This window comes from Felis catus, chromosome A2, assembly GCF_018350175.1.
Source record: "Felis catus isolate Fca126 chromosome A2, F.catus_Fca126_mat1.0, whole genome shotgun sequence".
In the NCBI taxonomy this organism is placed as follows: domain Eukaryota; kingdom Metazoa; phylum Chordata; class Mammalia; order Carnivora; family Felidae; genus Felis; species Felis catus.
Window position 1 is genome coordinate 60,987,313 of NC_058369.1, and position 72,089 is coordinate 61,059,401.

A 72,089-nucleotide genomic window follows, 5' to 3' on the forward strand; every position below is an offset into this window, starting at 1 on the left:
CAAATAAAAAGTCTGCAGATCTGGTGGAAGAGGACCTGGAAGAGGAAGAAGGGTCCTGGACATAGATGCCTGCCTCTCTGGAATATGCTCCTTTATTAGACTGGCATTACTGCCATCAATCTTCTAGAATAGGACTCCTTGGTTTTCTTCATTTGTAAACATGGGCAGTGACGTGTGGCGACAGTTTTTCCTTGTGCCATCTGGTACCTTCAGGCTGTAGGTGGGACCTCGTGGGAGGGTGGAGTTTTCTGGCACTGATGCTCTGTTCTACTAGAACCCATGAATGAACAAGGGGTCAGGTGCCAACACCTGCTTCATTGTGTTTCAGCTCCTGTGGGCATTCTGCTTCTGTCATACTAACATACCTGTCACTTCTGTTCTGTAGGTCCCTATGGATGCGAGAGGACCTCCTCTTTTACCAGGTCTAGGAATTTGTCCATTTTTCTCAGAGTGTCCAATTTGTTGCATATAGTTTTTCATATTATCTTCTAACTGTATTTTTGTGGTGTTGACTGTTATGTCTCCTTTCTTATTTGTGATTTTATTTACTTGAGTCCTTTCTTTCTTCTTTGTGAAAAGTCTGCCTAGGAGGTTTTCAAGTTGATTACTGTTTTCAAAGAACCAGCCCCTGGTTTCATTGATTTGATCTAGTGTCTTTTTGGGTTCTATATTCCTTATTTCTGCCTTAATCTCTATTATTTCCTTCCTTCTGCTGTTCTTCTTCTCATTCCTTTAGTTGTAAGTTAGGATTGTTTGAGGTTTTTCTTGCTCTTTATGGTAGGCTTGTACTGCTATATACTTCCATCATAGACTGCATTTGCTGCATTCCCAAGGTTTTTACCAGTGTATTTTCACTTTCATTTGCTTCAGTGTATTTTCTCATTGATTTCCTGTTTGACCCATTCATTTAGCAGCATGTTATTTAACCTCCCTTTTTTGTGGCCTTTCCCCCTTTGTGTGTGTGTGTGTGTGTGTGTGTGTGTGTGTGTGTGAGTGTGTGGTTAACATCAAGTTTCCTAGCTTTGTGGTCAGAAAAGATGCTTGGCCTGATCTCTGTCTTTGGGTACCTGTTGAGGCCTGCTTTGTGACCTAGAATGTGATCAATTCTGAAGAATGCCCCATGTGCACTTGAAAAGAATGTGTACTCTGCCATTTTAGTAGGGAGTGTTCCGAACATATCTGTTAAACCCATCTGGTCCAGTGTGTCATTCAAAGCCTTTGTTTCCTTATTGATTTTCTGTTTACAGGTTCTGTCCTTTGATGTGAGTGATGTGTTAAAGTCTTCTACTATCGTTATATTATTATAAATGAGTTCCTTTATGGTTGTTGTTAAATGTTTTATATACTTGGTTATCACATGTTGGGAGCATCAAAATTTACAATCACTGGATCTTCTTGTTTGGTTATCCCCTTTAGTATGAGATAGTGTCCGTCTTCATCTCTTGTTACAGCCTTATTTTTTTTTTTTTAATTTAAGTCTTAGTTGACATACAGTGCATTCTCGGATTCAGGAGTAGAATTCAGTGATTCATCTCTTACATACAACACCCAGTGTTCATCACAATAAGTGTTCTCCTTAATACTTGTCCACCATCTAGCCCAGTGCCAACCCATCTCCCTTCATCAACCTTCACTTTTTTTTCTCTATCATTAAGAGACTCATGTCGTTTGTTACCACTCTTCTCTTTTCCTGCCCGCTTCCCATGTTTTCATCTGTATTTTTTTCTTAAATTTCACATGAGTGAAATCATATATTTGTCTTTCTGATTGACATATTTCATTTAGCATAATACATTCTAGCTCCATCCACATAGTTGCAAATGGCAAGATTTCATTCTTCTTGAAGCTGAGTTATATTTCATTGTATATACATACGTATGTATATATGAACATACAGGGAACATACAGGGAAATTGGTCTGTAGTTTTTCTTTTTAGTGGGGTCTTTGTCCAGTTTGGACCCAGGGCCAAGCTGGCCTCTTAGAATGAGTTTGGAAGTGTTCCTTCCATTTCTCTGCCCATGACTTTATCTTGTTCTTTCATTTGGGATGCCTTCCTCTTGTCTTGGCATTTTGGCTGAGTATTTGCTTTCTCTGTGTTACCAAAGCTCATTATGTTACCTGCCTGTGAGTTGAATGGTTTTATGAAGAGGAGGTCATCCAATGTCCAGGGTCTGGCACATCAGGGAGTGTCTGTGGTGTGTGTTGCATGCACTGTTTTGTATTCTGGCTTCACTATCCTTCAGGCCAGTTGTATGGGCAATGTATGGTCCTTGGCCAGAATGTGGTGATACTTATCTAGGTCTGCTCCGATCTGCTTGTTAAATGAGACTTGAAACGACTGCCACTAGAAGTGAAGCCCTGCAGAACTGTCTGGTCAAGAGAGGTGGTGTGGTCATGGGCTTCCACTGGTCTTCTAGGGAGTGGGCCAGCTCCATTGAGACTGAGGCAAGCTTGAATAACCTAGAAGGCCAGTCTCACCAGAGCACAGGAAGGTGGGGTTGGTATAAGCAGCTTGGGCAGCCAGTGTGGGAATTGCCTTGTTTCCAGCAGATGACTCTGTGTTTATGCTGGGGGTGGGGGGGCGGGGGCCGCAGGGCAGATCAGAGAAATGGCACACGCAGCTCCTCTGTCCCAACTCTTTGTCCCCTCATTGTGAACACTGCTTCTCAGGGATGCTCTCCACGTTGAGTGTATAATCTCCCCTCTCTGTGCACCAGGCATTGTACAGATCACTCTTTCCATGCCATCTGCCTGCAAGTTGTTTGCTGCCTTCTCTTCAGGAGTAGGCCAGTGCCCTCGGGGCTGTATCCCAGCAAGACTGCTAACCTTTAAAACCTCACAATCTCGGGGTGTCTGGATGGCTTAAGTGTCTGACTCTTGATCCTGGCTCAGATCATGACCTCGTGGTTGTGGGATTCACTCTTTCCCTCTCATCCTGCCCCTCCCTTGAGTGTGCCCTCTTTCTCTTGCTCTCAAAATAAATAAACTTAAAAAAATTAGTGGCATGGAATACGCTATTTAGGCAAGACTCCTCTGAGGGGAATGTCAGGGATCTATCAGTTAAATTTCCAGCACTGGCTAGGAAATTCTTTGCTGCCTGGTTAAAGGATACTTTCCTGCAGGAATCAAATTAGGTTTAGTGACATGGAGCCTTAACATAAGTAACATTGGGCCTGTGATTTTTCTTAACATTCCAAACCCAAATTTTTACACATCCATTTTTTTATTAAAAATATACCCCTAAATAGTATTTTAGCCATCTACTGCCAGCCCAATGATCATATCCCGTGAAACTGTGGCCATTTCCTAATCAAAGATGAAGATCAACTCTGTGGCTCTAAGATCTTTGTGTCTCTAAGTTACATTGATCTATGTTACTAAGATCTTTGTGAGTCTAGGTTGCTGGCCTTTTGAAGTCTTTGACCCAGGGACCCCAGCGAGGTTGCTGAGCCATCACTTAGGTACAGAAGCACCTTTTCCAAGTCACCTCTTCCTAAAGTGTTGTCTTTCCCTCTTGTAATTCTGGGTCTAACCCTTTGGCAAGTCACATATCGTCATGCAAACATGTCAGAGTGGCCCAGAGAAAGCTGCTTGCCTGTGACTCCCCATTCATGGTCACATCTCTTCCTTCTGAAACCCCTTGAACTCCCTATCATTCTTCCAGTCTTTGAATATCTCTTTTTTTTTTTGAAATATCTGATTCTCTTGTATTCCTGCTAAAAATATGCGTGAAAATATTAAAGCAAGGATTCTTTACAATAAGTGAGCCAGTCACAATGATTCATCTGGCCGTGTGTATATTTTTATTTTTGACAATGTTCAGGCATGATGTGAAGTACATCCTGTAAAATCTGAGTATCATTCATTATCTAGGATAACCACCTTTATGGAAAGCCATTCATTGACATGCTTGTTCAAGATCAGAAAAACATTTAATTTACATACCACATAATACAGTGGTATATACACGTTATTATCTTAAAATATATAAAGTAGATATTTCTATGAATTGCATATCATGCATTCAGTTTTCTGTACCATGAATGCTATTATTTAAATTAAACAATAGTAAGAACAACAAGAATAGGTAAATGGCCATCACTAGTAACTAATACTAGAAATAGCCGTATAATATTATGTTTTGAAAACATAAAACCGTGATTACTAATAATCTTTTCATTCGTGATGGGTTTCTAGTTACCAGAAAAATTGGGAAGGTATTCTTGAGTCTCCACATACATCAGACTGTTTTCTGACTATTGATGTCCTATAAGTTGGTACATAATAACAATCAATATCCCAAAGAGATATGGTAGTATGAAGTAAAATTTATATTTGTATTCAGATTGCTTCGGTTTTAACCTCTTCTATCCCAGACTCATCCCAGCTGGCACATTACAGTCATCCTGTCTCCTTAGGCTCCACTTGGCCATGACGATTTTTAGATTTTTTCCATATTTTTCATAATCTGCGAAGTTTTGAGGGTATGTTTGTAGAATGTATTTTGTAGAATGATCCTTGGTTGGGATATGTCTAACGTTTGTTCAAATGCTTAGGCCAGAGTTACTGTGTTTTGGAGCAGAAGATCCAGAGGCATAATGCCATCCATAATTTTCACTTCACATAAAGGTTGTTTACTCTGAAGATTGGGGTCTTTTTTGGTTCCATACAAATTTTAGGACTGTTCTCATTCTGTGAAAACTGCTGTTGGTATTTTGATGGAATTTGCATTAATTGTGTCAGTTGCTTTGGAAACTATAGACATTTTCACTATATTTGTACTTCTGATCCATAAGTATGGAATGTCCTTCCATTTCTTTGTGTCATCTTGAATTTCTTTCATCACTGTTTTATACTTTTCAGAGTATAGGTCGCTCACCACTTTGGTTAGATTTATTCATAGATACCTTATTATTTGGTGTACAACTGTAAATGGGACTGTTTTCTTAATTTCTTTTTCTACTGCTTCAGTATTGTCTACAAATGCAACAGATTTCTGTACAATGATTTTGTTTCCTGTGACATTGCTGAATTCATTTATCAGTTCTAGCAGTTATTGGGTGGACTCTTTAGGGTTTTCTATAGTGTCATGTAATCTGCAAAGTGTAAAAGTTTCACTTCTTCCATATTTGGATTTGTTTGTATTTTATTTTATTTTATTTTATTTTATTTTATTTTATTTTACTTTATTTTATTTCGTTTCATTTCATTTTGTTTCGTTTCATTTGTCTGCTGGCTGTGGCTAGGATTTCCAGTAATTTGTTAATTAAAAGTGGTAAGAGTAATCACCCTTGTCTTCTTCCTGACCTTACAGGAAAAGTTCTCAGATTTTCCCCATTAAGGTTGATTATAACTTCAGGGTTTTCATAGATAACATTTACTACGTTGATGTATGTTCCCTGTACTTTAGGGGGTTACAATCATGAATAGATGTTATACTTTGTCAAATTCTCCTTTCTGCATGTATTGAAATGACCGTATGGTTCTTTTCTTTTAACGTTTATTAATTTTGAGAGAGGCAGAGCATGAGCAGGGGAGGGGCAGAGAGCGAGGGAGACACAGAATTCGAAGGAAGCTCTTGGCTCTGAGCTTTCAACATAGAGTCTGACGCGGGACTTGAACTCACGAATCATGAAGTCATGACCTGAGCTGATGTCAGACTGTTAAAGGATTGAGCCACCCAGATGCCCGGATCATATGGTTCTCATCCTTTCTCCTGTTGATATATTGTATCACATTGATTGATTTGCGAATATTGAACCACCTTTGTAGCTTGGGAATAAATCCCACTTAATTATGGGATATATTTACAGTTGTTATATCTTCCTTTTGGGTTGTACCATTTACTGTTATATAGTGCCCTCCTTTGTCTCGTTATGTACTTTTTTTTTAAGTGTATTTTTTCTGATACAAGTATTGCTACTCCAGCTTTCTTTTGACATTCATTTGTGTAATGTTTCTCTATCCTATCACTATCATTCCTGAGGTGTAAAGTGGGTCACTTGTAGGCATCTAAATCTGTTTTGTTTTTTCATCCATTCTTACACCCTACATCTCTAGATTGGAGCATTCACTCCATTTACCTTCAAAGTAATGATTGATATGTATGTACGTATTGCCATTTTATTGCCTGTTCTGTTGTGGTTTCTAATGATTTTCTCTGATCATTTCTTGCTTTTCTTTCATGTTTTTCTTACTTTCTTTAGTGATATATTTTGATATCTTTATCTCTATTCTTAGCATATTTATGACTGGTTTTTAGTATATAGTTACTGTTAGGTGTTTATATAACCTCTTCTGCATTTAGCAGTTTGTATTAAGTTGATGGTCATTTACCTTTGCACCCATTATTTTCTCCTCCTTAGGAATTTGGTAGAAGTTATTATATTTCAAATCCATTTCTCTGAATTCCTTAACTGATTTTTTCCAGAAATATTCATTTTTTACTTGATGTGTCTTCTACCTCTATACCGTCACTGTCGGTCTCTCCTTTCCACTCAAAGATTCCCTTGTAATATTTCTTGCAGCACTGGTTTAGTGGTGCAAACTCCTTTAGTTTTTGTTTGGGAAAGTCTGTGTCTCCTTCATCCTGAATGATAGCCTTGCTGGATAGAGTATTCTTGGCTGCTGATTTTATCATTCAGCACTTTGAATATGTGATGTCACTCTCTTCTGGCTTGCCAAGTTTCTACTCAGAAATCTGTAGCTAGCCTTATGGGTCTTCCCTTCTATGTTAAGGTCTCTTTTGTCTTGCTGCTTTTCAGAGTTTTTCTTTATTGTCACTACAATTTGCAAGTTTTCTTACAATATGTTTGTGTGTTGGCCTGATTTTGTTGATTTTGATGGGAATTCTGTGGTCCTCCGGATGTGGATGTTTGTTTCCCTCCCCCAGTTAGGGACGTTTTCAGCTATTATTTCCTCAAATAAATTTTCCGCCCCACTTTCTCTTCCTTCTGGGACTCCTACAATATGACTACTATTATCTTTCCTGTATTCACTGAGTTCCCTTAGTCTCATCTCACGTTGCAGAATTCTGTTCTCTCTTTGGTTCAGCGTGATTAATTTCCATCACTCAGTCTTCGAGGTCACTAGTGTGTTCCACTGCTTCTTCCATCCCTCTCTTCATTCCAGCAAGCGTGTTTCTCCTTCATTGTGTCCTCAGTGTCTACTGTATTATATCATATCTCTATGTCAGGGGTCGCACTCTTCTACACATTTCACAACTCCAATGAGTCGCCTTATGATCATTGCTTTAAATTCTATATCAGGTATGTTACTTATATCTCTTTGGCTTACATTTCTGGCTGTGGCTTTGACTAAGTCTTTCATTGTGGATAAACATCTCTGTGTCCCCATTTTGTCTGTCTCTCTGGCTCTATTTCTCTGTATTAAGAAAGTCAGCTGTGCCTTCTGCTCTTGAAATTAATGATGTTATGAAGAAGAGGTCCTGGGGTTCTCAGCAGTGCACGTCTCCATTTATAGGACCTGGACCTTCAGGAGGATATCGTATGGGTATTGCTCACTCCATGCTGTTGTGTCTGGGTTACTTTTCCTTTCAGTGCAGGTGTCTGCACTGATTGCGTGCCTGTTGTGGGCTGTGCTTGCTCTCAGTGGTGTCAGTGGGACCCAGGCAGGCCAGCTGTTGGGTGGTATGCCCACTGGGTAACTTGGGAGCAGGGTAGGAGTGTTAGCAAAATTGCACAAGGCTACTAGTCCTATGCTAGAGTTCCTGATGTCCTTTGGTGGCTGGGGGCTGTGGACCAGCGGTGGAAGCTAGGGGCTTGAGGATATGCACAGATTGTGTTGGTGCCTGGGGACATGTGGCTGGGTGAGACAGATGAGGGTGCCTGGATGTGCACAGCTGGGTGAGGTACAGATGTGCACAGCGTACTGTGGCAGCTATGCATGCAGCTTGTTAGACAGGGTGTTCTTGTGGTTTTAAGAATGTTTGCTCTGAGACCAGCTGGCTTGGTGTGGTGAGTCCCCCAGTGAACCCTTGGGACTGGCACACTGCTAACAGGTTAGGTAGCAAGTGTCTGTGCAGCCTCACACTCTGGTGGGTGATTCTATGCTTATTCTGGGAGGCTGGGGGAGAAGAATGGTGCCTGTGAGCTCCCTCATTGTTGGAGAAGTCCTCCAACACCCTCAACAAACAGCATGAATACATCTGTCTCCTGTTGCCTCAGCATTGTATAAAATGCCATGTTTACGTTGCCTCTCTACACAGGCAGGGACCTGGCTATCACTCATCCTCCTGGATCACCCAGTGCTGGGTCAGCTGACCTCCAAACCTCCAGGATCTAAACTCAAGAGAATTCAGCCCCTCTGGGTTTTAATGCCCAATGTTATGGAGATTAGTCTTCCCTGTGTGAGCTCCCTGGTGTGAGGGCTCACTTTTTCTGCCTCCTCTGCAGGTAGCCAGCCTCCACCTTTCTGACCTTCCTAACCTTTCTGATGCAGCTTCTGTCTATTTAGGTGTGGAGTTTTTCTTCCAGTCTTTGGATCATTCTCTGGTTCATGGACTTGGAGGTGGAAGTTATGTAGTTGAAAACATGGGACAGGGTGAGTTCAGGGCCCACTTACTCTGCTATTATTAATTTTTTAAATGTCTTATTATTTTGGATTTTTGAGACATGGGCAGACAGACTCATATCACCCATGCACTTCAGGATTAGAAAGGAAATTTCCCACATTTGCTTCTAGTATTTTGTGTTTTGAAATTCTCTTTAATGAGGTATAATTTACATATAACAAATAGCCTCAAGTTAAAGGGTATAATTTGATGAGACTTGATCTATGGGTACAGCACCATGAAGTCATATGGTTTCTCTCTAAACCTTAAATCATGATCCCTTTGTGTCTAGCGCTAATGTTGCTTTTGAAGTAAGGACTACATTTTTTTTTTACCTTTTCAGATATTGCCCAGGTATCTGAATGCCTGCACTGGGGTACCTACCTCCTTTTCTAATAGACTGTATTCCGGTAGTATTGCAGTCGATCTACCTTTGGACGTTATCCTGTGTTGTATCTTTCAGTATGTTCACTTAATTTTGTTGCAATACTTTAATGCTGAGGAATTCATAATTGGATTGATTTTCACTAAATGTTATGAGCTGCAGTTCCAATCATGAGAGAAAGCGCGTCCTTCTTGTGTTAGGTACTCAAGAGCAAGGCAGATATCCTGGGTACTTGAGCTGAGAATGTCACTCTGTCTTTTTGCCAGCCCTCTTCCCTTCCCTGGGAGACAAGGGTCTCCTTTTGGTCACACAGAAATGTGGGTGAAGTCAGTAGAAAACATTCCCTTCTCTCCTCTTCCCTTTATCTCTCAAACTCCCTGTCACTATCCCTTTATCTCTCAAACTCCCTGTCACTATCCCTTTATCTCTCAAACTCCCTGTCACTACCTTCTGCCTGTCTCTTTCCTAGACTCAATCCCCTAGGCCCACTGCTCCACTCCAGCCATGATAGGGTGTCCTCCAGCTGCCGGCCTTTTCTCTGGCCATCGCTCAGTGAGGAAAGTGCAGGAGGATTATGTAGTTCATGGGTCTGTTCAAGAAATCTCTGCTCCTCAGAGTCCTCCTACACGTGGTGCTGTCTGTGGAGACCTGGCATCCTGGGCGTGGGTCTGACCCTCACTCCTCTCCACAGTCACTGCTGGTCCCTCATCCTTCTCCACCATTAGAACTCAGCCATTTCCTAAGGACAGATACCTGTCTATCTGACCCCAAGGCACCATGGAGTCAGGGAATATTTCCAAAATAAATGAGCATAAGCACCCCATCAATCTAGATATAGGAAGTTCCCATCATCCCAGAAAACTCCCTCGGCCTCCCCTGCACAAAGGGTGATCTTGCTTCTATCCTCCATCACCACCATTTCTGTCTGTTTGTTTACCTGTGTGTACAGGAACCCCACTGTGTGCACTCGATGGGGAGTGAGAGTAGATGGTCCTAGAAGCCGACGCTGACACACAGACAAAACAATGAAAGGTGGATTAGGGGACAGTAGGAAGGACAAAGTGGAGAGGACAGGATGGGCAGGGAAATATTTCAGGTAAATCTGACACCTTCTTAAAATGTATATATAATCACCATTGTCTGTCATCGTGCACAGTCCTCTTCAATTTTCAAAAGAGTTGCCCTATAAGGCAAAGAGATTTTGGTTTATTTCCCTCTGATCTTATGTTTTCCTATGTGCATTCTGTCTTCTGTAGTTGATCTGTGGCTGTGGCCTCAGATGAACACTTTAGTGTGTGGCTGCATCTGTGAGATTATGTATAATAGAAAATGATTGTCTTCAGATCTGGGTCTCTGAATGTACACATTCTCATAATTATCTTTTCTTTCATTGTGTGGCAGGGCCCGAATTTTACTAGAAAAATGAGGGACATTGTCTTATTTTTTAAAACAGTGATTCCCCCTCCCTGGGCTGAGTTGTTAACAGTCTTAGTTTAATGAACTCCCATGACCATCTGTTTTGGAGGATCATTATGTGGAGATATCTTCATTGAAACTGTGAGAAGCATGAGGGGACAGTTCCCAGAGATTTTTCAGATGCTTTATGTATTGAATGTCTTCTTTTTCTCTTGTTCTTAGAAACAAATATTACCCCTTTTTTCACAGATAACACAGCTGAGGCTCTGTGTAGGTCCCACTGAGAACTGGTATTAGGGCTGAGACAGCAGGAACACAGGCAAAGCCTCAGGATATTGTGAGAGAAGTTTGAGGAGATGCAAAGCTGTAGTCAGGGTGATGTCAGGGGTCTAGCAGGGGTGGCATCTGGGCAGCCCTAAATTGTAGGTTGACCCAGGCTGAAGGCCAATTCAGGCACTCAGCTGATCTAGATCCTGTCTCCACTTTTAGTCTCACTGAGGGATATGAACTTGGGCATAGAGCATTTTCATAAGACCAAGTTAAATTCCCAATATCTCCAAGGCTTTTTCCCCCCACAAATATCCAGAACCTTCAGGAAAATCCAGGGAGACAATAATATTTTTTAGATCATTACCTGCGTGCACTTTGGCAACACACGAACACTGCATTGTGCACTGAGAGAGATCCCACATAGCAGCTCCGTATGGACCTGACACTCCCTGCTCAGGCTGTGGCCAGGAATGACCTCCAACTGCATCTCACTGACCCCAACACCCTCCCCTCTGCACCTCCTCAAACTTTGCTTACTGTGCTCAACTTCCCTTCTATTCCTGTATGATTCAAGATTCCCCTGTTTTTGCACTGGATCCTTCACTGGTGTTTCCATTATGGTGATCACAAGGTCTGCATCATTTAATGAATGTCCCTCTTTCACACAGGACACCTGATGCTCTAAAAGTTAGGGGTGCTCCTCATTCTCTACAGAACCCAAAACACTGTGTCTCCAAAATATGCAACAGTACTGCTGATACGTCTGCTTTTGTGTAAAAAATCCTCTTTCATTTGACAAGAGAAACATATAGCTCACCGTATTACTGGGAAAGGACACTGCCTATTGTGTGTATGTCCTGAGAAACTTGAGATATGTTACAGTGTCCTCAGGCAGTTTGTAGTTGGGTTGCCAAGACTCACAACCATCTCTATATCATTGCCACAAAGTCAGTCATGAAGAAGATGAATATACTTTACCAGCCACCCATCCAGTTCAGGTCATCTTAACAAATAGAGTAGGTGGAGGAGCTTGTGGAGGAGGGGGATGTGGCCTATAGCCCATGACTGGTGGTGAAGGGTGGTCCATGGGGTACAGCCTGCAAGGTGATCCTGGGAAAGGACCAGGCCCTCTTGCATACAAAATAGCCTGCGGAAAAGAAATGAGAGGTATGTTCATAGGACAAAACAGAGCACCAACACCAGCAAAAAGCGGAAAGCCAAAGAAGCAGTGTTCATATTCTACTAGCTTCCCCACCACCAGGTTCCAAGAGGGCAGCATCAGCACCAAAATCTCTACCCATACTTTGGGTTCCACTTACAGCTTTGGGGTGGGGAATGTATGTGATTGGGATAAACTAGCGTCTCCACGTGTCTGGAAACGTAGAAACGGCAAGGGCCCTTTTCCTAGAAGATTTATAGACTGAATCCCAAATTAACAAAGTAGCATATTCCAGATAGGAAGACATCTGTGTCCAGGATCACCCTCCACCCTTCATCCCCCTCCACCACAGAGGCTGTTTATGGTGTATGTGAAGAACTACAGAATGAGAAGGAATGACAATGCCAGTGTCCACACATGGAATCACAGCCCTCGTGGCTCAAAGCTCTGCCTCTAAGCCTGTGCCCAAACTACTTCTGTCCTGACAATGGGGTCTCCTCCTTTCTGGAAGTGCTATCCATGGGCACAGAGACACATGGGGAGATGGGGATCCTGAGGGCCTGCAGAGGACCTGGGAAAGCATGCTCTTAGAGACACAGGTAACCTATACATGTTAGTTGGGTTCAGCTAATTTATTTTACTTCTGAGGTACTTCTCAGCTTAAGTGCAGTATATTTTGCACAGTAATTATGTCCTCTGGAAAAATGAGCTGAAATTCTAAAAAACAAAATTAACACAAATGCACTTTGATGTCTGGTGTAAGTTTCCATGTTTTAGCTGTACCTGTGACACAGGACACAAGAGAATGTGCTCATGTGAACACAAATGAAGAACACGGTGGGAACTTGCCACACAGGTAATTTTGGATTTTTTTCTCTTCAAAACTTAAGTTTCAGTGCATGTTTTCTATGACAAATATGCCATCTCTTGTAGTTCAGAGTATTTATGCCCAGGGCACACTTGCAGGGATTCTGGACAGCATGTTTACCAAAATGCTGATGGGTATGAAATTTATTTTGTCTAAGACCATTCTAAATGACACATAGAAAAATATAAGTTGGAGTGAAGGCAGTTCGCATTTTCAAATTGTAAGGATGCCCACAGATTTCTCTGACCATGGTAAAACCCTCAATAGAAGGAAACAGGAGAGGAAGAAACAGAAAGATCAATGATTCTACATTGAGGAGATCCACAAAGGATGAGGCAAGGTAGGAAACTTCCAAGTGGAGTGCCATCCTCCTTGATTTATTCCAGAAACACGTTGGAAAAGCCCTATGGTCCCCACCCTTAGGCACGCATAGCTGCTCAAGTTACCACAAACAGATGCCAGGTGGAAAACAGGGAAGCCCGTAGACTCAGAGGTAAAGGTTTTGCATTTGGGAAAAAAACAAAACCAGCAGACATACCATACGACACACAAACCAGAGACAATGGCAGGAGAGTGTCATGTACAGAAAGATGTGGCTGTCTGTAAAGACTTAGAATGGAAAATGGCCACAGCATTTACTTTGTGCTTCTCGGCAGTTTTGGCAGAGCCAGTGTTGATGTCACTCTTGGGTGTGACACCTGCTTCTGGACCTGCAAAAAGCCCTAGAAGGGATGGAGGTTTATTCTGTTTTGAGTAGACTGTTTGGAGATCAAAAACAAAAACCCCTCCCCTCATACTTCCAACAACTTAAACTCTTTGCCCCAGTCAGATCCCAAATCACATGCACAGGGTGTCCCACATGCCTCAGGTGATCCCCAAGAAGAAGTTGAAGAACCATCCTTTATAACTTGAAGTCCTTATAACCTAAAAGCCCTGATTCAGATGTATTCATCACTCATCGAACAACTATGGATGGCTGGGGACACAACTATATGGACATACGTTACATTGTGCCTCATGCCTCACAGATCCCAGCACGTGGACTGTGTACAGGGCATTTCTGCTGAAGCGCTATGTCTGCTTTTCTGCATATGGCCCCATTCCTTCTCCACAAGAGATGCCTGTACCAACACATGGTGGGGGAAATGACAAAGATGAGATCCTGAGAAACTTGAGGAATGTGGTAATGGCAGCAGACACATCCCCCTTGCATCACAATCGTCTGTGGTACCGCCTCTGCACCTTGGCCCAATACCTAACAGCAACAAAAATAAGGTGAGTGTGTTTTACAAGTCACCTCCTAGTGCTCAGATCATCTTACCAAGTGTTGCAGGTGGAGGGGTTCTGGGTGGCCCCAGGGCCAGCAGGGTTCAGGAGGTGGACGTGCCTAATAGTCCATGCCTAATAGGAGGTGGAGCGTCTCTAAGGTAGGGCATGCAGAATCGTCCAGTTAACAGAGGAAGTCCCCAGGATCCAGACTGCCCTGCAGAACAGAAGTGACAGCTACATCCATATGCCAGACAAGAGAACCAATACCAAAAGCAGCTGTAACCCAGAGAAGAATGTGTCAGCACCTGCCACCTTCTCTGCCACCAGGATCCAAGAGAGTAGCATCAGTACCTGAAAACTCTGTCCCTGCCACTGGATACCACCTACAGCTTGGGGTAGTAGATGTAAAAGGGTAACCTACTGCCACCACACATCACTGCCCATGTCTGCAGAAGTAAAATGGCAAGCATCCTGTCCTAGAGGGTTAACAGAAGTAATTACAGACTAATGAAGTAGCATTCTCCAGACAGGCAGCCATCGATGTCCAGGTTCACCCTGCATCCCTCCTCTACGGTGACTCCAGATGCTCTGCTTTTAGTATATTAAGAACACACACACCAAAAAAAATGAGTGGGAGTACATGGCTCATATTCTGCTCATGGAATCACAGCCACTCCTGGCAAAAAGTTCTGCAGCCAGACCCTCACTGTGCGTTCTCTGTTCTTCTCCCTGAGAAAGGAGTCTTCCCTCTTGAAGTGTTGTCAAAGGCCTCTGAGACCTCTGGGGAGTGGAGGATGCCTGGGATCTTGCAGGGGAATGAGAGTCTTCTGTGAGGAACAAGTTACTTGTGGTGAATGTCGACAAAGCTCAGATGTGTTCATCTTAATTCATAGGGAATTCTGACTTTAAGCATACTACTGGACACAGAGTAATTATGTGCAACAGAAAAAAAGATGGAGAAATTCACATAACAGATTTCATGCAAGCGTTTTGGTATAAAACTCCTGGTATGTGTCATGAGACTGTATCAGCTCTAACAGTGACTGGGGACACAACCAGAAACTACTCATATAAACACAATTGAAGGACACAGTGTGCAAACTATTTTTACCTAAGGTATAGCTGGAAGGATTCCAGACAAGTCATTTACCAACAAAGACAGGAAGGTGATGAGTGACAACATTGACTTTATCTAGGACCACTCTAAATGGCACAGGGCACAAAATATAAAGTTGGAGACATGATGTCATTTCTAACAGGTTCATCTCCTAGCTAGAATCAGGAAAGGAAGACACAGCAGCCACACTGTTCCCACAGAGGTGAGGTCTGGAAGGGGTCACCCAGGCCAGGAGACTTGTTTGGAGTGTGGGGTCATCCTCCTCTCATTATTTCCCGAAACTCACAGAAAAACCTTAAGGTACTCAGTCTCTAAGCGTTCTGGGCTTCTAAACTTAGCACAGAAAGCTGACAGACTAAAAATTGAGAAGCCTGTGGGCTCCTGGGTTATGAGTGTGCATTTGGAAAACAAAGAACAGAGAGACATATCACACATCGCGCAAAACAAGACAAGGCCAGGAGAGCATGCTGTACATAAAGATGAGGGTTTCCCAAAAGAGTTACAACTGAGAATGGCCCCGGTATTTACCTTGTCCTTGTCTGCATTCTTGGTACTGTCAGAGCCGCTGTAACTCACAGAGGTTTTAGCAGTTTCTCGATCTACTAAAGACCCTAGAAGGGACACAGGTTTATTCTGCTTTTAGAGGATGAAAACAATCCCTCATCTCATTCCTCAAATATCTTAAACTTTTCCCTACACTCAAGTCCCTGACCAGAGGCAGAGGGTATTCCACATGCCTCAGGTGACCCCCAAGGATAAGGGGGAGAACCATCCCTCACCTTGATAAATACCTCACAGTGCCCTAGTTCATGTTGTTTTGTAATTAATCAAATAACTGTGGACAGGTCAGGCACAACTAGCAATTTAGAATTCATCAGTAAAACAGAGGTTTCTCAGTATACATCATGGGAAATCACGATTTCATTACACATCAAGAATAAATATGAGGGTGCTTGTATTAAGCATCCGACTCTTGATTTGGGCTCAGGTCATGATCTCACAGCTTGTGAATTCAAGCCCAGTGTTGGGTTCCTCACTGACAGTGTGGAGCCTGCTTGGCATTCTGTCTCTGCCTTTCTCAAAATAAATAAACTTAAAAAAATAAAATAAAATTTAGAATACTGATTTGGTGTATATCCTCAATGAATCCTCAAGAAGGGTGCATTTCTTCAGACTTCAGGCAAATTGTTCAATCTCTCAGCTTATCTACAAGCTGCCTTCCACATGAGAGCAGTTATTATATGACAAAAGACTAATTTTACACTACTGAGAAAAGGAAAACTATGAGAATTTAGCAGTGAAGATGCAGAGTTGCACTGATAACATCAGAGGACTAAGCTAAGCTATATGGAACTTGAATTTAGGGATGTAGAGCTACAGTTCACAGAAACAAACAAAAATAAACAGAGGTAAAAATAGTGAATAAATGACCTTCTCCTGAAATAAACTAAAGTCTTCACATTGAGTCCAGGTGGGAAGAAGGATGAGGCCCATGTCCTGTCATCCTTTCCAGACTCTTCAGACAGAGGGATGCTAGAGGAGGTGGGAGGGTCACAGTCAGAGGAGGGTCATGAGCTACACCAGTCACAGGGACAAGTGCCTCACTGCCTGTGGCACCAGAGGAGAACACCCTTCTGTCACCCCTTGAGACCACCTGCTGTCCTTAGTGCTTGTGATTCTTTCCAGACCACATGATGATCATCCACAGGAACAGGCTGCACAGCAGAAATTAGACTGCAGCACATCACAACGTGCTCCTTACCTCTCCTGGGAGGGTTCTACATCTCTGGTCTTGCAGCCATTGGTTTCTGCCTCGTGTATCCCTCAGGCAGCCTCTTTGCTTCCATCCTGTCCAGTCCTGGATACATAAAAATAATGGGCTTGTATAAGAGTTGCAACACCACGTCGTCTACTAGACAACAAACAGTGCGGGGCATCATCCCTGGAAACACCCATAAAAACGCAAGTCAAATGACCACACCTGTATTTCAAGTAGGCAATGTCCCTGCCCTGCTCTGCCATCTCCCTGTCCCACATCTGAGTCTTGATCTGGGGGAGAAACAACACATCCACCTTCAGTCTTGCCAGACTGTGCACCAAAGAAAGAGGAGGAAAAAAGAAAATACTTACCTCGTTGTCCTGAGCATTCTTCTCATGAACTGCGATCTGAAAAAGCCAACAATGAAAAAAGCCTGTGGTTAGGGATTCCAAGGACCACTACACTCACCTGCATGAGGTGCTAAGGGTTCAGTATGTCAGGCAGAACTGAGGTTACCTGGTATCTAAAGGTGAGCTCTGCCTGCTGCAGCTGTTCCCATGTTTGTTCAATTTGTTGCCTGTGAGTTACAATTGCTCTTGTCAGATAAGGCCCAATATTGGGTATGATTTTAAATAATCTGCCCACGTTCCCAACAACCTCATATCTGTCCCCTGATACAATTTATTCTTACACATGGAACACTTTTCACATGATTATCAATGTACAGTAGAATCAAAACTATTGTTACATCCTTTCCTTACTCATTATTCCATGCCCGTAGGGTTTAGAGTTCATAGAATTCCTTCCCATTTCCAATCTTTCCCTAACTCATCATGTGACAAGTGTCTTTTATCATAAACCTCTATTCTTCTATAACTTATATCTTCACCATGTTTCCCAGGGTTGCAAAGACGAGGGCCATGAAATGGCACTACCATGTTGATTGGGTATGATTCATTGTACAACACACTGCTTTCCTACAGATTATGACAATTGACACCAAGCCCGAGGAATGTTAGCATGGACAAAGTTTCCACACAGTCTGGCCACTACTTGAGATCCGCAAATGTTTAGAAACTTAATTGTTTTGTTCTTTCTAAAACTTACCTTTTTTATCTGTTAATACTCTATGCATATGTTGACTTTAAACACTGCAAAAAGATTAAAAACAAAAAAAAATGAACAGAGGCTTCATGAGCTGCTAGTAATTAGTAGCTGAACTCACTTGTACTTGTTTATTTCTTCTGTAGGTATTTTCTCTTTTTTTAATGTTTATTTATTTTTGAGACAGAGAGAGAGTGAGCACATGCATGAGTGGGGGAGGGACAGAGAGAGCCGTAACAGAATCTGAAACAGGCTCCAGGCTCTGACCTGTCAGCACAGAGCCTGATGCGAGGCTCAAACTCATGGACTGTGAAATTATGACCTGAGCTGAAGTTGGATGTTTAAACGACTGAGCCACCCAGGCACCCCTTCTGTAGCTATTTTCAAATTTTACCAGCAGCTACCAGCTGATTCTTCTTTGCCACCAGTTCAGTGTCATTTTCAGCTTCCTAAGATGGGAAAGATATATACACAGGACCAAGGTCCAGAAGTTCCCCCTTTTTGCCTCCCAGCACTCCTGAAGGCCTATGCAAATATCCCTTCCCCCACCTCTCCCATAAATGCACAAACTGACAACACAATCAGAGAAATGAAGTGAACACTCCATTTAAGTTAACGAAAATTAAACTTCTGTCTGCTGCCACGTCTCTGCTATTGGAACTGTCTTTCTAGTTCTCTGTTTCCTCTCCTTTATCATAAAGTCATCAAATCACATTGTACTTTGTGCCTTCCCAGAGTTGGTCTTTTGTTTGAGATGGTGAAGACTCATTTCATCAGTGAGTGAAAAACCATATCTGACCAACTGTACCCATTAGGATGTAGCAGGGGATCATCACTAGTCTTACACCTTTATGGGGAGCCCTGATTCTCAGTCCAAAAGTTGTACCATGACACCGGCAATCACCTGAAAGACGACCTTCCAGAATATGGTTTCACTAACATTGCAGCTCACTCCCAGATATCACTAGAGTTCAGGACTGCAACCCCTGCCTCCGCCTTCAAAAGGCCAATCTTAGAACAACATCATCTCCTGAAGTACAACCTGATATGAACTGTCACACAGTCTGAGTTTACTTCCAGGAAACAGATTTCAGATGGAAAACTCTCAACTTCATGGAGCCAAATCTACTTTAACAAGACTCATTCCATTGATAGTGAAGGCAGCAAAAGACAATGCTTGGCAAGGCTGGGTTGCTGTGTTGCCCTCAGACTATTTTCTTTGTGGTGTTGATTGAGACAGTTTCAACTTGACACTTCACGTACTCAAGAATCACATGCAAAATTGAAAATCTCTTAGAAAATGACACAAAAGCACTAGACAGAGAAAGGCACATGCATTTCCTTCTGGCCTCTCAGGCAGTCCTTCAGCAAATGCTTTCTGGAGTGGTTGTAATGTAGTGGCTCTGTTGTAAGGGGTTGAATATAGAGAGGTGGTCAGGGTGCTGTACCCACTCACAGAAAGAGCTTACGAATTAACAAAAACAAGATGCCAGTGAGACAGAGCAAGCCCTAACCCCAGCTGTGGGAAGGACTAACATAAAGGTAAGTCTCCAGGGAAGAGAAGGAAGACTTCACTTTCCAACATGAGTGAGGGACTCTAAAGTCCCCCATCTCCTCCTGAGAACAAAAGGAAATACTGTACAAAGGAAGAAACATGTGACTGAATGCACCAAATATCTAACAACCCCATGAAGACACACAAGACCAAGATGGAGAAGAAGGAAGCCCAGGACAAAGCCAGCTGGGGAGTTGGACCCAAACTCCCTAGGACTCATCATTGATGTGGGGGGCATACATGTGAATGGGAAAGAAGCTGAACAACTTTATGGGCACAGACTTAGAAGTAAACAAGTGTAGTTCAGGGGTGGCCAGCAAAGATGAGTCCTAGTGAAGCTGTGGGCTTTGGTCAAGACTCAGAAGAGTTACACTTAAAAAATCAGGGGACAGGAAACAACTTGACTTTCTGAGGGATTGGGCCTGCAGTGAACAATCTCACTGGCAGAATGGATGCAGGGATCCAGTACTGCTGGTACCCGTACCCACTTTCCAGAAAGCAACTTCCATTGTTTCTGCAGCAAGATAATTCCATTTTTTCCCCACACATTTTGACCCATGTCTGGTCCTGAACAAAAATGACCTAATTGCTGGGTGACAAAACAGTGTGATGCAGTTGAAACCTATAGGACAGTGTAGGTGGATCCAGAGTGGATCCAGGTATTAAAGTTATTAACGATGGTACCTTCCCTCTTCCACCCCAAATACATGACACAATGTGTGACAAGCACTTAGGACAGAAAGGAAAATTCAGGTTATGTTACAGAAAGCAAGATAGGAAGGGAAGGCACAATTCTACTGAATGCATTGGGCAAAAATACTCTGGGCCCAGTTCCAAAAGAAATATAATTTTCTCTACTGGCTGCCACGTTCTCCCTTACAATGCAGTCCTTGTGACAGTTCTCACATGAACATCTTACTTTTCTAAATTTTTTTAATGTTTATTCATTTTTTGATAGAGACAGAGTGCGAGTTGGGGAGGGGCAGAGGGAGATATAGAATCCAAAGTAAGCTCCGGGCTCTGAACTGTCAGCACAGAGCCTGATGTGGGGCTTGAACTCATGGACCATGAGATCATGACTTTAGCCAAAATTGGACGTTCAACCCACTGAGCCACCCAGGTGCCCCCATCTTACTTTTTTGTAGGCACTTTTCTTTGTTCATAGAATTCTTCCAGGTTATGTGCTTTCTCCTTCAGCTGTTTGAATTTTGCTTCCTTTGTGGCTTTCACAGACCTCAATGCACTACACTTGTCCTCCAGGGCCTTTTTATTTTCTGGGGGGAAAAAAGGTGTTTTCTTGATAAATGTGCATATGACCTGAGTCTTGATTTTGGTGAGACAGAAAAAGGGCAAAAACCATGAAGGCATGAAAGTATTATTTCCCTTACCAATGCAAAGTCATTGCCATCATATGGGGATTTGTCCCCAACAGAAAATATACCTTCTAGTTGATAGTTATTGGACCTCAAGTTTCTTAGCTCTACATCCTCGAATTCAACATTTGCATCTTGTGGTTAAGGCAGATATGAGGAAAGACTTTCAAGGAAAACTGATCACACAACAATTTGTACCTCATACAGCAAGATGGTACATTGCAATGAACAAACACCTTGAGGCATGAATATAACTAGAAGACAAAGATGGTGGAAAATAGTTCATATCTAACTCATAAATGGCTTTCTTAGTGGTATACATATGTATGTATGTATGTATGTGTGTTTATCCCCCCATTCACATTGAAAATCCACTATTCAGCATTCAGAGAGAAAGAGACTATGGAGCACCTGGGTGGCTCAGTCAGTTGAGCATCAGGCTCTTGATTTTGGGTCAGGTCATGACTGTAGAATCATGCGATCCAGACCTGTGTTGGGCTCCACACTGAGCATGAATCTTGCTTAAGATTCTCTCTCTTTCCCTCTGCCCCTCTCCCCCACTTGCATGCCCCTCCTCACTAAAATTTAAAAAAATCATAAAGAATAATTTAAACATAGTTTTTTAAATTCAAAGGATTATACACTTTGGCTATCACCGTTTCTCTCTCAACTATATTTGGGTATTTTCTACATATCTTGGAGGGCAGAGTTGAATGATGTGATAATTACCTAGTTGTGAAAATAAAAGATAACTCCTAGTCCTTGAAATAGCAAAACCCATCTTGGCAGTCCTAGTAAAATTCCAGCTCATTGGTCAGAAAGAGGTTTGGCTCCCAGAGGCCCACTCTCTACTGTGGTAAACGGCAAGCAAATATGCTGTGCTTGCTTCACCCAATGAACAGAAAGCCTCCAAATTCAAATTACAGTAACACTCAACAGCCAACTCTTATCACTTCCTGATTCTTCACATTTCTTTCTCTCTCTTTGAGTTTGCAAGGTAGCAAGTGCACTTTGAAGGGTGTCATTTAAAATTTCATTAAAGTGGGTGCCTGGGGGGCTCAGTCAGTTAAGCATCCGACTTCAGCTCTGGTCGTCATCTCGCGGTTTGTGAGTTTGAGCCCTATGTCGGACTCTGTGCTGACAGCTCAGAGTCTGAGGTCTGCTTCGGATTCTGTGTCTCCCTCTCTCTCTGCCCCTCCCCTGCTCACGCTCTGTCTCTCTCTCTAAAATAAATAAACATAAATAATTTTATGTTTACTTGTACTCAACAAGTACAAAAAGATAGAGATCATACCTTGCATAGTTTCATACCCAATGCCATGAAACTCGAAATCAACCACAAGAAAAAAATTGGAAAGATAACTAATACTTGTAGACTAAAGAACATCCTACTAAATAATCAATGGTGGAATGCAAGCTGGTGCAGCCACTCTGGAAAACAGTATGGATGCTCCTCAAAAAGTGAAAAAGGGAAATACCCTACTATGCAGCAATTGTAATACTAGGCCTTTATCCAAGGGATACAGGTGTGCTGTTTCAAAGGGACACATGCAACCCCATGATTATAGCACCACTATCAATAATAGCCAAATTATGGAAAAAGCCCAAATGTCCACTGATGGATGAATGGATAAAAAAGATGTGGTGTATGTGTGTGTGTGTGTCTGTGTGTGTGTGTATATGTATATATATATGTACATATACACATATATGTATATATGTACATATATATGTACATATACACATATATGTATATATGTACATATATGTATGTACATATATATGTATATATGTATATATACATATATATACACATATACACACACTCACAGAGACACATATACATATATGTGTATATACATATATACACACATATATAATGTGTGTGTGTGTGTGTGTGTGTATATATATATATATATATATATATATATATATATATATATATAGGAGTATTACTCAGCAATCAAAAAGGAATGAAATCTTACCATTTGCATCTACATGGGTGGAACTGGAGGGTATTATGCTAAGTGAAATTAGTAGTCAGAGAAAGACAAAAATCATATGACTTCATTCATAAGAGTACTTTAAGATACAAAACAGATGAACATAATGGAAGGGAAACAAAAATAATATAAAAACAGGGAGGTGTACAAAACAGAAGCACACACATAAATATAGAGAACGAACAGAGGGTTACTGGAGAGGTTGTGGGAGGGGGGATGGGCTAAATGGGTAGGGGACACTAAGGAATCTACTCATGAAATAACTGTTGCACTGTACAGTAACTAATTTGGATGTAAATTGTAAATAATAAAAACTAAAATTAAAAAAAAAAAGAATGGGTGAACAAAGAAGTTAAAGAGAAAATTAAAAAGTGTGTGGAAGCCAGTGAAACTGATAACACCACACCCCAAAACCTCTGGGATGCAGCAAAGATAGTCATAAGAGGAAGTTTATAGCAATCCAGGCCTTCCTAAAGAGGGAAGAAAGGTCTCAGATACACAACCTAACTTTATACCTTAAAGAGATGGAAAAAGGTCATCAAATAAAAACCAAATCCAGCAGAAGACAAGAAATGATAAAGATTACAGCAAAAATCAATGCTATCTAAACTGAAAACAAAAAGAAAAACAAACAACAACCCCCCCACACACACACACACACAGACACAAACAGTAAAAGAGATCAATATAACCAGAAGCTGGTTGTTTGAAATAATTAATAAAATTGATAAACCACCAGCCAGTTGCATCCAAAAGAATAAGAAAAGGACCCAAATAAATAAAATCAAGAATGAAAGAGGAGAGATCACAACCAACACAGCAGAAATACAAACAATAATAAGAGAATATTATCAGCAATTACATACCAATAAAATGGGCAATCTGGAAGAAGCGGACAAATTCCTAGAAATATACAAACTACAAAAACTGAAAGAGGAAGAAATAGAAAATTTGAACAGACCCATAACCAGTAAAGAATTGAATTAGTAATCAAAAATCTCCCAAAAAACAAGAGCCCAGGGCCAGATGGCTCTCCAGGGGAATTCTACCAAACATTTAAGGAAGAGTTAACACCTATTCTCTTGAAGCTGTCCCAAAAATAGAAATGGAAGGAAAACTTCCAAACTCTTCCTATGAATCAGGATTACCTGGATTCCAAAACTAGACAAAGATCCCACTAAAAAGGAGAAGTATAGACCAATTTTCACGATGAACATGGACGTAAAAATCTTCCACAAGATATTAGCCAACCAGATCCAACAATACATTTAAACTTTATTCACTACGACCAAGTGGGTTTATATCTGGAATGCAAGGCTGGATCCATATCCACAAAATAATCAATGTGATTTATCACATCAATAAAAGAAGGGACAAGAACCACATGATGCACTCAATAGATGCAGAGAAAGCATTTGACAAAATACAGCATCCTTTCTTGATAAAAGGATTCCACCAAAAAACTTCTAGAAATGATTCATGAATTCAGCAAATATACAGCAGGATATACAATCAATGCACAAAAATTAGTTGCATTCTTGTACACAAACAATGAAGCATGAGAAAGAGAAATCACAGAATCGATCCCGTTTACAATTGCACCAAAACCCATAAAATAGCTAGGAATAAATCTAGCCAAAGAGGTGAAAAATCTATACACTGAAAACTATAGAAATATTATGAAAGAAATTGAAGATGACAAACACACAAAAACGAAAAACATTCCATGCTCCTGGATAGGAAGAACAAATATTGTTAAAATGTCAATAGTACCCAAAGCAATCTACATACTCAATGCAATACCTATCGAAATAACACCAGCATTGTCCACAGAGCTACAACAAACAATCCTTCAATTTATATGGAACCAGAAAAGACCCTGAATAGCCAAAGCAATCTTGAAAAAGAAAACCAAAGTAGGAGGTATCACAATCCTGGACTTCAAGCTGTATTACAAAGCTGTAATCACCAAGACAGTACGGTACTGGCACAAGAACAGACACTCAGATCAATGGAACAGAATAGGAGCACAGAATTGGACCCACAGATGTATGGCCAACTAATCTTTGACAAATAGAAAGAATACCCAATGGAATAAAGACAGTCTCCTCAGCACGTGTGCTGGGAAAACTGGACAGTGATATGCAGAAGAATGAGCCTGGACCATTTCTCACACAAAAAGACACTCAAAACGGATGAAAGACCTAAATGTAAGATAGGAAGCCATCAAAATCCTCAAGGAGAAAGCAGGCAAAAACCTCTTAACGTTGGCCTCCACAACTTCTTAGTCAACACGTCTCCAGAAACAAGGGAAACAAAAGCAAAAATGAACTATTAGGACCTCATCAAAATAAAAAGCTTCTGCACAGAGAAGGAAACATTCAGCAAAACTAAAAGGCAACAAACAGAATGGGAGAAGATATTTGCAAACGACATATGAGATAAAGGATTAGTATTCAAAATCTATAAAGAACATACCAAACTCAACACCCAAAAAACAAGTAATCCAGTGAAAATGGGCAAAGACATGAGCAAACACTCCTCCAAGGAAGACATCCAGATGGCCAAATGAAACATGAAAAAATGCTCAACATCACTCATCAACAGGGAAATACAAATCAAAGTGACAATGAAAAACCCCCTCACCCCTGTGAGAAAGGCTAACATTAACAATGCAGGGAACAACAGATGTTGGTGAGGAAATGGAGAAAGAGGAGCTCTTGCACTGCTGGTGGGAATGCAAACTGGTGCAGCCACTCTGGAAAACAGTATGTAAGTTCCTCAAAAAATGAAAAAGAGGACTATCTTATAACCCAGCAGTTGCACTACTAGGTATTTATGCAAGGGATACAGATATGCTATTTCCAAGGGGCACGTGCACCCCAAAGTTTATAGCAGTACTATCAAAAATAGCTAAAGTGTGGAAAAAGCCCAAATGTCCATTGATGGAAGAATGGATAAAGACGCGGTATATATACATACATATATACATATTATATGTATATATATATATACATATATATACACATATATATATACATATATATGTATACATACATATATATACATACAAACATATATATGTATATATATACATTATATATATAATGTGTATATATGTATGTATATATGTACATGTATGTGTATAAATATATACATATATGCATATATATGTATGTATATATACATACACAATGGACTATTAGCCATCAAAAAGAATAAAATCTTGCCATTTGAAACAACATGGATGGAGAGCCTCCTGGGACCTAACCCTAACCGTACCATAGCCCTAACCATAACCCTCACCCTACACTTAACCCTATCCAGCGCACTAACTGTAAACCAGATCCACAGCCAAGCATGTGCCCTCACTTCAACCCTCCATGGAATTCACAACACTGGTGTCGTTTCGGCCTTAGCGACTTCCCTGTACCAAACCCTGACCCTAGCTAAGTGTCTATCCCCATGGGGACCCAATTCTAAAGTCTGACAACAGCACACACAAGGGTTCGAGAATCAGTGCATAAATACTCGGCATGGAACGTGGAACATCACCATGTCATTTGCAAGGTGCGATTGTAGCTGCATGACAGGATTCCTGAGGCCTATTGCAAGGGTGGCCCAAACATCTCTCTGGCATGGATCCAAAGAACTGATACTGACCGACATGCTCCCTTATGTACTCCACTCAGCCCTTCGGGGAGACAACTGCACTGTTGTGGGTTCAGTGCCTGGAGCCTCCTGGGACCTAAACCTAACCCTAAAGTTAACCCTAACCATAACCCTCAACTTACACCTAATCCTATCTCTAACTGAACCCTATACTTGACCCCCACCCTCTCAAGGGCCCTCAACTCAGCTCTCGAGGGAGATTGCGAGACTAGAGTCGCTTCAGCCCTGTCAACTTCCTTGGACTGAACCCTAACCCTAGCTAAGTCTCTCTCCCCATGAGCACCCAATTCCAAAATCTGACAACAGCACGCACACACGTTTGAGAATCAGTGCAACAATACTCAGCATGAAACATGGAACATCGCCATGTCATTTCAAAAGCGTGACTGCAGCTGCATGAGATTTTCCATAGGCCTACCTGAAGGGTGGCCCATACATTTGTCTGGCCTTGGAACCCAAAGACTAATCCTGACCAGCACCCTCCCTTGTGTCCTCCACTCAGCCCTTTGGGGATACAACTGCTCTGCTGTGTGTTAGTGCCTGGAGCTTGCTGGGACCTAACCCTAACCCTAATCATAACCCTAATCATAAACCTCAACCTACACCTAACCCTATCTCTAACATGAACACTACACTTGACCTGCACCCTCCCATGGGCACTCAATTCAGCCCTCCAGCGAGATCACGAGACTGGAGTCTTTTCAGACGTGGCAACATCGCTGGAATGAACTCTAACCCTAGCTAAGGCTCTGTCCACATTGGGACCCATTCCACTGTCTGACAACAGCTCGCACACTGGTTCAAGAATCAGTCCAGAAATAGTTGGCATGGAACGTGGAACATCACCATGTCATTTCCAAAGCGCGACTGCACCTGCATGAGAGGACTCCTGAGGCCTAGCCAAAGGGTGGCCCATACATTTGTTTGGTATGGAACCCAAATACGAAGACTGACGGGCACCCTCCCTTGTGTACGACACTCAGCTCTTTGGGTTGACACCTGCTCTGTTTGGGGTCAGTCCCTGGAGTCTCATGGGACCTAAACCTAAACCAAACCATAACCCTAACCATAAACATCACCCTACACTGAACCCTATCTATCTCACGAAGTCTACACCAGACCCACAGCCGTAATTGTGCCCTCACTTCAGCCCTCCATGGAATTCACAACACTGGAGTCGCTTCAGCCCTGGTGACGTCCCTGGACAAAACCCTAACCCTATCTAAGTGTCTCTCCCCATGGGAAGCAAATCCAAAGTCTGACAATAGCATGCACAAGGGTTCGAAAATAGGTGCAGAAATACTTGGCATGGAAGGTGGATCATCACCATGTTATTTCCAAAGCGCGACTGCAGCTACACGACAGGTTTCCTGAGGCATATTCGAAGGGTGGCCCATACATCTCTCTGCCTTTGGATCCTAAGGACTGATACTGACCGGCAACCTCCCTTGTGTACTCCACTCAGAATTTGGGGATACAACTGTTGTACTGTGGGGTCAGTGCCTGAAGCCTCCTGGGACCTAACCCTAACTGTAACCTAACCATAACCCTCACTCTAAAACTAACCCTATCTATCACAGGAACTCTAAACCAGATCCACAGCCATGCGTGTTCCTGATTTCACTCTCCACGGAGTTCACAACAGTGGTGTCGCATTGGCCCTGCCAACTTCCCTAGACTGAACCCTAACCCTAGTTAAGGCTCTCCCCAGTCGATATCCAAAGTCTGACAACAGCACGCATACAGGTCCAAGAATTGGTGCAGAAATACTCGGCATGGAACTTGGAACATCACCATGCCATTTCCAAAGTGCGACTGCAGCAGCACAAGAGGATTCCTGACACTTACACGAAGGTGGTCCATACATTTGCCTGGACTTGGAACCAGACTAATCCTATTCTGCACCCTCCATTGTATACTCCAATAAGCCCTTCAGGGAGACAACTGCTTTGCTGTGGGGTCAGTGCCTGGAACTTCCTCGGACTTAACCCTAACCCTAACCGTAACCCTAACCATAAACCTCAACCTACACCTAACCCTATCTATCTCACTAAGTACACCAGAAACACAGCCACACATGTGCCCTCACTTAAGCCCTCCATGGAATTCACAAGAGTGGTGTTGCTTCAGCCCTGGCAACGTCGTTGGATGAACACTTATCCTAGCTAAAACTCTCTCCCCAAGAGGACCCAATTTAAAAGTGTGACAACAGCACACACACGGGTTTGAGAATCGGTGCAGAAATATTCGGCATGGAACTTGGAACATCACTATGTCATTTCCAAAGTGCGACTGCATATACAGGAAAGGATTCCTGAGGCCTACTCGAAGGGTGATCCATACATTTGTCAGGCCTTGGAACCCAAAGACTAATCCTCTCCGGCACCCTCCCTTGTGATCTATACTCAGCTCTTCGGGGAGACAACTGCATTGCTATGTGTTCATCCCTGGAACCTCCTGGGAACAAACCCTAACCCTATCCCTATAATTAATAAGAACTCTCAACAGAAACCTAACACTATCTCCAACCCTAACCCTGTACTTGAACTGCACCTTTACATGGGATCTCACTTCAGCCCTCAAGGGAGATCACGAGACTGGAGTCGCTTCAGGATGGGCAACATCCTTGGACTCAACCCTAAGGCTAGCTCTCCTCATGGGGACAAAATACCAAAGTCTGACAACATCACATGCCTGGGGTCCAGAAGTGGTGCAGGATCACTCAGCATAGAACCTGGAACATCACCAAGTCATTTCCAAGGCCCAGCTGCAGCTACCCGAGAGGATTCCAGAGGCCTACCCCACCAGTGGCACATACAGTTGTATGGCCTTAGAAACCAAAGACTAGTCCTTAATGGCACCCTCCATGTGCCCTCAACTCAGCCCTTTGGGGAGACAACTGCACGACTGTGGGTTCAGCACCTTAAGCCTCCAGGGAACAAACCCTGAACCCAACCCCTAACCCAAATCAGAAACCTCAACTGAAACCTAAACCTAACTCGAACCCTAACCCTACACTTGCTCTGCACCATCATATTGGCACTCACTTCACCTCGAGGGAGATAATGAGAATGGATTAGCTTGGAGCTGGCGACATCCCTGGACCCCACCCTAACCCTAGATAAGGCTCTCTCCCCATTGGACCCAATACCAACGTATGACATCACCACACGCCTGGGGAACAGAAGCGGTGCAGCATCACTCGGCATAGAATCTGGAACATCACTATGTCCTTTCCAAGGCCCAGATGAAGCTCCCGAGAGGATTCCAGGGGCCTACCCAACCAGTGGCCCATACATTTTCCGGGCCGTGGAACCCAAGCCTAATCCTAACTGACACCATCCCTTGTGCCCTCAACTTAGCCCTTCAGAGAGACAACTGCACTGTTCTGGGTTCAGCGCCTGGTGTGTCCTGGAACATAACCCTAACCTTAACCATAACCATAACCATAACCCTCAACCGAATCCTAACACTATATCGAACCTAACCCTACACTTGACCCGCACCATTGCATGGGCCCTCACTTCAGCCCTCGAGGGAGATCACGAAACTGGAGTCCCTTCGGCACTGGCGACTACCCTGGACCAAACCCTAACCCTAGCTAAGGCTCTCTCCCCATGGGGATCCAACCAAAGTCTGACAACACCAGACGCCTGGGGTCCAGAAGCAGTGCAGGAACATTCAGCATAGTACCTGGAACATCACCATATCGTTACCAAGGCCCAGCTGCAGCTGACCAAGAGGATTTCTGAGACCTACGAGACCAGTGCCCCATACGGCTGTCTGGTTTTGGAACCAAGAAACTAATCCTGAAAGGCACCTGAACTTGGGCCCTCAAATCAGTACTTCAGGGAGAAAACTACAATGTTGTGGGTTCAGACCCTGCAGAGTCCTGGGACCTAATCCTAACTACAAACCCTAATGCTAACCCTAACCCTAAACCTAGCCCTATATTCTATACCTAACGCAAAACATGGTACTAACCCTACCCTAACCCCAACTGCAAACCAACCATAATCCTACCACTAAACACTACACTATAACCCAGAACCCTAAACCCCAAATCCTAACCCAGACCTTTACCGTAACCATTACCCTAAACCCTAAACCCTAACACTAAACCCTAACCGTAATCCCTAAGCCCTACCCTAATCCTAACCATCTCTCCAACCCAAACCCCTAAACCCTAACCCGAACCTTTACCCTAATCCTAACTCTCTAACTCTAACAATCTAAACCTAACCCTAACTCTAACCCCTAACCGCTAACCCTAACCACTAACCCTAACCCTAACCCTAACCTCATGGACAGTCCTTCATCACCAGTCATGGGCTATGAACCACCCCCCCTCCTCCACCTCCTCCATTTGGTAAGATAACCTGAACTGGATGAGGGATTTGTAAAACATATTCATCTTCTTCGTGAAACACTTTGTGGTGAAAATGTAGAGATGGTTGTTAGGGCTTGGGAATTCAACTGCAAAACTGCCTGAGGACTTCATAACATATCTCACGTTTCTCAGGACATATGTACAATGGACTGTGTCATTTCCCTGTAATAAGGTCAGCTTTAGGTTTCTCTTGTCAAAAAGAAACAGGATTTTTACACAAAGGCAAATGAATCGGGAGAACAGGTGCATATTTTACAGACACAATGTTTTGAGTTCTGAGAAGGATGAGATGAACCCCTAAGTGTAGGTGCCTCAGGTGTCCTGTGTGAAATGGGGCACATGCTTTATATGACACAGACCTTGTGGTCACCATAATGGAAGCACCAGTGAAGGAGTGGGGGAAACTTGAATCACACAGGAATAGAAGAGAAGTTGAGGACAGTAAGCAGAGTTTGAGGAGGTGCAGAGGGGAGGGTCCTGGGGTCAGTGAGATGCAGTTGCAGGCCATTCCTGACCACAGCCTGAGCAGAGAGCATGAGTTCCACACAGAGCTGTTATGTGGGATCACTCTCAGTGCACAATGCAGGGTTCCTCTCCAAAATGTCATATTTGTCAAAGTGCACCTAGGTGACCATCTAAAAAGGTTGTTGTCTCCCTGCATTGTCTGAAGGTTCTGGATATTTATGGGTGAAAAAATGCCCTGGATATACAGGAAATTTAACTTGGTCTTAAGGAAATGCTTGTCTACCTAAGTTCATATCCCTCAGTGAGACTAAAAGTGAAGACAGGATCTAGATCAGCTGAGTGCCTGCAATGGCCTTCAGCCTCAGTCAACCTACAATTCAGGGATGGCCAGATGCAACCCATGCTGGGCCCCTGACATCACCCTGACTACAGATTCGCATCTATCTCCTTAAACTTCTCTCACAATATCCCGAGGATTTGCCTGTGTTCCTGCTGTCTCAGCCAGAATACCATTTCTCAGGGGGACCTACACAGAGCCTGAGCTGTGTTATCTGTGAAACAGGGGTAATATTTGTTTCTAAGGACATAACAAAAAGAAGACATTGAATACAGAATGCATCTGCAAAATGTCTGTGAAATGTCCACTCACACTTCTCACAGTTTCAATTTAGATATCTCCACACAAATGATCATCAAAAAAAGATGGTCACAGACGTTCATTAAACTAAGACTGTTAACATCTCAGGCCAGGGATTGGGGGTTGCCACTTTAAACAATAAGACAAAGACACGCTTATTCTATTAAGATTCAGGCCCTACCAGACAAAGAAAGAAAAAGATAATTACGAGAATGTGTATATCAGAGTTCTACATCTGAGATCTGAAGACAATCATATTCCATTACATATAGACTTGCAGATGCATCCACACACTAAAGTGTTCATCTAAGGCCACAGATTAACTACCAAAGAGGGAATGCATGTAGGAAAACGTAAGACCATAGGGAAATAACACCAAATCTCATAAATCTCACTGCCTCCTATGACAACGATTTTGAAATTTGAAGAGGACTGTATGAGGTGACAGAGTATGGTGATTATATATCTTAAAAATGTGTCAGATCTGCCTGCATGCTTTCTCTGCCCACCCTGTGCTCTCCACTTTGTTTTTCTTAGTATCCCTTAATACTACTTTCACTGTTCTGTCCTTGTTTCTGTGTTTGCTTCAATGAGGACCTACTCTCACCACCCCCCCCCCCCCCATCGAATGCACACAGTGCGGTTCCTATACACACAGGTAGCAAACTAGCAGAAATTGTGGTGATGGAGGATAGTAGCAAGATCGCCCTTATTGCAGAGGGTTCGAGGGACTTTTCTGGGGTGATGGTAACTTCCTATATCTAGATGCATCGGGTGCTTGTGCTCATGTATTGTAGAAATATTCACTGACTCCTGGTGCTTGGGGTCAGATAGACAGGTACCTGACCCTAGCATATGGCTGATTTCCAATGGTGGGTAAGGATCAGGGACAAGCAGTGACTGTGAGAGATGAGTGAGGAGGCCACACATGGAGTCAGATCCTCACCCAGGATGCCATGTCTCCACGGACAGCAACCTTGTGCAAGAGGGCTCTGAGGATCACATATTTCTTGATCAGTGCTGTGAACTGCATAATCCTACTCCAGATTTCTCACTGAGGGATGGACAGCGCAGAGGCCAGCAGCTGGAGGACACCCTGATTATGGCTGGAGTGGAACAGTGGGCCTGGGGGATTGAGTCAGAGAAGGGAAAGGCAGAAGGTAGCAACAAGGATTTTGAGAGATAAAGGGAAGAGGAGAGAAAGGAATGTTCTCTACTGACTTCACCCACATTTCTGTGTGAACAAAAGGAGATTCTTGTCTCACAGGGAAGAGAAGAAGGCTGGCAAAAAGACAGAGTGACATTCTCAGCTCAAGTGCTCAGGATATCTGTCTTGCTCTTGAATACCTATCACAGGAAGCCTGTGCATTCTGTGATAAGTGGAACTGCAGCTCATACCATTTAGTCAAAATTAAAGTGATGATGAGGACCTCATCATTAAAGTAGTGCAACAAAAGTATGTGAACATACAGAGAGATCCAGTAGAAGCAAAAGTCCAAAGGTAGACCAACTGCAATACTTATGGGAATATAGACTATCAGAAAAGGAGGCACCCCAATGCAGGCTTTCAGACACCTGGGCAATATCTGAAAACATGGGGGGGAAAAAGTAGTCCTTAATTCAAAAGGAACACTAGCATTAGACACAAAGGGATTGTGATGGAAGGTTTAGGGGGAAACCATATGATTTCATGGTGCTGTACCCATGGTCCTGTACCCTAAAGTCTCATCAAATTATACCCCTTAACTTGAGGCTATTTGTTATATGTAATTATACCTCATTAAAGAGATTTTCAAAACATAAAATAATAGAAGCAAATGTGGGAAATTTCCTTTCTAACCCTGAAGTGCATGGGTGATATGAGTCTGTCTGCCCATGTCTCAAAATTCCAAAATAGCAAGACATTTAAACAATTAATAATAGTAGAGTAAGAGGACCCTGAGCTCACCCTGTCCCATGTTTTCAACTACATAACATCCACATCCAAGTCCATGAACCAGAGAATGATCCAAAGACTGGAAGAACAAACTCCACACTTAAATAGAGAGAATCTGCATCAGAAAGGTTAGGAAGGTCAGAAAGGTGGAGGCTGGCTACCTGCAGAGGAGGCAGAAAAAGTGAGCCCTCACACCAGGGAGCTCACACAGGGAAGACTAATCTCCATAACATTGGGCATTAAAACCCAGAGGGGCTGAATTCCCTTGAGTTTAGATCCTGGAAGTTTGGAGGTCAGCTGACCCAGCACTGGGTGATCCAGGAGGATGAGTGATAGCCAGGTCGCTGCCTGTGTAGAGAGGCAATGTAAACATGGCATTTACACAATGCCAAGGCAACAGGACACAGATGTATTCATGCTGATTCCTGAGTGTGTTGGAGGACTTCTCCACAATGAGGGAGCTCACAGGCACCATTCTTCTCCCCCAGCCTCCCAGAATAAGCATAGAAACAGCCACCAGAGGGTGAGGCTGGACAGACCCTTGCTACCTAACCTGTTAGCAGTGCACCAGCCCCAAGGGTTCACTAGGGGACTCACCACACCAAGCCGGCTGGTCTCAGGGCAAACATTTTTCAAACCACAAGGGCACCCTGTCTAACAAGCTGCATGCATAGCTGCCACAGCACGCTGTGCACATCTGCACCTCACCCAGCTATACATATCCAGGCACCCTCATCTGTCTCAACCAGCCACCTGTCCCCAGGCGTAGACATGCTCTGTGCATATCCTCAAGCCCTAGATTCCACCGCTGGTCCACAGTCCCCAGCCACCAAAGGACATCGGGAAATCTGGCATAGGACTAGTATCCCTGTGCAATTTTGCTAACACTCCTACCCTGCTCCCAAGTTACCCAGTGGGCATAACACCCCACAGCTGACCTGCCTGGGTCCCACTGACACCACTGAGAGCAAGCACAGCCCACAACAGGCACGCAATCAGTGCAGACACCTGCACTGAAAGAAAAAGTAACCCAGACACAACAGCATGGCGTGAGCAATACCATACGATGTCCTCCTGAAGGTCCAGGTCCTATAAATGGAGACAGGTCCTATAAATGGAAGGTCCAGGTCCTGAGGTCTCCAGGACCTCTTCTTCATAACGTTATTAGTTTCAAGAGCAGAAGGCACAGCTGAGTTTCTTAACACAGAGAAATAGAGCCAGAGAGACAGACAAAATGGACTCACAGAGATGTTTATCCACAATGAAAGACCTAGTCAAAGCCACAGCCAGAGATCTAAGCCAAAGAGTTATAAGTAACATACCTGTTACAGAATTGAAAGCAATGATCATAAGGATACTCACTAGAGTTGCGAAATGAGTAGAAGAGTGAGACTCCAGACTAGAGATAAGAGATAATACAATAGACATTGAGGACACAATAAAGGAGAAACATGCTTGCTGGAATGAACAGAGGGATGGAAGAAGCAGAGGAACAAACCAGTGACCTTGAAGACTGAGTAAAGGAAATTAATCACACTGAACCAAACAGAGAGAACAGAATTCTGCAACGTGAGACGAGACTAAGGGAACTCAGTGACTACAGCAAACATAATAATATTCATTGTGTAGAAGTTCCAGAAGAAAGAGAAAAGGGGGCAGAAAATTTATTTGAGGAAATAATAGGTGAAAACTTCCCTAATTGGGGGAGGGAAACAAACATCCACATCCGGGAGACCTGAGAATTCACATCAAAATCAACAAAATCAGGCCAACACCCAGACGTATTGTAAGCAAACTTGTATATTACAGTGACAATAAAGAAAAACTCTTAAAAGCAGCAAGACAAAGAGACCTTCACTTAGACGGGAAGACCTATAAGGCTAGCTACCAGATTTCTGAACAGAAACTTGGTAAGCCATAAGTGAGTGACATCACATATTCAAAGTATTGAATGGAAAAATCAGCAGTCAAGAATACTCTATCCAGCAAGGCTATCATTCAGAATGGAAGGAGACAGAGACTTTCCCAAACAAAAACTAAAGGACTTTGTACCACTAAACCAGTCCTGCAAGAAATTTTAAGAGGGACTCTGTGTGGAAAGGAGAGATCAAAAGTGACAGTATAGAGGTAAAAGACACAAATCAAGTAAAACATGAATATTTCTCTAAAAAATCAGTTAAGGAACTCAGAGAAATGGATTTGAAACATAATAACATCTCCAAAAGCTAGGGAGGAGAATATAATGGGTTCCAAGGTAAATGACCATCAGCTTAATAGAAACTGCTAAATGCAGAAGAGGTTATATAAACACCCAGCAGTAACCATATATCAAAAACCAGTCACAACTATGCTAAGAATAAAGATAAAGACATTAAAATACATCAGTAAAGAAAATAAGGAAAACATGAAAGACAGACAAGAAAGGATCGGAGAAAATCATTAGAAACCACACTAAAACAGGCAATAAAATGGCAATACATACATACATATCAATTTCTTTGAAGGTAAATGCAATTAATGCTCCAATCTAGAGATGTAGGATGTAAGAATAGATGAAAAAACAAAAGCTAGAGTAGCAATACCTGTATCAGAAAAAATACACTTAAAAAATAGTACATAACAAGAGTCAGAGGAGGACATTATATAACAGTAAAGAGTACAACCCAAAAATAAGATATAACAACTGTAAATATATCCCACAATTAAGTGGGATTTATTCCCAAGCTGCAAGCGTGGTTCAATATTCGCAAATCAATCAATGTGATACAATATATCAACAGGAGAAAGGTAAGAACCATATAATCAGGGCACCTAGGTGGCTCAATCCTTTAATAGTCTGACATCAGCACAGGTCATGACCCCATGATTTGTAAGTTCAAGTCCCACAGTGGACTCTGTGCTGAAAGCTCAGAGCCAAGAGCCTCCATCGAATTCTGTGTCTCCCACTCTCTTTTTGCCCCTCCCCTGCTCACGCTCTGTCTCTCTCAAAATAAACGTTAAAAAAAAAAAAGAACCATACAGTCATTTCAATACATGAAGAAAAATTATTTGACATAGTACAAAATCCATTCATGATTATAACCCCCCAAAGTAGGTTTACAGGGAACATACATCAATGTAATAAATATTCTCTATGAAATCCCCACAGCTATAATCAACCTTAATGGAGAAAATCTGAGAGCTTTTCCTATAAGGTCAGGAAAAAGACAAGGATGTTTACTCTTACAACTTTTAATAAACATAGCACTGGAAGTCCAAGTCACAGCCAGCAGAGAAATGAAACGAAATGAAATGCAACGAATGAAACAATACAAATTGAAACAAAACAAAACAACATAAAGTAAAATAAAATAATAAAATAAAATAAAATAAAATAAATAAAATAAAATAAAAACAAATCCAAATCTGGAAGAAGTGAATCGTTCACACTTTGCAGATTACATGACACTATATGTAGAAAACCCTAAAGAGTCCACCCAATAACTGCTAGAACTGATAATTAATTCAGCAATGTCACAGGATACAAAATCATTGTACAGAAATCTGTTGCATTTGTAGACAATACTGAAGCAGTAGAAAAAGAAATTAAGAAAACAGTCCCATTTACAGTTGTACACCAAATAATAAGGTATCTATGAATAAATCTAACCAAAGTGGTGAGCGACCTATACTCTGAAAACTATAAAACAGTGATGAAAGAAATACAAGATGACACAAAGAAATGGAAGGATATTCCATACTCATGGATTGGAAGTACAAATTTCATGAAAATGTCTATACTTCCCAAAGCAACTGACACAACTAATGCAATCACCATCAAAATAGCAACAACATTTTTCTTAGAACTAGAACAGTCCTAAAATTTGTACAGAACCACAAAAGACCCCAATCTTTAGAGTAGAAAACCTTTATGTGAAGTGAAAATTATGGATGGCATTATGCCTCTGGATCTTCTGCTCCAAAACACAGTAACTCTGGCCTAAGCATTTGAACAAACGTTAGACACATCCCAACCAAGGATCATTCTACAAAATACATTCTACAAACATACCCTCAAAACTTGAATATTATGAAAAATATGAAAAATCTAAAAATCGTCATGGCCAAGTGGAGCCTAAGGAGACAGGATGATTGTAATGTGCCAGCTGGGATGAGTCTGGGACAGAAGAGGGTAAAACTGAAGATATCTGAATACAAATATAAACTTTAGTTAATACTACCATATCTCTTCGGGATATTGATTGTGACCATGTATCAACTCATAGGACATCAATTGTCAGAAAACAGTCTGATGTATGTGGAGACCCAATATCTTCCCAATTTTTCTGGTAACTAGAAACTCACCATGAATGAAAAGATTATTTGTAATCACGGTTTTATATTTTCAACACATAATATTATATGACTAGTTATAGTATTAGTTATTAGTGATGGCCATTTACCTATTCTTGTTCTTACTATTATTTAATTTAAATAATAGCATTCATGGTACAGAAAGCTGAATTCATGATATACACTCCATAGAAACATCTACTTTACATATTTTAAGATAACAACGTATGTATATACCACTATATTATGTGGTATGTAAATTAAATGTTTTTCTGATCTTGAACGAGCATGTCATTGAATGGCTTTCTATAAAGGTGGTTATCCTAGACAAGGAATGATACTCAGATTTTACAGGATGCACTTCACATCATGCCTGAAAATTGTCAAAAAAAAAAAAACATATATACACACGGCCAGATGAATCATTGTGACTGGCTCACTTATTGTAAAGAATCCTTGCTTTAATATTTTCACGCATATTTTTAGCAGGAAAACAAGAGAATCAAATATTTCCAAATCAAGGAGATATTCAAAGTCTGGAAGAATGATAGGGAGTTCAAGGGGGTTCAGAAGGAAAAGATGTGACCATGAAGTGGCAGTTACAGGCAAGCAGCTTTCTCTGGTCCATTTTGACAGATTTTCATGAGGGGATGTCCATCATAGAATGTGATATGCAAAAGGGTAAGACCCAGAAGTACCAGAGAGAAAGACAATGCTTTAGGAAGAGGTGACATGGAAAGATTGCTTCTGTGCCTAAGTGATGGCTCAGCAACCTGGCTGGGGGTCCCTGGGTCAAAGATTTCAGAAGTCCAGCAGTAACCTAGACTCACAAAGATCTTAGTAACATACATCAATGTAACTTAGAGTCACAAAAATCTTAGAGCCACAGAGTTGATCTTCATCTATGATTAGGAGATGGTCACCGTTTTACAGGATATGACAATCGGGCCAGCAGTAGATGGCTAAAATAATATTTAGGACTATATTTTTAATAAAAAAATCGATGTGTAAAAATATGGGTTTGGAATGTTAAGAAAACTCACAGGACCATCATGCAGTTACTTACGTTAAGGCCCCATGTCACTAAACCTAATTTCATTCCTCCAGGAAATGTGGATGTTTCAAAATTTAGCAGGCTTGGCTAGGATCCTGGCCTGAGGGCTGGCCTACTCCTTGAGAGAAGGCAGCAAACTACTTGCAGGCAGATGGTATGGAAACAGTGATCTGTACATCGCCTGGTGCACACAGTGGGGAGATTATACACTCATCGTGGAGAGCATCCCTGAGAAACAGTGTTCACAACAAGGGGACAAAGGAGCTAGGGCTGAGAAGCTGGGTGGTGCCATTTTCCTCCTCTTTCCCACAGCATAAACACAGAGCCATCTGCTGGAAACAAGGTCATCCCCACACTGGCTGCCAAAGCTGCTTACACCAACCCCACCTTCCTGTGCTCTGGTGAGACCGGCCTTCTAGGTCAATCAGGCTTGCCTCCATCCCAATGGAGGTGTCCCCTTCTTCAGAAGACCAGTGGAAGCCCATGACCACACCACCTCTCTTGACCAGACAGTTCTGCAGGGCTTCACTTCGAGAGGCAGTCGTTTCAAGTCTCATTTAACAAGCAGATCTGAGCACCTAGATAAGTCTCACCATATTCTGGCCAAGGACCATACACTGCCCATACAACTGGCCTGAAGGATAGTGCAGCCAGAACACAAAACAGTGCATGCAACACACACCATAGACACTCCCTGATATATCAGGCCCTGGACACTAGATTACCTCCTTTTCATAAAGCCATTCAACTCACAGTCGGGTAACACAATGAAGTTTGGTAACAGAGAGAAAGCAAATACTCAGCCAAAATGCCAAGACAAGAGGAATGCATCCCAAATCAAAGAACAAGATAAGGTCATGGCCAGAGAAATGGAAGGAACACTTCCAAACTCGTTCTATGAGGCCAGTTTGGCCTTAAGTCCAAACTGGACAAAGACCCCACTAAAAAGGAAAACTACAGACCAATTTCCCTGATGAACCTGGATGCAAAAATTCTCAACAATAATTAGCCAACTGGATTCAACAATACAAACAAATAATTATTCACCACAATGAGTTGGATTTATTCCTGGGATGCACAACCAATTCAATATCTGCAAATCAACTGATGCGATACATCACGTTGATAAAAGAACGGATAACAACCATATGATCCTCTCATTAGATGCAGAAAAAGCATTTGACAACATGCAGCATCCTTTCTTGATGAAAAAAAAGTACTCATGAAAGGAGGGATAGAAAGGTCTTGCCTCAATATCAGTATGTCCAGATACGAAAGTCCCACAGCTAATATCATCTTCAATGAGGAAAAACTGAGGAGGAGCTTTCCTCCTAAGGTCAGGAACATGACTGGGATGTCCACTCTCACCACTGTTATTCCACAAACTGTTGGAAGTCCTAGCCTCAGCAATGAGACAACAAAAAGAAATACAAAGTGTCCAAGTTGGCAAGGAGGGATCAAACTTTCCCTCTTTGCAGACATGATACTTTCCATGGAAATCCAAAATACTCCACAGAAAAACTGTTAGGACTGATACAGGAATTCAGGAAAGTCTCAGGATATAAAATCAATATACAGACGTTGCTTGCGTTTCTATACACCAATAATGAGTCAGCAGAGAGAAATCAAGGATTGATGTACTTTACAACTGCACTGAAAACCATAAAATACCCATGGGTAAACCTAACCAAAGAGGTAAAAGATCAGTGCACTTCAAACAATAGAGGGGCGCCTGGGTGGCTCAGTCAGTTAAGTGCTGACTTCGGCTCGAGTCATGATCCCGCATTTGTGGGTTCAAGTCCCACAATGGGTTCTGTGCTGACAGCTCGGAGCCTAGAGTCTGCTTCAGAGTCTGTGTCTCCCTCTCTCTCTCTTTCTGCCCCTCCCTTGCTCATGTGCTCTCTCTTTCTCTCTCTCTCTCAAAAATAAACAAACATTAAAAAAATAAAGGAACAAACCATACAATGTCTATGAAAGAAATTGAAGAAACACAAAGAAATGGAAAAACATTCCATGCTCATGGATTAGAAGAATATTGTTAAAATGTCAATACTACCCAAAGCAATCGACACATTCAATGCAATCCCTGTCAAAATAACACCAGCATTCTTCACAGAGCTAGAACAAACAACCCTAATATTTGTAGGGAGCCAGAAAAGACCCCAAAGAGCCAAAGTCATGTTGAAAAAGAAAACAAAGCTGGAGACATTACAATGCTGGACTTTATGGTGTATTAGAAAGCCGCAATCATCAAGACAGTATGGTACTGGCACAAAAACGGACACAGACATCAATGGAATGGAATAGGGAACCCAGAAATGGACCCTCAAACATATGGCCGAGTAATCTTTGACAACGCAGGAAAGAATATCCAATGGAAAAACAAAAGTCTCTTCAGCAAATGGTACTGTGAAAACTGGGCAGTGAGAAGAATGAACCTGGACTATGTTCTTAAACCATACACACACACACACACACACACACACACACACACACCTCAAAATGGATGAAAGATCTAAATGTAAGAAAGGGACCACCAAAATCCTTGAGGAGAAAACAGGCAATCTACCTCCTTGATCCTGGCCACAGCAACTTCTTGCTTGTCATGTCTCCGAAGCAAGGGCAATAAAAACCAAAATGAACTATTGGGACCTCAAGGTAAAAAGCTTCTGCACAGCAGAGGACACAATCAGCAAAACTAAAAGGCAACTGAATGTAATGGAAGAAGATATTTGCAGGTGACATATCAGATAAAGGGTTAGTATCCAAAGTCTATAAAAAATTATCACACTCAACACCCAAAAACCAAATAATCCAGTGAAGAAATGGGCAAAAGACATGAAGAGACACTTTAAGAAAGATGACATCCAGATTGGTCACACATGAAAAGATGCTCAATCTCCCTCGTCATCACTGAAATACAAATTAAAACCACAATGAGATATCCCCTCACACCCATCAGAATGTCTAAAATTAACATCTCCGGAAACGACAAATGTTGGCAAGGATGCAGAGAAAGGGAATGCTTTTGCAATGCTGGTGGGAATGCAAAGTGGTGTAGCCACTCTGGGAAATAGTATGGAGATTTGTCATAAACACTAAAAAGAGAACTACACTAGGACCCACGAATTGCACTACTAGGTATTTATCCAAAGGATACAGTAATGCTGACTCGAAGTGGCACATGCACTCCAATGTTTATAGCAGCATTATCAACCATAGCTAAATTATGCAAAGAGCCCAAATTACCATTGACAGATGAATGGATAAAGAAGATGTGGTATGTTCATACAATGGAATATTACTCGGCGATCAAAAAGAATGAAATCGTGCTATTTGCAACAACGTGGATGGAATCGGACTTTATTATGCTAAGCAAAATATGTCAGAGAAAGACACACATCATATGATTTTTCTCATCTGTGGAATTTAATACAACTGTTGAATGTAGTGAAAGGAAAGCAAAAGTCACATACAAACAGAGAGGGAGTCAAACAATAAGACACTCTTAAATACAGAGAAGAAACCCAGGGTTCCTGGAGGGTTACTGAATAGGGATATGGGCTAAATGGGTGATGGGCATTATGGGCGGCACCTGGGATGAGTATTGGGTATATTTTATACTTGACAGATCACTAAATTCTACTCCTGAAAATGTATTCCTCTATAAGGTAACTAACTTGGGCTTAAATTTAAAAAGAAGAAATATTAAAAAGAAGTAAAGAAATGTACTGCCTGCTTTGGCCTTCAGCCTCGGTCAACCTATAATTCAGGGATGGCCAGGTGCCACCCCTGCTGGACCCCTGTCATCACCCTGACTACAGCTTTGCATCTATCTCCTTAAACTTCTCTCACAATATTTCCCGATGATTTGCCTGTGTTCCTGTTGTCTCAGCCAGAATACCATTTCTCAGGGGGACCTACACAGAGCCTGAGCTGTTATCTGTGAAACAGAGGTAATATTTGTTTCTAAGGACATAACAAAAAGAAGACATGGAACACATAATGCATCTGCAAAATGTCTGTGAAATGTCCGCTCACACTTCTCACAGTTTCAGTTATCTCCACACAAATGATCATCAAAAAAAGATGGTCACAGAAGTTCATTAAACTAAGACTGTTAACATCTCAGCCAAGGGATTGGAAAACGCCACTTTAATCAATAAGACAAAGACACACTTTTTCTATAAAATTCAGGCCATACCTGATGAAGAAAGGAAAGATAATTACGAGAATGCGTATATCAGAGATCTACATCTGAGATCTGAAGACAATCCTATTCCATTACATAAAGACTCACAGATGGAGCCACACACTAAAGTGTTCATCTGAGGCCACAGATAAACTACAAAAGACAGAATTCATGTAGAAAAACATAAGACCATAGGGAAATAACCCCAAATCTCATAAATCTCACTGCCTTATATGACAACTATTTTGAAATTTGAAGAGGAATGTGTGAGGTGACAGACTATGGTGTTTATATATATTAAAAATGTATTAGATCTGCCTGCAAGCTTTCCCTGCACACCCTGCACCCTCCACTTTGTCCTTCTTAGTATCCCTTAATACACCATTCACCGTTCTGTCTCTGTTTCAGTGTCTGTTTCTAGGAGGACCTACTCTCACTCCCCATCGAATGCACACAGTGCGGTTCCTGTACACACAGGTAACAAACTAGCAGAAACTGAGGAGATGGAGGATAGTAGCACGATCACCCTTTGTGCAGAGGAGCCCGAGAGAGTTTTCTGGGGTGATGGTAACTTCCTATATCTAAATGCATCACGTGCTTGTGCTCATTTATTTTAGAAATATTCACTGACTCCTGGTGCTTGGGGTCAGATAGACAGGTACCTGACCCTATCATATGGCTGATTTCTAACGGTGGGTAAGGATCAGGGACCAGCAATGACTGTGGGAGATGGGTAAGGAGGCCACACATGGAGTCAGATCCTCACCCAGGATGCCAGGTTTCCACAGACAGCAACCTTGTGCAGGAGGGCTCTGAGGATCACAGATTTCTTGATCAGACTTGTGAGCTGCATAATCCTACTCCAGATTTCTCACTGAGGGATGGACAGCGCAGAGGCCAGCAGCTGGGGGACACCCTGACCATGGCTGGAATGGAGCAGTTGGCTTGGGGGATTGTCAGAGAAAGGGAAAGGGAGAAGGTAGCGACAGGGAGTTTGAGAGATAGAGAGAAGGGAATGTTTTCTACTGACTTCACCCACAATTCTGTGTGAACAAAAGGAGATTCTTGTCTCGCAGGGAAGGGAAGAGGGCTGGCAAAAAGACAGAGTGACATTCTCAGCTCAAGTGCTCAGGATATCTGCCTTGCTCTTGAATACCTATCACAGGAAGCCTGTGCTTTCTGTCATAAGTGGAACCGCAGCTCATACCATTTAGTGAAAAATAAAGCGATGATAAAGGCCTCATCATTAAAGTAATGCAACAAAAGCATGTGAACATACAGAGAGATCCAATAGAAGCAAAATTCCAAAGGTAGACCGACTGCAATACTTATGGGAATATAGACTATCGGAAAAGGAGGTACCCCAATGCAGGCTTTCAGACACCTAGGCAATATCTGAAAACGTGGGGGGAAAAAGTAGTCCTTACTTCAAAAGCATCATTAGTGTTAGACACAAAGGGATCATGATGGAAGCTTTAGGGAGAAACCATATCATTTCATGGTACTGTACTCATGGTCTAGTACCCTCATGTCTCATCAAATTATACCTTTTAACTTGAGGCTATTTGTTATATGTAAATTATACCTCATTAAAGAGAGTTTCAAAACACAAAATACTAGAAGCAAATGTGGGAACGTTCCTTTCAAATCCTGAAGTGCATGGGTGATATGAGTCTGTCTGCGCATGTCTCAAAAATCCAAAAGAAGACACTTAAAAATTTAATAATAGTAGAGTAAGAGGACCCTGAGCTCACCCTGTCCCATGTGTTCAACTACATAACATCCACATCCAAGTCCATGAACCAGAGAGCGATCCAAAGACTGGCAGAACAAACTCCACACCTAAATAGACAGAAGCTGCATCAGAAATGTTAAGAAGGTCAGAAAGGTGGAGGCTGGCTACCTGCAGAAGTGGCAGAAAAGTCAGCCCTCACACCAGGGAGCTCACACAGGGAAGACTAATCTCCATAACATTGGGCATTAAAACCCAGAGGGGCTGAATTCCCTTGAGTTTAGATCCTGGAGGTTTGGAGGTCAGCTGACCCAGCACTGGGTGATCCAGGAGGATGAGTGATAGCCAGGTCGCTGCCTGTGTAGAGAGGCAACATAAACATGGCATTTTACACAATGCCAAGGCAACAGGACACAGATGTATTCATGCTGTTTGTTGAGGGTGTTGGAGGACTTCTCCAACGAGGGAGCTCACAGGTACCATTCTTCTCCCCCAGCCTCCCAGAATAAGCATAGAAACACCCACCAGAGGGTGAAGCTGGACAGACCCTTGCTACCTAACCCGTTAGCAGTGCGCCAGTCCCAAGGATTCCCTGGAGGACTTACCACACCATGCCTGCTGGTCTCAGGGCAAACATTCTTAAAACCACAAGGGCACCCTGTCCAACAAGCTGCATGCATAGCTGCCACAGCACGCTGTGCACATCTGCACCTCACCCAGCTATACATTACCAGGCACCCTCTTCTGTTTCACTCAGCCACATGTCCCCAGGCGCAGACATGCTCTGTGCATATCCTCAAGCCCCTACCTTCCACCGCTGGTCCACAGTCCCCAGCCACCAAAGGACTTTGGGAAATCTGGCATAGGACTAGTAGCCCTGTGCAATTTTGCTAACACTCCTACCCTGCTCCCAAGATACCCAGCAGGCATACCACTCCACAGCTGGCCTGCCTGGGTCCCACTGACATCACTGAGAGCAAGCACAGCACACAACAGGCACGCAATCAGTGCAGACACCTGCATTGAAAGGAAAAGTAACCCAGACTCAACAGCATGGCGTGAGCAATACCATACGATATCCTCCTGAAGGTCCAGATCCTATAAATGGAGACGTGTACTACTGAGGACTCCGAGACCTCTTTTTCATACCATCATTAATTTCAAGACCAGAAGGCACAGCTGACTTTCTTAACACAGAGAAATAGAGCCAGAGAGACAGACAAAATGGACACACAGAGATGTTTATCCACAATGAAAGACCTAGTCAAGGCCACAGCCAGAGATCTAAGCCAAAGAGATATAAGTAACATACCTGATACAGAATTTAAGGCAATGATCATAAGGATACTCATTGGAGTTGTGAAATGAGTAGAAGAATGAGACCCCTGACATAGAGATAAGAAATAACCCAGTAGACATTGAGGACACAATAAAGGAGAAACACATTTGCTGGAATGAACAGAGGGATGGAAGAAGCAGCAGAACACACTAGTGACCTCGAAGACTGAGTAATGGAAATTAATCACACTGAACCAGAGAGAGAGAACAGAATTGTGCAACGTGAGATGAGACTAAGGGAACTCAGTGACTACAGGAAAGATAATAGTATTCATATTGGAGGACTCCCAGAAGGAAGAGAATTTGGGGCAGAAAATTTATTTGAGGAAATAATAGCTGAAAACGTCCCTAATTGGGGGAGGGAAACAAACATCCACATCCGGGAGACTAGACAACTCCCATCAAAATCAACAAAATCAGGCCAACATCCAAACATATTGTAAGCAAACTTGCAAATTACAGTGACAAGAAAGAAAAACTCTTAAAAGCAGCAGGACAAGAGACCTTCACTTAGAAGGGAAGACCCATAAGGCTAGCTACAGATTTCTGAACAGAAACATGGCAAGCCAGAAGCGAGTGACATCACATATTCAAAGTGCTGAATGGAAAAATCAGCAGCCAAGAATACTCTATCCAACAAGGCTATCATTCAGAATGGAAGGAGACACAGACTTTCCCAAACAAAACCTAAAGGAGTTTGTACCACTAAACCAGTCCTGCAAGAAATATTAAGAGGGATTTTCTGAGTGGAAAGGAGAGACCAAAAGTGACAGTATAGAGGTAGAAGACACAAATCAAGTAAAAAATGAATATTTCTGCAAAAAAAAATCAGTTAAGGAACTCAGAGAAATGGATTTGAAATATAATAACATCTACCAAAAACCTAGGGAGGAGAAAATAATGGGTTCCAAGGTAAATGACCATCAGCTTAATACAAACTGCTAAATGCAGAAGAGGGCATATAAACACCTAACAGTAACCATATAGTAAAACCAGTCATAAATATGCTAAGAATAGAGATAAGGAAATCAAAATATATCACTAAAGAAAATAAGCAAAACATGAAAGAAAGGCAAGAAAGGATCAGAGAAAATCATTAGAAACCATAACAGGCAATAAAATGGCAATACATACATACATATCAATCATTACTTTGAAGGTAAATGGAGTGAATGCTCCAATCTAGAGACATAGGGTGTAAGAATCGATGAAAAAAACAAAACAGATTTAGATACCTACAAGTGACCCACTTTACACCTCAAGAATGATAGTGAGAGGATAGAGAAACATTACACAAATGAATGTCAAAAGAAAGCTGGAGTAGCAATACTTGTATCAGAAAAAAATACACTTAAAAAAATACATAACAAGAGACAGAGGAGGACACTATATAACATTAAAGGATACAATCCAAAAAGAAGATATAACAACTGTAAATATATCCCATAATTAAGTGGGATTTATTCCCAAGCTGCAAAGGTGGTTCAGTATTCACATATCAATCAATGTGATACAATACATCAACAGGAGAAAGGATAAGAACCATATGATTGGGGCACCTGGGTGGCTCATCCTTTAACAGTCTGACATCAACTCAGGTCATGACTTCATGATTCATGAGTTCAAGTCCCGCATCAGACTCTGTGCTGAAAGCTCAGAGCCAAGAGCCTCCTTCGAATTCTGTGTCTCCCTCTCTCTCTGCCCCTCCCCTGCTTACTCTCTGTCTCCCTCAAGATTAATAAACTTTAAAAGAAAAAAACCATATGGTCATTTCAATACATGCAGAAAAGAGCATTTGACATAGTGCAACATTCACTCATGATTATAACCCCCTAAAGTAGATTTACAGAAAACATACATCAACTTAATAAAGGTACCTATGAAAACCCTGCAGTTATAATCAACCTTAATGGGGAAAATCTGACAGCTTTTCCTGTAAGGTCAGGAAGAAGACAAGGATGTTTACTCTTACAGCTTTTAATAAACATAGTGTTGGAATTCCAAACCACAGTCAGCAGACAAATGAAACAAAACAAAATAAAATAAAATTAAATTAAATTAAATTAAATTAAATTAAATTAAATTAAATTAATTAATTAAATTAAATTAAATAAATAAAATAAAAACAAATCCAAATCTGGAAGAAGTGAAACTTTCACAGTTTGCAGATTACATGACACAATATATAGAAAACCCTGAAGAGTCGACCCAGTAACTGCTAGAACTGATAAATGAATTCCTCAAGGACACAGTATACAAAATCATTGTACAGAAATCTGTTGCATTTGTAGACAACAATACTGAAGCAGTGGAAAGAGAAATTAAGAAAACAGTCTTATTTACGTTGTACACCAAATATTAAATATCTATGAATAAATCTAACCAAAGAGGTGAGCGACCTATACTCTGAAAAGTATAAAACAGTGATAAAAGAAATACAAGATGACACAAAGAAATGGAAGGATATTCCATACTCATGGATTGGAAGTACAAATTTCATGAAAATGTCTATACTTCCCAAAGCAACGGACACAATTAATGCAATTTCCATCAAAATACCAACAACATTTTTCACAGAACGAGAACAGTCCTAAAATTTGTATGGAACCAAAAAAGACCCCAATCTTCAGAGTAAACAACTTTTATGTGAAATGATAATTATGGATGGCGTTATTTATGCTTCTGGATCTTCTGCTCCAAAACATGGTAACTCTGGCCTAAGCATTTGAACAAACATTAGACATATCTAACCAAGGATCATTCTACAAAATACATTCTACAAACATACCCTCAAAACTTTGCAGATTATGAAAAATATGGAAAAATCTAAACATTGTCATGGCCAAGTGGAGCCTAAGGAGACAGGATGACTGTAATGTGCCACCTGGGATGAGTATGGGACAGAAGAGGATAAAACCGAAGCAATCTGAATACAAATATAAACTTTAGCTAATACTACCATATTTCTTCGGGATATTGATTGTGATCATGTATCAACTCATAGGACATCAATAGTCAGAAAACAGTCTGATGTATGTGGAGACTCAATAATATCTTCCCAATTTTTTTGGAAACTAGAACCCCATCATGAATGAAAAGATTATTAGTAATCATGGTTTTATGTTTTCAACACATAATATTATATGACTAGTTCTAGTATTAGTTACTAGTGATGGCCATGTACCTATTCTTGTTGTTCTTACTATTGTTTAATTTAAAAAATAGCATTTGTGGTACAGAAAACTGAATGCATGATATACAATTCAAAGAAACATCCACTTTACATATTTTAAGATAATAACGTATGTATGTATATATCACTGTATTATGTGGTATGTAAATTAAATGTTTTTCTGATTTTGAACAAGCATGTCATTGAATGGCTTTCCATAAAGGTGGTTATCCTAGATAATGAATGATACTCAAAAATTAACAGGATATACTTCACTTCATGCCTGAACATTGTCAAAACTAAAAATGTACACACGGCCAGATGAATCATTGTGACTGGCTCACTTATTGTAAAGAATCATTGCTTTAATATTTTCACGCATATTTTTAGCAGGAATACAAGAGAATCATATATTTCCAAAAAAAAAGAGATATTCAAAGATTGGAAGAATGATAGGGAGTTCAAGGGGGTTCAGAAGGAAAAGATGTGACCATGAAGTGGCAGTCACAGGCAAGCAGTTTTCTCTGGTCCATTTTGACAGGTTTGCATGAGGATATGTGACTTGCCAAAGGGTAAGCGCCAGAAGTACAAGAGGGAAAGACAACGCTTTAGGGCGAGGTGACTTGAAAAGGGTGCTTCTGTGCCTAAGTGATGGCTCAGCAACCTCGCTTGGGGTCCCTGGGTCAAACTTCAGAAGGCCAGCAGTAACTTAGACTCACAGAAGTCTTAGTAACATAGATCAAAGTAACTTAGAGCCATAGAGATCTTAGAGTCACAGAGTTGATCTTCACCTATGATTAGGAGATAGTCACAGTTTCACAGGATATGATCATCGGGCCAGTAGTAGATGGCTAAAATATTATTTAGGGCTATACATTTAATAAAAAATGTATGTGTAAAAATTTGGGTTTGGAATGCTAAGAAAAATCACAGGCCCATCATGGAGTTACTTACATTAAGGACCCATGTCAATAAACCTCATTTCATTCCTGTAGGAATGTAACCTTTAACCAGTCAGCAAAGAATTCCCTAGTCAGTACTGGAAATTTAACTCATAAATCCCTGCCATTCCCCTCAGAGAGGCAGTCTTGCCTAAATAGGGTATTCCATGCCACTAAATTTTTTTAAGTTTATTTATTTTTAGAGTGAGAGAAAGAGAGCACATGCAAGGGAGGGGCAGGACAAGAGGGAAAGAGAGAATCCCACGACCAAACACAAAATTGAAGAAGAAAACTAAAGCTGGAGGCATCACAATTCCAGACTTTAGTTTATATTACAAAGCTATACTGAACAGAACAGTGTGGTACTGGCAAAAAACAACATCAACAACAACAACAAAAACAAAACACAGATGCAGAGATCAATAGGATGGAAACCCAGAAATGAACTCACACCTATAGGCTCAATTAAATCTCAACAAAGCAGGAAAGTATATCCAATGGGGAAAAAAAAAGATAGTCTTGGGACACATGGGGGGCTCCAAAGCTTGTGATTGTAGATCCAGCTCAGGTCATGATCTCAGGGCAGTGCAGAGCATGTGTGGGATTCTCTCTCCCCATTTCTCTCATCCCCTCTTCTGCATGCTCTCTCTGTCTCAAAAATAAATACATAAACTTAAAAAAGTCTCTTCAACATATGGTTTTGGAAAAACTGGACAGCAACCTGCAAAACAAAACAAGACCAACAACGGACCACTTTCTTACAACAGACACAAAAATAAATCCAACATGGACAAAGACCTACGTGTGAAACCTGAAACCATAAAAATCCCAGAGGATAATTAACACAGGCAGTATCTTTTTTGACATTGGCTGTACAAACGTCTTTGTAGACATATCTCCTGAGTTAAGGGAAAGACAAGCAAGAATAATGGGACTTCGTAAAAATAAAAAGCTTCTGTCATCAAGGAAATAATCAACAAAACTAAAACACCTACAGAATACAATTTGCAAATGACATCTGATAAAGGGTGAATGTCCAAAACATATAAAGTTATACAGCACCCAAAAAAGGAGAAATCAGATTGAAAATGGGCAGAAGACATGAATTTTCCCAAAGAAGACATACACATGGCCAAGAGACACATGAAAAGATGCTCAACAATACTGATCTTCAGGAAAATACAATTCAAAAGTACAGTGAGATAACACATCACATCTGTCAGAATGACTAAAATCAATGAAGGGTGAAACAGCAGGTGTTGCCAAGGATGTGGGGAAAGAGGAACCCTCTTGCACTGTGGGTAGGAATGCAAACTGGTGCAGCCACTCTGGAAAACATCATGGAGATTCGTCAAAAAAAAAAAAAAACTGGAAATACAACTACCTTACGATCCAGCAATTTCACTAAGAGGTATTTCCACAAAGAATACAAAAATAATTCTTCAAAGGGATACATGCACCATGATATTTACAGCAGCATTTTCTACAACAGCCAAATTACGGAAACTGCCCAAGCATCCATCAACTGATGAATAAGTTGAGATGTAGCATATGGAATGTAATATTATTTAGCCATAAAAACATAAAATCTTGTCATTTGCCACGAGGTGGATGGAGCAAGAGAATGTTATGCCGGGTGAAATAAGCCTGTCAGAGAAAGACAAATACCAGATGATTTCACTAACACATGGAAGTAAAACAAAACAAAGGGGGTAGGGAAGGACACAGTGACAAACAGACTGTTAACTAGGAAACAAACTGAGGGCTTCCACAGTGAGGTGGGGGAATGGGTGAAACAGCTGGTGGGGATTAAGAAGTGCACCTGGGATGAGCACCGGGTGACGTGTGGAAGTGTTGCTCTATATTGGACACCTGAAACTAATATTACACTGTATCTTTACTCACTGGAATTTAAAAGTTAACATAAGGTTAATGACAGCTACCTACCAGGTTTTTCTGTAGTTTTCAGTCACTTCACTAGGTTGGAAAAATAACCATTAAAGTTTTTAAAAAGTATGTATGATGTGGGGGACAGTTTGTGCCCTTACCTCGGTCTCTGGTTCCAGCAGGACTTGGAAAGTGGGTCCCAGCTCATTCTTCTAGAAGGTCCTGAGACACGCATTTCATGTATTCACGTCCTAACAGAATGCAGCTCCCATTCTTCTGAATTTCTGTCAGGGTTTCTTCCTGGAAACAAGCCTGAATCGGGAACAAACCATCCACTGCATCTATGAGGTGATGTCGTGGGACCCCGCAACCCATGAGACCTTGAGTAAAATACGTCTTGTTCAAATATTGTCTGGGAAGGGGAGGAATGAAACACGGGAAGAACCCAGAGAATGCAAGTGCCGTGCAGCTCAGCAATCAGCTTGCCCAGGGAAGCCACCCAGTGCCCCCTCCTCAGCATCCAGTACAACAAGGCAGCTTCTCTCTGGCGACTCAGGAGATGCCAAGTTCCTGCAAATCTCCCAAGGTCTCCCCTGGGGCGGGCGGCAGAACCTGCTGGTAACTCAGCTCTGTTCTCTGTCCTGAGGCAGCAGCAGAGGCCCTGAGTCCTCTGGGAGCAACAGAAGCCCTTCCTGCTCTGAGGTGCCCTGGATCAGAAAAGCTGATGGTGCGTCCTCTGCTGGCCTTCACTGCCCAGGCAGAGGAACCCTCCCCTCCGGGTCTGTGGTGCTCGAGCTCTCTCTGCTGGCCATCATGGGAATTCCCGCAATGTTGAAGACCCTGGTCGCTCAGCTGAGGGACTGAAGGTGCTCTGAGCAACTCAGCCTGCTATCCACACTGGGAAGGGTCTTAGTGACAGAGCCTGGGACACAAAGAAATCTTTTCCTCCTCCTCTCTTGTGAGTGAAGAATGAAACCGAATTTATTAATGTAATGACATCATTTATAATGCAATGTTCACAGAACATTTGTAAGCAATGTTCACAGAAAAATGGACTGCCAATTTACACATGCTGAACAAGAGGTAATTGTGTTTACCACCAAAGTATTTAGGTTAGATAAAGAATTGACACCTTTGAGAGAGAGATACCGGCTTCCAGCTATGGAATGAATGAGTCCTAGGGATACAAGGGACAGCCAATAGATTAGAGTCAATCCTGTAATAATACTGTTGCATGCTTTCACAGGATAGCTACACTTGTACTTAAGTACAACATAATTTATAGACATATGGAATGACTACAACGTATGCCTAAAACTAATACAACAAATGTGTGAACAATATTTCAATTAAAAATAGACATCCTTTACACTATCTCTAATTTCTCCTTCTTTGCTAATAAACTATCATTCCTGGGCGCTTGGGTGGCTTAGTCGGTTAAGCATCCAATTTCCACTCAGGTCATGATCTTGCAGTCCCTGAGTTTGAGACCCATGTCAGGTTCTGTCCTGACAGCTCAGAGCCTGGAGCCTGCCTCAGATTCAGTGTTTCCAGCTCTCTCCCCCCTCCCCAGCTCAGGGTCTCTCAAAAAAAGAAAAAATAAATATTAAAAATGAAAAATCATTCCTAATTTAGAATCTGTGAAATTCCATTTATACCAGATTCTCTAACATCACCATCTTGATGTTGAGAGCTTATCTGAACAGTCACTAATAATATCTTTGATGACACATATGTAACAAGGTCAGAATGCAACTTACAGGGAGCTACACATCTGTTATGAATTTCCTGTATGTATCCTTGGCTAATATTATCAATTAAATGTGCTTTAGGGCTACAGATAGATGATAATGTCCATCAGTCATATAGGTCAACTTCCTATAGAACCATTATGCCTTCAATTACTAATGGCCATCTCTTCAGAATTAAAATAAAGCTGGGACAGGAAAATTTGAATTTGATGTAAGAGAAGACTATGGTGTTTTAAAGGGCTCACCTACCTTCTGGAATCCTCAGATTGGTTGTGGACAGGAGGATAGCAACCCACAATTTTGATGCACACCGCTAGTTCCAGAAGGAGAATATGGACCTTATTGTCAATTTTTTTTTTTAGTCAATATCGGCAGTTCACCTCTGCCAGATCCAGACTACAGGACCTGGGGGCAACACAATGCCTGATTCCTGGGTTCAGAACATGAGGAAGACCAGCTGGTGGGGGGAGAGGGGGAAATCCAACAGGGCCTGGGGCAGTGAGGGAGATGGCTCCAGGTCACCTCCCCACAGGGCAAGGCTCTGGAGTTTACCTGCCAAAGAGCAGCACACTCTCCCTCAAGACATCCCTCTCCATGACAGAACATGAGGCTGAGCCCACAATTTCAGGAGAAATGAGGGATACCCATCTTTTCAAATGCAATGGCCTCTGCAGAGCTTGGCCTGAAGGATGTTGGAGTCTTAGAGTCATGAAACTCTGATGCCCATGATACAAGCCCTTTCTGCCCCAGCACTCAGAGCCACTTCATACATTCCCTTTCCCCTGGCCCATCTCACCCTGTCCACATACCTGGACCAGGTCTCTACTTTCCTCCTTGTACTTCCTCTTTGTCTCTGTTTCTCTCTAACCATATCTCTCTCTTTTCTCCCTTTCACTCTCTAGGACTTGCCCAATTCCCCTATCACTCATTCAGTGTCTCTCTCCCTGCCTCTCTCTTTCTCTACCTCTCCCCAGGGTTCAGGCTATCTGCTCTGTGCATGAAGCCCTGTCCAGAAGCACAGGGCACTCATGTATCTCCTTCTCTCCTGTCATGTTTTGTCCCAGGCCCTGATCACAATGGAGGAGAATCCCCTGTACAGCAGCTGCTCATGTTGACATTTGCAGCATGTGGACAGCCAGACATTTACCCTTGGTGGCCCAGCCATGACCCAAAAGCTGCTGGAGGGCTGACTGCTTCCCTAAGCTGGGAGGAAAAAGGGCTCACAGAGTTCAGGGTCCCTGGGGACAAAGTGGATTGGATTGGACGATGTAGAAGGAGCCATATGCTTACACACAACTCTCCTGGGTGTTGTGGAAGGAACCTATCTCAGACCATGGACCTCTGCTCTCCCCATCCCTCAAGAAGGCAACAGGGAAAGCTTTGTGAGACATCATGTGACTCACCACAAAAATTGCACCATTTGCCCCCTTGGAGGCCAGGTACCTGGATTGGTGCTATTGGAGGCAGCTGGTAAGGTGCCAAAGGGCACAAGAGCTGAATTAATGCAGGGCCTCCTTACTGGTCTCCTGAATCCATTCCTCACCATCAGAATAGACCCTTTCCTGGAGACAGATACCTGCCCAGCTCATCAGCACAAACCCCATCAACTAGCACGTGCGCTGAGTGCTCATGAGTATCTATCTACAGAATTAACAGCCACCACCAGCTCCCTAAAGGATGTATCCATATCCTCAGATGGAACTATAGGTCCCTTCCAGGCAATACAACCCCAAAGAATGATCTGTCTTCTTCCACCAATACTGTACATTCTACCTGTTGGTCAACTGTGTGTACAGGAATCCCAAAGTGTACACCTGATGGGGAATGAATGTTGATTTTCCTGGAAGCAAACGCTGACAGAGACACAACTGTGACAAGGGTTATTAGGGGACACTAGGAAGGACAAAGTGGAGGGGACGGGGTTGGAAGGAAAAGCATTCAGACCAAGGGGCAGATTAGACACCATCTCTAAATATATAATAACCACAGCTGGTTTGTAATGGTTCAGTGTCCATTTCAAATTTCACACCGAAGGTCCTCTATGTCAAAGTGATTTTGAGTTATTGCAATGGGATCTTCTGTTGTCCTGTATGCATTTTGTCTTCTACAACATATGTGTGGCCTGGGATGAGCACTTAATTGTGTGACCGCATTTGTGTGTCTACCTGTAATGGAAGAAGATTATCTTCAGATCTTAGAGGTAGATCCCTGAATGTACACATTCTCCTACTTATTTTTTCCTTCTTTGTAAAGAAGGACCTGAATTTTAATAGAAAACACACAGTGGTCTTTGTTGTATCTTTTGAAACAGGAATTGCCAATCTCCCAGCCTCAGGCATTATACCCTTAGTTTCAGGAAATTTAATGAATATCTGTTGATGATCTTTTGTGTGCAGATACATTCATTTCCACCCTGAGAAAGGTGAGTGCCCACTCATCCCATACATTTTACAAATTCCTCATGTGATTAACCCCCTCTTCATTGCACTGACCCCAGAGACCAACATTGTCCCTGCTTCTCAGATTACAAAGCTGAGGCTCTGAGATGGCCCCACTGAGAGCTGGCATTAGGGCTGAGATGGCAGAAACACAGGCAACTCCTCAGGAAATTGTGAGGGAAGTTTCAGAGATGCAAACCTTCAGGCAGGGTGGTGACAGCAGTGCAGGGTGTGTTGACAGGAAGCCAGCAGAGGCAGTTCCTTGGTCAACACTGAATTCCTCGCTAACAGTCTGACTCAGGCTGAAGGCCAAGGAAGCCACAAAGCTCATCTACAAACTTTCATCTCATTTAGTCTCACAGAGGCACACAAACTCAGCAGACAAGCATCCCATAAGAACCAAGTTAAACTACAAATCTTCAGGGCATTCTTTCACACGGATCCAGAGCCTTCAGAAAACCAAGGGAAATAACAGTCTTTATTTAGATAATGTACTACGTGCACTTTGGCCACAATGACATTTCAGAGATGATACCTGCATGAACTGTCCTTGAACCCACGCAGCAGCTCTGTACTCACTGTCCCTGCCCAGGTTGTGGGCCTGCCAGAAATGGCCTCCAACTCCATCTCACTGAGTCCAACACCCTCCCCTCTGCACCATCTCAGCTCTTCTTTCTCATCCACAGCCTCCAATTCATTCCCATGAGATTCACATCTCTGGCTCTTGTACTTGAGGACCCATTACTGGCACTTCCACTATCGTAGAGCAGAAGCTCCATGTCATTTAATGCATGTGACTCTCTCCCCATTAGGACACCTGAAGCCCCTGATGGTAGGGGTGTGCCTTATCTCTCACAGAGCCAGGAACATGGACTCTGTACAAAGCACATCTGCAGAACTGATATGCCTGCTTTTCTATGAAAAGACTCTTTCCTTCTCCACAAGAGACACCTGCAGCCCAGCTCAGTAAGGGAAAATGACACAGCCCAACATATGTATGTCTTGAGAAAGCTGAAGAATCTTAACAGTGTCCTCAGCCAGCAGCACCCTTTCATTGCAAAGCCGGTGAGGCCATCTCTACGTCTTCTCAAAGACTCAACAAGACAGAAGCTGAACATTCTGAACATGTCAACTCATACTGTTCAGATCATCTTACAAATAGTCGAGGTGGAGGTGGTGGGTAGTGTCCCTGAGGACACCTAGGAGCTGGAATTGGCTCATAGAGCCCATGAACAGTGGTAAAGGTGATCTGTGGAGAAGGGCCTGCAGAGTGGACCTGTGAAAGGAGGAGGTGCTATTGAATTCATAGGGACCTACAGAACAGAAGTGACAGGTATGTTGGTATGACAGACAGAAGCAGAACGCCCACAGGAGCTGAAACACAATGAAGCAGGTGTCGGCACCTGGCCCTTTGTTCATTCACGGGTTCTAGTAGAACACAGCATCAGTGCCAGAAAACTCTACCCTCCCACAAGGTCCCACCTACAGCCTGAAGGTCCCACGAGGACCTCCTACAAGGTCCCACCTACAGCCTGAAGGTACCAAATGCCACAAGGAGAAACTACTGTCTCCACACATCACTGCCCATGTTTACAAATGAAGAAAGCCAAGGAGTCCTATTCTAGAAGACTGATGGCAATAATGCCAGTCTAATAAATGAACGCATTCCAGAGAGGCAGGCATCTATGTCCAAGACCCCTCTGGTGTCCTCTTCCACCAGATCTGCAGACTTTTTATTTGCACATTGAGATCAGACAGAACATGAAGGAATGAAAGAAAAGCCCAGCACCACACAGAGATTCAGGGCCACCCCAGGATTAAAGCTCAACCTGCCATCCCATGCCTGTCCTCACTCTGCTTCCCTCCCTGATAAAGACATCTTCTGTGCAAGGCCAGGGAGACCTCTGAGGAGATGGGGATTCCTGGAGTCCTGCAGGGGGCCTGGAAACGTGTTTTCTGAGAGAAACATGTTACCTGTGCACATTCATTGGTCTCAGGTATGCTTATCTTAATTCACAGGTAATTCAGCTTTTAAATACAATATGAGTTGCAGAGCTATTTGGTCCCATTGTAAAAGAGAGGTAGAAATTCCACATAAAAGAATGAACAGAAACATGTCTAGATTTCAGGTGTAAAACTCCCATAAGGTACCATGAGACAAAGTACCAGTTACAACTGCTCCCGGGACTGAAGAGAACCTGCACATATAAACACAATTGAAGAACTCTGTGAGGTACTGGCCCTGCAGGTAATCACTGTTTCTCTCCCTTCACGACTGCAGTTCCACATACATTTTCGAGTACACATGCCGCTTCTGAAAATTCAGAGTATTTCCACCTAGGGGACGACTGGAGAAATTATCGCAAATTTACCAACACAGAAAGATCAATAATGAATTCTGAAATTTATCTAAGAACACTCAGCACTGCACAAAGCACACAATATAAAGTTGGAAAGAATTTTCATCTTTTCCAGTCACGAGGCTCATCACAGACATTCGGAACAAGTTCATCGCCTACGTTGAAATAGGAAAAAATGAAAATAATAATGATAATCCCATGTAAAGAAGGTGTGGAAGGAGTCAGAAGCTCCAGAAGACTTGAGGGTGCAGGGAAGTGTCATCCTCCTCAAGTTATTTCCACAAACACAAAGTGAGAGCCAGATGGTCCTCAGCCTCCACACACTTGTGGCTTCCAGAGGTGCCAGCTAACATGATGATCTTAAAGTGGAGAATCCTGGAGGCTTGTGAGGACATAAATCAAACAGTAAAGACACCAGAGGACATAGAAAACCAGACAAGGCCAGATAAAAGTTTCTAGAAATCATTGCAACTGAAACAGGCAACAGAATTTACCTTACCTTTCTCTACATCCTTGGTAGAGACACAACTGATATTCCCCATGGGAGCTGCACCAAGTCCTGGGTCTCATAAAGGCTGGAGGTGGATGGAGGCTGATTCTGACTTGCATAGACTGCATGGAAGAAAAACAAACCATCTGCCACACGTTTCATTATATTCAACTCTTTCACATTCTCAGGTCCCTTACCAGGGGCAGAGGGTTTTTCTGGTGCCTTGGATGACCCTTGAGGACAAGAGGGAGATCTGATCCTGTCCCTTGAGGAAGGTTTACAGGGCCCTGGTTCAGGTGTTTTTATAACTAATCAAGCATCTGTGAACAGCTCAGGTGTCAACTAGCTAGAAATAAAGTCAGGGGTGTGTCTCATCCCTCAGAGAGTCCAGCACATGGTCTCTGTACAAGCTACATCCTAGGGAGTGCTATGTCTGTCAGCCTGTATAAGGCCCCTTTCCTTCTCTATTGGAGACACATGTTGCCCAGCTCACTATGTGGAAATGACTGCCCATTTCATGCATGTCCTGAGAAACTTGAAGAACTTTACAACGTCCTCAGTCAGGCTGACCTGAAGACCCTGTGGTGCCATCACTGCATTTCTCCAAACACACAAGTAAAAAGACAAAACGTGTTTTATAAGTCAATGTATACTGTTCAGATCATCTTTCCAGATGATGGAGGTGGAGGGTGAGGTCTCCACCAGGTTGGAGAAGGTGGGGGTGACCCAAAGCCCAAAGCCCATGGATGGTGATAAAGGGCAGCCCACGGGGTGCAACATGGAGTGCACTTCCGGGAAAGGAGGAAATGCTCTCACAGCCACGTTGACCTGTAGGACAGAAATTAAACGTTTGCGATGTGTTAGGGTAAAAGGTGAAAAATCCAACACCAACACCAACACTAACATAGATGAACCCCAAAGAAGCAGGAACAGTGCCTGTCTCCTTCCCCTCCACCTGGTTTCAACAGGGCAGCATCGGTGCCACAAAATTCCATCCTTCCCACCAGCTCCCACCTAGAGCTTCTAGGAGCTTGAGGAGACAATGCAGTGCATTGCTGGCAGCATGCATGGTACTAGCTGTGTCTGCAAATGTCGGGAAGGAAGTGGCTAGTCTTAAAAGATCAGAGGGATAATTCCAGACTACTAAAGAAAGTCTGTTTCACATACACAGGCTTCTATTTCCAGGACTACTCTCCACCCAGCCCTTCACCACATCAACAGCTTCGTCTTGGCATAATAAGAGCTGAAATGATGAGGAAGAATTTTGTTTTTGTATCATTCATTTACATCTTTAATCCATTTCAAGTCAATTCTTGGAGTGGTGTAACATCATGTGCTAAGCTTTAATCTTATACATGTGAATATCAAATTTTTCCATCACCAGTTATTCAAAAGACTACTCTTCTCCACTGTGTATTCTTGACTCTTTGTCAAATAGTAGTTGACTGTGCATGCATGGGTTTAGTTTGGGCTCTCAATTGTCTTTTGTGTGTGCTTATGCCAGTGACATAACTTATTTCTTTAGTGTTAGATTGCAGCTTGAAATCAAGAAGTGTGATGCCTTCTGTCTTGTTCTTTCTTATTTTGGCTACTTGGGGTGTTTTTGTGGTTCCAAATACATTTTAGGATGTGTTTTTCTAATTGCGTAAAAATTGCATTGAGTCTTGATAGAGATTGCATTGAGTCTCTTCTACATGGCTTTGGGTAGTATGGGCATTGTATCTATATTAATTCCTCTGAAAGATGGACATGGGGTGGCTTTTCACTGACTTGTGTGTTCTTCCATTTCTTTCATGCAAATTGAATTTTTTCCATTTCTGAACACAGGTTTCATAGTTTTCTGCAGAGAGATCTTTCACTTCTTTGGCTAAATTTGTTCCTATATGTTTTATTGTTTTTGATGTTATTGTAAATGGGATCGTGTTCTTTACTTCTTTTTAGATAATTTGGTTAGTGTATAGGAATGCTAGAGAATTTGGTATTGTAACTATCTATTTTGTAACTTTATTGCATTTCTTGATTAGATATTAACAAGCCCTTTTGCATTACACTTTTTATTTCATTCCTTTACTTTATTTTAAAAAATCATTTTACTTGGAAATAGCTGAAACACTATGTTACATTAGTTTCAGATGAACAACAACATAGTGATTGGACAAGTGTGTACATTCTGCTACGCTAACACAGTGTAGCTATCATCTGTCACCATGCATCGCTATTCCAGTACAATTCACTATGTTTCCTATGCTATATCTTCTGTCTGTGATTTATTCATTCCATAACCAGAAGCCTGAATCACCCAATCCCCTTCACATATCTAGGGCATCCTTGTCTTGTGCCTGATCTTAGAGGAAAATCTTTCACAATTTCACTATTGAGTATGATGTTAGCTGTGGGCTTCACATACATGGCCTTTCTCATGTTGAGATATGTTCCTTCTACACTGAAGTTTTAAAGAGTTTTTTAGCACATATGGATACCAAATTTTCTCAAATATTTTTTATGTGTCTATTGGCATGGTCATATGAGTTTTTAATTTTTAAAATTGATTTATTTTTAGTTTAAATTTGTACACAATTTATCTATGTATGTACTTAGTATGTATTTTTTCAAGTTTTTATTAAATTCCAGTTGGTTAACATACAGTGTAATGTTAGTTTCGGGTACAGAATTTAGTCATCCATCACTTACATACAACACCCAGTGTTCCTCACTACTAGCACCCTCCTTAGCCAATCACCCATTTAACCCATCCCCCTACCCACTTCCCTTCTAGTAACCCTCTGTTTGCTATTTATAGTTAAGAGTCTGGTTTCTGGTTGATTTTTCTTTCATTCAGCTATGTGAGGGGTCACACTTATTGATTTGCATTTCTGAAACATCCTTCCTTTATAGGGAAAAAACCCTTCATCATGGCCAATGATCCTTTTAATGTGCTGCTGGATTTGGTTTGCCTGTATATTATCGGGAATTATTCATCTATATTCATCACGGGGATACTGGCCTATAGTTTTCTGTTCAGGTAGTATCCTTTTCTGGCTTCCTAACAGGGTAATTCCAATCTCATGAAATGAGTTTGGTGTTCATTCCTCTTTAATTGGTGAGAGGACTGCTGTTAGTTTCTTCTACAAACGTTTGGTCAAATTCACCAGTGAATCCACCTGGTCCTGGGCTTTTCTTCCCTGGTAGATTTTCTATTACTGATTCAATTTACTTGCATTGGTTATCTTCTTGTATTGATACAGTCTTCCTTTAATTAGTCTGTGAAAACCTTCTATTTCTTCCTGATACAGTCTTGGTAGGTTATGTGTTTCTAAGAACCTATCCATTTCTTTTAGGTAGTCAGTTTACTGGCATCTAATTTGGCCATCGTCACCTCTTTGTCTCCTTTATGTTTCTGTGGTATCAGATGTAATGTCTTCTCTTTTATTTATAATTCTTTTGATTTGGGTCCTCTCTCTGTCTTAGCATAGTCTATGTACAGTCTTGTCAATTTTGTTTCACTTTTCAGAAAACCTAATGTTGGTCTTCTTCATATATTCTATTGATTTCATGGTCTCAGTTTCATTGGTTTCCACTCTCGTATGTATTACTTTCACCCTTCTGAGAACAGTGGACTTAGATTGTGGGGGTTTTTTCTAGTTCTTTGAAGTTAACATCAGGTTGTTCATTTGAGTCCCAAATCTATCCTCCATGCATGCAAGTCCAGTGACTCATCAGAGAACCTTCAACAGATCTTTCCTGTCCTATCTCTGATTCTCAGAACTCTGAAAAAAAGAACCAGAAAATTTTTTGAAGATACAATAGATGAAAACTTCCCTAATGTGGGGAAGAAAACAGATTCAGAAGGAGGAGGCACAAAGAACCCCCAATATATTCAACAGAAGCTGATCCACACCAAGTCATATAGTAATTAAAACCCAAAATGTCATGATAAGGAAAAAATTTAACATCAGGAAAACAAAAGATGACAGTTACCTACAAGGGAAATCCCATAAGGTTACCAATGGATTTTTTTTTTCAGAGGAAACTTTGAAACCATAAGTGAGCAGCATGTTATGGTAAAGGTGCTAAATGGAAAACATCTTCAGCCAAAGAGGGTCTATCCAGCACTCTATCATTCAGATGGAGGGAGAGATCAAGAGGTTCCCAAATAAATACTAAGAGAGTTCACAACCAACAAATCACCCTGGCAAGAAATGCTAAAGGGGACTCTTTGAGTGGAAAAGAAACACCTAAAATGACAGTATTAAAGCGTGAAATGCTAAAGCAACAAAAATGAGTATTTCTGTAAAACATCAGTCAAGGTATTCACGATATAAAAGGTTTTAAAATATGATACTACATAGCTACAACACGGGGAGGAGAGGAATAAAGAACTGGTTCAAACTTAAACAACTATCAACTTAATATAGACTTCTATATGCACAAGTGGTAAGGTACAAACCTAACAATAACCGCAAACCAAACGTGACTAATGCCTGTGCAGAGAATAAAGACAAGCAATTTCAAATGTGCTACTAAGAAAACCAGCAAACCATAAAAAAGAGAAAGAGAAGAAAGGATCAGAAAGATTCAGAAACAACCAACATCAAGTAACCAAATGACCACAAGTACATGTCTATCAATTACTTTGAATGGAAACAGAATAAATGCTCCAATCAAGGGCACTGAGTGACAGATAGGGGCATCTGGATGGCTCAATCGCTTGAGATTTTGACTCTTGATTTGGGCTCAGGCTGTAATCTCAGGATCATGGGATTGAGCCCCATGTTGGGCTCTGCACTGAGCATGGAACTTGCTTAAGATTAATTCTCATTCTCATTTCCCCCCTCCCCTGTCTCTCCCAACTCCTTCACCCAGCCCTCCCATGCCTGTGCTCTCTTTCTTCATTATAAAAGGCACTGGGTGATGGAATGAATAAAAATATAGGACCCATCTATCTTCTACCTATGAGAGACTAATTATAGAACTAAAGTAACAAACGAAAACTGCAGTAGCAATACCTATATCAGACAAAATAGATTTGAAAATAAAACTGTAACAAGAGACAAAGAAGGACACTATAATAAAAAGTACAATCCAACAAAAAGATAGAACAATTGTAAACATATATGCACTCAACCTGAGAGCATCCAAATACACAAAACGGTCAAAAACAAAAGTAAAGGAATTGATAGTAATACAATCATAGTGAGGCACTTTAACACCCCAAAGGCACTGGGTGATAGAATGAATAAAAATATAGGACCCAATTATCTTCTACCTACAAGAGACTAATTATAGAACTAAAGACACCTACAAGTAGAAAGCGGGGGGACGGAGAAACATTTATCATGCAAATGGGTATCAAAAGAAAACTACAGTAGCAATACCTATATCAGACAAAATAGATTAAAAAATTAAACTGTAACAAGTGACAAAGGACACTGTAACAATAAAAGATACAACCCCACGAAAAGATAGAACAATTGTAAACATATATGTGTTCAACCTGAGAGCATCCAAATACACAAAACAGTCAAAAACAAAAGTAAAGGAAATGACAGTAATACAATCATAGTAGTGCACTTTAACACCCCAATGACGTCAATGAAGAGATCATTCAATCAGTAAATCAACAAGTAGTGACTTTGAATGATAGAGTAGACCAGACGGACTTAGCAGATATCTTTACGACATTCCATCCTAAAACAGCACAATACGCATCATTTTCAGGTGCACATGGAACATTCCCCACACTCAATAAAATATGAGGTCATAAAACAAGCTGAAACAAATTCAAACAGATAGATCGAAGTCATACCATGGGTGTTTTCAGACCACAATGCTATGAAAGTAAAAGTCTACAACAAGAAAAAAAAATCTGGAAAAGGCACAAAAACATGGAAGTTAAATAACATGCTCCTAAACAATCAATGGGTCAACCAAGAAATCAAAAAAGAAATCCAAAAGGACATGGAAACAAATGAAGATGAAAACACATCAATCCAAACTTTTGTAAAGCAGGAAAAGTGGTTTTAACAGGGAAGTTTATAGCAATGCAGGTCTGCCTCAGGAAAAAAAAAAAAAAAAACTGAAGTAAACTCCATAACCGTATAACAATAAAAGCTAGCTAAAGGACAACAAACAAAATGCCCAAACAGCAGATGAAGAAAATAATTAAAAGCAGAGAAGAAATAAATGATATACAAATTAAAACTATAATAGAACAAGGTAAATGAAATTAGGAGGTGTTTCCATGAAAAGATCACTTAAATTGATAACCCCTAGTCAGACTAATCAGAAAACAGAAATGACACATATAAATAACAATGACAGAGAAGAACAACCAACACCACAGAAATACAAACAATTGTAAGAGATATTATGAAAAACTATATGCCAACAAGCTGGACAAACTGGAATATACAGATCAATTCCTAGAAACATGGAACCTACCAAAACTGAAGCAGGATGAAATAGAAAATTTGAACAGATTGTTTACTAGCAAGGAGACAGACTCAGTAATCAAAAATCACTCAACAGACAACAGTCCAGGACCAGACGACTTCACAAGTACATTCTATCAAGCATCTGAAGAAAAGTTGATGCCTATACTTGTCAAACTATTCTAGAAAACAGAACAGGTGGGAAAATACCCAAATTAATTCTAGGAGGCCAGCATTACCCTGATATCAAAACCAGATAAAGACACCATGAAAAAACAAAACTACAGGTCCATATAGTTCATGCACACAGATACAAAAGTCCTCAACCAAGATTTAGCAAACAGAATCCAACAACACATTCAAAAAATAGTCCACCAGCATAAAGTGGGATATCCTACCCAGAATGCAAGGGTAGTTCCATATTCAAAAATCAATCAACCTGCTATATCACAGTAATAACTGAAAGGATAAAATACCTATCATTTCTACAGACACAGAAAAATTATTTGACAAAGTACAACTCCCATTCGTGATAAAAGCCCTCTGTATGTAGAGGGAACATACCTCAGCTTAATGTGGTCTATCTATGTAAGCCCACAGCAGACATCATACTTAATGGAGAAAATGGAGAGCTTTCCTCCAAAGTCAGTGAAAAGTAAAGATCTCCACTCTTACCACTTCTATTCAACATAGCACTGGCAGTCCTAGTCACAGCACTTAGCCAACAAAAAGAAATGAAAGGCATTCACATTGGGAAGGAAGAAGTACAATTTCACAATGTACACATGTGATACTCTATATAGAAAATCCAATAGACTCCACCAAAAATCTACCAGAACTGCAACTTGAATTTAGTAGTGTCACAGGATGGAAAATCAATGTGCAGAAATCAGTAGCATTTCTATAATAATAAAACAATAAAAGGGAAATTAAGGAAATTATCCCAATTACATTTACACACACACACACACACACACACACACACACACACACACACACACAAATAATAAGATACCTAGGAATAAATCTAAGCAAATAAGTGCAAGACCTTTACTCTGACCACTGTGAAACCCTGATGAAAGAAATTGAAGACAACACAAATAAATGGAAAGGCATTCCATGCTCATGCACAGAAAGAACCAGGGGCGCCTGGGTGTTTCAGTCAATTAAGCATCTGACTTCAGCTCAGTTCATGATCTCGTGTTCCTGGGCTCGAGGTCCACGTCGGGCTCCGTACTGACAGCTCAGAACCTGGAACCTGCTTGGGATTCTGTGTCTCCCTCTCTCTCTGCCTCTCCCACACTTGTGCTTTGTCTCAGTCTCTCGAAAATAAATAAAACGCTTTAAAAAAATTTTTTTAAAGAAAAGGGACACCTGGCTGGCTCAGTCGGTTAAGTGTCCGGCTTCCATTCGGATCATGATCTCACAGTTCATGCATTCGAGCCCCACATTGGGCCATGTGCTGACTGACAGCCCAGAGCCTGGAGCCTGGAGGATTCTATGCCTCCATCTCTTCCTGCCCCTCCCCCACTCATGCTCACGCTCTCTCTCTCTCTCTCTCTCTCTCTCTCTCTCAAAAACAAACAAATATAAAAATTTTTTTCAGTAAATAAATAAAAAAGAAAGAATCAATATTTTTTAAATGTCTACACTACCCAAAGCAATCTACAGATTTAATGTAATCCCTATCAAAGTACCAACAGCATTTTTTCACACAACTAAAACAAAAATCCTACATATATATATATATATATATATATATATATATATATATATAGAACAAGCAAAGATCCTGAATTACCAAAGAAGCTTTGGAAAACAAAAGCAAAGCTGGAGGGATCACAATTCAAGACTTCAAGTTCTAGTCCAAGGCAGTAGTAGGCAATAAAACAGTATGGTCCTGGCACAAAAATAAATACATACATTGAGAGGACAGAATAAAATATTCATAAATAAACCTACAGTTTTATGTCCAATTCATCCTTAACAAAGCAGGAAGGAATATCCAATGGGAAAAATCAGGCTCTTCAAAACTGGTGCTGGAAAAAGTGGTCAGCAATAAGCAAAAGAATAAAATTGGATCACTTTCTTACACTATACACAAAAATAAATTCAAAATGGATTAAGGACCTAACGTGAGACATGAATCCATAAACATCCCAGAACAGAGAACAGGCAGTAACGTCTCTGGTAAGTACCATAGCAACATTATTCTAGATATGTCCCCTGAGGCAAAGGAAATAAAAGCAAAAATAAACTCTTGGGACTTCATCAAAATAAAAAGCTTCTGCATAGCAAAAGAAACAATCAGCAAAGCTAAAAGGGAACCTACTGAATTGGAGAAGATATTTGCAAATGGTATATCTAAAACAGGGTTAGTATCCCAAATATATAATTTGTGCAAATCAATCCACACAAAAATATCCAATTAAAAAAAGAACAGAAGAAATGAACAGATCTCTCTCCAAAGAAGATAAAGATGCCAACAGACACATGAAAAGATGATCAACATCTCCCCTCAGCAGGGAAATACAAATCAAAAATACGAGGAGACATTAATTCATACCTGTCAGAATGGCTACAGTTAACAACAGAAAACAAGGGTAGAATGGGTTGCACAGGAAAAGGAGCTCTCATGCACTCTTGGTAGGAATGCCAACTGCTGCCACACTGTGGAAACAGTATGGAGGTTCCTCAACAAGGTTAAAAATGGAACTACCCGATGATCCAGCAACAGCATACTGAGCATTTACCCCCCAAATACAAAAACACTCTTTCAAAGAGATACATGCACCCCATGTTTTGGCAGCAATATTTACAAGACAAATTATGGAAGAGCATAAGTGTCCCTAGATAGATGAATATATACAGACCTGGAATATATATGTGTGTGTATATATATACACGTACATATACACACATATATATATTGTGCATATAAATATATATGTACATACGTAAACATATACACAATGGGATCATATCAGCCATATAAAAGAATGAAATATTCCCATTTACAATCACATGGATGGAACTACAGAGTATACTTCTATGTGAAATAAATCAGTCAGAGAAAGAGAAATACCATATGACTTCACTCACATGTGTCATTTAAGAAACAAATGACCGAAGGAAAAAGAGAGAGAGAAGAGAGATGAGCCATGAAACAGACTCCTAACTATTGAGAACTGATGGTTACCAGAGACGGTGGAGTGGGGGTGGGTGGAATCACTGAGGGGGATTAAGAAGTAGGCTTATTGTGATGTGAATGGGTGATGTAGAAAATTGTTGAAACTAATAGAACACTTGAAAATAACAGAACACTGCATGTTAATTATTCAGCAAATAAAATATACTAAAATAAACCATAGCTTTGAATATAAGTGGACTAAATGCTCCAGTCAAAACACACAGGGTGCCTTAATGGATAAAAAAGCAAGACCCACCTATGTGCTGCCTACAAGAGTCTCATTCCAGAACTAGAGACACATGCAGATCAAAAGTAAGAAGATAGAAACACATTTATCTGGCAAATGGAAGTGAAAAGAAAGGTGGGGTAGCAATACTGCAATCAGACAAAATAGACTTTCAAACAAAGACTACATCAGGAGACCAAGAATGCTACATAGCGATAATGGGGACAATCTACAAGAAGACATACCAATTGTGAATATTCGCATGAATATGCTTCACATGGGAGCACTGAAATATATAACGCAGCTAACAACAGACATAAAAGAAGAAATTCATAGCAATACAATAAATTAATATAGGATTTTAACACCACCTTACAACAATGGAACAGATCATCCAATCAGAAAATCAAGAACAGTGGCTTTTTTTTTTCAATATATGAAATGTATTGTCAAATTGGTTTCCATACAACACCCAGTGCTCATCCCAAAAGGTGCCCTCCTCAATACCCATCACCCACCCTCCCCTCCCTCCCACCCCCCATCAACCCTCAGTTTGTTCTCAGTTTTTAACAGTCTCTTATGCTTTGGCTCTCTCCCACTCGAACCTCTTTTTTTTTTCCTTCCCCTCCCCCATGGGTTTCTGTTAAGTTTCTCAGGATCCACATAAGAGTGAAACCATATGGTATCAGTCTTTCTCTGTATTGCTTATTTCACTTAGCATAACACTCTCCAGTTCCATCCACGTTGCTACAAAAGGCCATATTTCATTCTTTCTCATTGCCACGTAGTATTCCATTGTGTATATAAACCACAATTTCTTTATCCATTCATCAGTTGATGGACATTTAAGCTCTTTCCATAATTTGGCTATTGTTGAGAGTGCTGCTATAAACATTGGGGTACAAGTGCCCTATGCAACAGTATTCCTGTATCCCTTGGGTAAATTCCCAGCAGTGCTATTGCTGGGTCATAGGGTAGGTCTATTTTTAATTTTCTGAGGAACCTCCACACTGCTTTCCAGAGCGGCTGCACCAGTTTGCACTCCCACCAACAGTGCAAGAGGGTTCCCGTTTCTCCACATCCTCTCCAGCATCTATAGTCTCCTGATTTGTTCATTTTGGCCACTCTGACTGGCGTGAGGTGATATCTGAGTGTGGTTTTGATTTGTATTTCCCTGATAAGGAGCGACGTTGAACATCTTTTCATGTGCCTGTTGGCCATCAGGATGTCTTCTTTAGAGAAGTGTCTATTCAAGTTTTCTGCCCATTTCTTCACTGGGTTATTTGTTTTTCGGGTGTGGAGTTTGGTGAGCTCGTTATAGATTTTGGATACTAGCCCTTTGTCTGATATGTCATTAGCAAATATCTTTTCCCATTCTGTTGGTTGCCTTTTAGTTTTGTTGGTTGTTTCCTTTGCTGTGCAGAAGCTTTTTATCTTCATAAGGTCCCAGTAGTTCATTTGTGCTTTTAATTCCCTTGCCTTTGGGGATGTGTCGAGTAAGAGATTGCTACGGCTGAGGTCAGAGAGGTCTTTTCCTGCTTTCTCCTCTAAGGTTTTGATGGTTCCCTGTCTCACATACAGGTCCTTTATCCATTTTGAGTTTATTTTTGTGAATAGTGTGAGAAAGTGGTCTAGTTTCAACCTTCTGCATGTTGCTGTCCAGTTCTCCCAGCACCATTTGTTAAAGAGACTGTCTTTTTTCCATTGGATGTTCTTTCCTGCTTTGTCAAAGATGAGTTGGCCATTTGTTTGTGGGTCTAGTTCTGGGGTTTCTATCCTATTCCATTGGTCTATGTGTCTGTTTTTGTGCCAATACCATGATGTCTTGATGATGACAGCTTTGTAGTAGAGGCTAAAGTCTGGGATTGTGATGCCTCCTGCTTTGGTCTTCTTCTTCAAAATTACTTTGGCTATTCGGGGCCTTTTGTGGTTCCATATGAATTTTAGGATGGCTTGTTCGAGAAGAATGCTGGTGCAATTTTGATTGGGATTGCATTGAATGTGTAGATAGCTTTGGGTAGTGTTGACATTTTGACAATATTTATTCTTCCAATCCATGAGCAGGGAATGTCTTTCCATTTCTTTATATCTTCTTCAATTACCTTCATAAGCTTTCTATAGTTTTCAGCATACAGATCTTTTACATCTTTGGTTAGGTTTATTCCTAGGTATTTTATGCTTCTTGGTGCAATTGTGAATGGGATCAGTTTCTTTACTTGTCTTTCTGTTGCTTCATTATTAGTATATAAGAATGCAACTGATTTCTGTACATTGATTTTGTATCCTGCAACTTTGCTGAATTCATGTATCAGTTCTAGCAGACTTTGGTGGAGTCTATCAGATTTTCCATGTATAATATCATGTCATCTGCAAAAAGTGAAAGCTTGACTTCATCTTTGCCAATTTTGATGCCTTTGATTTCCTTTTGTTGTCTGATTGCTGATGCTAGAACTTCCAACACTATGTTAAACAACAGCGGTGAGAGTGGGCATCCCTGTCGTGTTCCTGATCTCAGGGAAAAAGCTCTCAGTTTTTCCCCATTGAGGATGATGTTAGCTGTGGACTTTTCATAAATGGCTTTTATGATGTTTAAGTATGTTCCTT

At 41.5% G+C, this 72,089-nt stretch overlaps 1 long non-coding RNA gene across 2 annotated transcripts; it reads right to left on the bottom strand.

Moving 5' to 3' along the window:
• Positions 1–11,599: 11,599 nt before the first annotated feature.
• On the bottom strand, positions 11,600–53,716 carry LOC109497358. Of its 2 annotated transcripts, XR_006594042.1 has the most exons (10): positions 52,761–53,716; positions 20,611–20,749; positions 17,924–17,967; positions 17,333–17,393; positions 17,188–17,223; positions 17,039–17,106; positions 16,820–16,915; positions 15,586–15,668; positions 13,993–14,154; positions 11,600–11,791 (listed from the first exon to the last, which is right to left on the bottom strand). It is a non-coding gene; the product is annotated as an uncharacterized LOC109497358 (long non-coding RNA). The 2 variants fall into 2 exon arrangements; XR_006594041.1 differs by having other exon boundaries at positions 11,600–14,154.
• Positions 53,717–72,089: the final 18,373 nt, after the last annotated feature.